This window comes from Oryzias latipes, chromosome 22 (genome assembly GCF_002234675.1).
Source record: "Oryzias latipes chromosome 22, ASM223467v1".
Taxonomy (NCBI): domain Eukaryota; kingdom Metazoa; phylum Chordata; class Actinopteri; order Beloniformes; family Adrianichthyidae; genus Oryzias; species Oryzias latipes.
In genome coordinates, this window is record NC_019880.2 from 17,170,639 (window position 1) to 17,242,727 (window position 72,089).

At 40.8% G+C, this 72,089-nt stretch overlaps 2 protein-coding genes across 8 annotated transcripts; one reads left to right on the forward strand and one right to left on the reverse strand.

The window, feature by feature from the left end:
• The first annotated feature begins 6,117 nt into the window (after window positions 1-6,117).
• s100pbp (S100P binding protein) lies at window positions 6,118-17,880 on the forward strand. Of its 4 annotated transcripts, none has more exons than XM_023951763.1 (8): window positions 6,119-6,214; window positions 6,286-6,459; window positions 9,707-9,763; window positions 11,248-12,140; window positions 12,230-12,312; window positions 12,584-12,684; window positions 16,782-16,878; window positions 16,953-17,880. In XM_023951763.1, the coding sequence occupies exons 4-8, from the start codon at window positions 11,250-11,252 to the stop codon at window positions 17,083-17,085; spliced, it is 1,305 nt and encodes a 434-aa protein (XP_023807531.1). In that variant the 5' UTR covers window positions 6,119-6,214; window positions 6,286-6,459; window positions 9,707-9,763; window positions 11,248-11,249; the 3' UTR covers window positions 17,086-17,880. The 4 variants fall into 4 exon arrangements, with proteins under 4 accessions (XP_023807532.1, XP_023807535.1, XP_023807531.1 ...); XM_023951765.1 differs by having other exon boundaries at window positions 16,785-16,878; XM_023951764.1 differs by lacking the exon at window positions 9,707-9,763 and having other exon boundaries at window positions 6,118-6,214.
• Window positions 17,676-56,985, reverse strand: fndc5 (fibronectin type III domain containing 5). 4 transcript variants are annotated; one of them, XM_023951768.1, is made up of 6 exons: window positions 56,686-56,984; window positions 34,270-34,385; window positions 32,434-32,632; window positions 21,227-21,316; window positions 21,006-21,139; window positions 17,676-20,662 (listed from the first exon to the last, which is right to left on the reverse strand). In XM_023951768.1, exons 1-6 carry the CDS (start codon window positions 56,819-56,821, stop codon window positions 20,600-20,602), a joined length of 738 nt encoding a protein of 245 aa, XP_023807536.1. In that variant the 5' UTR covers window positions 56,822-56,984; the 3' UTR covers window positions 17,676-20,599. The 4 variants fall into 4 exon arrangements, with proteins under 4 accessions (XP_023807536.1, XP_023807537.1, XP_020569506.2 ...); XM_023951769.1 differs by having other exon boundaries at window positions 17,676-20,659; window positions 56,686-56,983; XM_020713847.2 differs by lacking the exon at window positions 56,686-56,984 and adding an exon at window positions 55,736-56,652.
• Window positions 56,986-72,089: the final 15,104 nt, after the last annotated feature.

Genomic DNA, 72,089 nt, shown 5'->3' on the forward strand with positions numbered 1-72,089 from the left:
ACTACTTAACTTCTAGATCACTACTTAACTTCTAGGTCACTACTTAACTTCTAGATCACTACTTAACTTCTAGGTCACTACTTAACTTCTAGGTCACTACTTAACTTCTAGGTCACTACTTAACTTCTGGGTCCTCCGCCATAACTCCGCAGAGGACCCGTGTCTATACACTGTCCACACGAGAAATGTTTCAAAATTCACAAGGTCTTTTGAACTGAATGCTGTTTGGTTCCAGGGTCATTATAATACCAGAACATGCAGGATTACACAAAAAGAAACAAGAAATGAATTTTTTTTCTTACTAAAAGTCATGAAAGAAGACGAAGATTGTTGTGCTTCAGGATTGACTGAGAGTAAATAATTCTCAGGACGTGCTGTATTAGTTTGTCTTTTAATAACAGAACTCTTAGCAGTCTCATTACATGAAGGCTATATGCTTCAACATATCCCAGAAATCATTGCATTTCACCCATGATGCATCTCTAACAATCAGCGTATCTCTACTACTGAGGTGCATTCAAATGCAATTGGAGAAATGTACGCCAGAATATTACAAAGATCTTCTGGATGATTACGTTTTTATTTTCCACACTGCATTTCTCCATTCAGGTCATTAATGACAGCCGCACCGATTCTTAAACTCTCTACCTGCACACGACACCACCGGGTGGGCAACATACTAATACTGTGCGTACGACTACGGTACATATATTTGATTGCCCTACCACGCCCCACAATTCCCCCACCCCTTCCCTCCTTGTAAAACTGTCCTGCTCCCCCATGAATTCTATGTTTACGACCTAACACCAAACGTACCACCTCTCACCACTTTCTTCTAGATAGGATTGTCTGATAAGGTAGGACAATTGGATTATAACTGTAATTTTGTGCTACTGTAAGACCCCCCCCCCCCCCCCCCCCCCCCCGAGATAGGATAGATTGTTAGAATTAAGTCATTTTCTATTGGCGACATCACACTCACTCAGTCCAGTTCCTATTTACAGTCCATGAGCCTCCCCTCCCCCACACATGTGCACAAACCCGCAAAGACACGTGACTTCGAGTTGGTCTGTTTCTATGGCAACAACTGTTGCCAATCAGGAGTAAGCTCATTGGGCTAGGGAGAATCTGTCAGTCAAATATTTGGACCGTTTGAGGTGCACCACATGCTTTTACTGAGGCTTCTCATTGGTTTATTTATACCTTGAATAACTTACAATAAAGATGAAAAATACAAAAAAAAATTATGAACAAGAACATTTTAAAAATGTATCAGAGCAAAAATGGTTATTCTGTAGAATAGAATGACTGAATAATAGCTGTTTTGGGATTTTGGCTTCTTGGTACCGGGGGTTACTTCCTATTTCAAACGAGAGGGGGGAGGGATTGCTCTGTCCAGTTCTCTTATACAGTCAATGGTACACAGACACATGCCCCTACCTGAACCAAATGCCCCTACGTTGCTCCTGGAGGTTTCAGGCCAGCACCCTTGCATGGCAGCACCAGTAGGTTAATGTATATGCATGAGTGAATGGGACTTTGTTTTATGGTGAATGTTTAGAGTATAGGCAAGTTCATGTGGGCAACCCCGTAATTCCTGCCACACAGACTGAGTTGTTGCAATTCTTTGTATTTCCTTATTTTTGTTGTGGAAACATTGCATTCCTTGAAAGTGTCTCCGGTGCACAAATATGAGATCAGATTGCAGAAAAACAAAGGCCTGGGAGTTATTGAAAGTGGATTTTTGTAGTTAAATTCTAACACGCCCTGCTGCTCTGGCTTGCTCTTACTGACCGAACACTGCGTGTTAGAAAACAAGCACAGGTATGTGATGTCAGAAGCCAGGGGAACCCCCGGATGTCTCGTGATGTTTTAATCCCAAGAGAGGCAAAGAGCCAGTTTGGCAGAAAAGGTGCGTCAGAGTGAACAAGGCCAACACAGGAAATAAAAAAACCTTTAAGGTGCTTTTACCTGACCCGCCAAAAGAAGAAAATAAAAGCCCTAAACCCAAACTCCTGATGTGAAACAGGAGAAAAAAGCCTCAGCAAAAAGTAGTACACTTGAAGTTTATTTTAATAAGTATACTTGAGTATTAGTATAACAAGTATATAGAGCATTATGTGGAGTGTAGGAACTATACTAACTGAATGTTTCTTTAGACTAAATTGGAACATTTCAAGTTTATGAAATTCTAAAAGTAAACTTCAATTATACTACCTGAAGTACCTGTAGTATAGACAAAGTATACTTATTGAAGTACACTTAAATGGACTACTTTTTGCTAAGGTTGACCAATATTTCTTTTACTAAACCCACAGGAAAACTCACTCTGGGTGATGTTGGGCGTGACATAGTTAGCAGGTGTTTAAACTGGCTCCTGGTTCAAATCCCACCACTTACTGACAACCATCAGGACATGAGCTACAGCTGTTCACGCTCCACCGCTTGGACGTTTCACATGCAAAACTTAAAAAAAAAACTGCTCAGTTCTAAGTTAGAGTAACAGAATGATCAGTGACCCTCGGTCCCAAGCTGCTTAACAGCGCTTTCACGTGACCAGCAGTGGAGTGCAGCAGGGTTTTTGCATTTCTAGTTCATGGTTGTTGTCAGGGTTCTGACTTTTTCCTTAATAAAAGAGAAGAACCACACAGGAGGTGAGAATTTTTGCTAGACTTCTGCAGAAGGAGAATCGGTCCATCACAGAGGAGTTCTGCCTTCCTATAGTGCATGGAGCCTCTTTTTATTGAAAACTGAAGGTTGCAGACATGAACGTGGGTCATTTAATCAGGAACAGCAGGAACATCACATTCTTGTATAATCAGAACTTCTAAGGTCATTGTTTTCTTACCGAACGATAGAATTGAGACAATCATATTATGATGATTATAGCATGTAAGAAAATTATACTGTAATTACGTAACTCTAACAGTTGTCTGACTCACTCACTACCACACAGTTAGTGCATGAAAGGGCGTTTGCCATTTTGTGGGGGTGACCAAATCTACAATTCCAAAACCCAGTTCCCAGAAGTCTAAGCAAAAAAATAGTGTGCATCGATACTCACTAGATTGGGGGATATTCATTTCAAAAAATGTAGGTAAAATGCGTGGATATGGTCTTTTGAGGGTTGAGAGTGAATTTAGATGTAACCCAGGTTTGAGATGAGGAATCCTTTGACACCTAATGCTGAAAAAAGCAAAGCCATGAACTTTTAAAAGCCCAAAAGTAGGAGGAAAATATCTTCTAACGTAAGATTCAAAAGTCATTTGTCAAACTGGAGGAAACAGACAGATTCCATGAGGATGAAGAAGGGGTTGGCTTGCGATTAGTCATCATGATCTGGTTGGTTTCACTGAGTATTCGAGGAACTTGTTTGGGATTAATATTATAATGACTGAGTCAGACCAAAGGTTTTGTTCCCACAATAATATGAGTTTCTAGACTGAGGATTAACCATCACTGCTCTGCCCCTCAGGATGTCTTTGTCCAGTTGGACCCAAATGAAGTTCTGTTAAGACAGTGATGTAATCAATATGTATAAAATAATGGGGATTACTCCTCAACTTGGTTATTTCTATCATCAAACGACAGATCACTTTTGTAGTTGAGAAGGCTTCCTGTGGGACGTGAAGGAACAAAAATAAAACATCGTTATCTAAAACAATAAGTCTAAATGATCTAAACCCAACAAATCAAAAAAAACAACCTCAAATTAGGCAGGAGCCGATACTGTTAACAGCACCTAGAACTCCTCAGAGACTTTGAAACTAAAAATGTCTAAACAAGCATTACAATATGTACACTGCTTTTTAAAAAAATGAATAAATTCATAAATGTTTCATATAAATACATATCACAATTTTAGGGTACTTTCAAAATATACAGTACAGACCAAAAGTTTGGAGCTCTTCAAGAGAATGCTAAGAGTGTGCACAGCAAAAGGTGGCTATGAAGAACCTAGAATATGACATATTTTCAGTTGTTTCACACTTTTTGTTATGTATATAATTCCACATGTGTTAATTCATAGTTTTGATGTCTTCAGTGTGACTCTACAATTTTCATAGTCATGAAAATAAAGAAAACTCTTTGAATGAGAAGGTGTGTCCAAACATTTGGTCTGTACTGTAAGTAGATACTTTACTTTTGCAATACCCTAGCTTAAGTCATATTTTACCTTTTGTAAATTTAACAGTGAGTCTCTGTACTTTGACTTAAATTCTTGAGCAATCATTCCTTAGTTTACAGTACCTCCAGATTCTGACGTCATGGCGTTGTATTGTACACCAGGCCATTATAATTTCCATGACTTTACTGCCACCTGCTGGTCGTATGCTGGTGTTGATTTCCCAAAGGGAAATGTTTTGATACAATTTTTGATAATTGTTTTACTTTATTTTCATAGTTACACATATGTGTACAGTACACCAGTGCATTTATCACGGTGTATTAAGATGTCGTGCAAATTTAAATAAGCATTAATCAACTATGCACTAAACTAATGGTGTTAATCAATGTTTGATCAAAATAAACATACTCCAATTGTTTTACATGATTTATGATTACTCATTAGTGTTTCTCAATAGAGGCCAAATATTTTTTAAACAAAATTTTTGAAATAATAATGCTACTTGTTATATGCAATATTTTTTTTTTTTTGTGCAAGGTTTATGAACAGGTTAGAGTATGTATGCTTTGAGTTTAAAACAAAATCATCCATCCGTCTTCAGAACCCGCCATATCTCCTTTGGGGTCACAGGGTCACTGGAGCCAACCCAGCTACAGTTGGGCAAAGGCAGGGTTCACCCTGAACAGGTCACCACTCTATTGCAGGGTCGCACAACCACACACTCATAACTCTATAAGGATTCATTGTGTTTTATCAGAATTAATTCAGAAACTATACATGAAAATCTATGAAAAATAAGCATTCAACATCATTAACTAGTGGGGTGGTTGAGTTTTAAACTCTTAATACCCCATTTTATCTCTACAATTGATCATATTGAATCCCATTTCTCTTTCGAAGTCTCACTTGCTTTTACTAATTTCACTCAGTGAGTTCACTTCATCAGTGCAATTTGTCATAATTTTTCTAAAAAAAAACAATCCTTATACATCTTGACACTTATTTTGAAATTCTGCTACTATCTTCAATAGTGGAATTATTTAACTCAAATTAAACAGGGAATAACTTGGTTTTTGTAATAAAACAGTTGCCGTTCTTCTTGCCCTCTTCAAACCTTTTCCACCTTGACTGCATAAAGACTCTTCAACGCTGTCTTTATAAAACTGATCTAAAATCTAGATATTTTTGCAATTATGTTACCAGATCCTGATTTTCAGTGTCGTCGGACATCTTCATTGTTTATTGTAATGCTTTAGGTATCTTAGATTAATAACTCTTTATCTAATTTTTTTTAACATTTACTAAACAGGATTACAAAATGTTCTAATTTCATGTTTTAGCAATTCCCAGTATTCTCCCAATTTATTATCATTCAGTGCACATATCCCAAACTGAAACCTTTTTGAATAAATGTGTTGTGTTATTAGGTAAAGAATTATTCAGCATTGGTCAGATTTAGTTGAACACAAAGGGATGTATGATCATTTAGTTTTTCCAAATGTTTACCCCTACTTGTTTTTCCATTTTCTTTGAAATAGCTACAAGTCTGGATGAGGGCAAAATGTCCAGCAGGTGTTGGGATGTGAAGGTCTCCATAAGCTAATTAGACCAAGCCATGTTGAAATTTATTCAAAAAAAATCCTTTTTGTTGCATGATATGCAATGCAAAGACATCTTAGGGTCTTCTATGGCTTTTTAGCAAAGTTTCATTTAGACAGCCTGAATTAGAGCAATAAATATTTCCAAGCAGAAAACAAAAACATTGATTTTTAACCACTAAAAAGATCCGCTGGTCTTTTTATATCAGCGGTTATTATATTTCAAATGCTGAAATTATCATTACAGGTGGCTATTGCTGATTAGTTTGAGGCATATGTAAATCATACTTCCTTTTCCCATAGATTTTACCAAAATGACTTATCTTAAAGGAAAATAAATCAGTTAACGGAACGAAAGCTTTTATTTTGACATACGCAGACCGCTAGTATTTGCTCTTAGTATGAACTCCAAAGAACACTTATTTTGAAAGAACACTCCAGAGAAACACTTTTGTAAAATGCCGACCAATTAAATGGAAGCCCGCTGGTAAACAAATATTAGAATTAAAAATAATAATTTAATCGATTTTTAAAGTTCATATGGCTTTTTTCTTTTAGCATATTTTACTGTCCAGCCACACGCATAAACTTCGCGGACCACGAAGGGGCCAGTTTTCCATCCCGTCGCGCCTTTTTGACGGCAGGCCTGCGGCCGCAGAGCAGATCTTCTGACGTCTGTGCCTGTGTCTGCCTGGGTTCAGTCTTCTTCACCAAAGCGCAGCTTGTTTGCCGGTAAGTAGGTGTTCACTTTAGCTGTATTTCATTCGTCAGTGTGCGGCATGAGAGCAGAAGGATAACCCCACTGGGTTTATAGCCATCCCGTTTCAATATAAACAATAGACAGGGTTAGCTAGCTAGCTTCTTCTCCTCTGCAATGTTTTCATTTGGCCGAAAACTAGTTTAAGTGCAACCTTGGGGAAAAAAAAACATTTACAAGGCTACATTAACATATTGTGTTATATAAATGCATTACGTGCACTGCAACGTATTTAGGCGGATCTTATTTGCTAACTTTTTCAGTCCGGTTTAACAGCTAGCGGTGTGTCGACCCGCCGCCATCTTCTTCTTGATTCGGCCCCCATAAATTTGACGGATTTTGCTTCTGTTTGTTTCTTTTTTCAATATAACTGGTTGGCATCCACGAAGAAAAGAAGGAATGCGCAACAGACACTTTAATGTGATCCAGGGTGCCTCTAATGGGGACATCCGATTTTTCAGCACTGGACGTGTTGAAGAATTAAGTTTAAACTTGAATGGCGCGCTCCTTCCTTGGGTGTGCTCGTGCATGTGCTATAGACCAGTCCTAAATTCCGCCAAACTTAGATTAGAACCTCTTAAAAAAATCTTCAATCAAGGTGAGTAGTTTTTGGACCTAAAATTTGGTTTTCAGCATTTTTCACATTTAACATGTATTTAGTAGTTTCTCCTTAAAATGTTGAATCCAGGCTAAAGCTACAGCAACTGTTAGCATGAAGATGGACGCAAAAAAGTTTAACTTGGAGCCAAGAGCCTAAAATATGCTATATTTGTATTTTTCTAAGTATTACATTAAAAATGCATTGTATGCAGACTATCCATCACCAAAAATACGAGATATTATCTTAAGGTAACATTTCATTATTTTGGGTTATAAAATACGAAACAAACAACAACAATGAAATAAACTTGGCGTTTACATTTGAAGGTAAGTAAAAACAATATTATCTGTTGCTTTTTTTTCTTGTTCTTTTAATGTTAAATTTAATAGCCGTCTTAAGATCCTAATATTGTTTGATGGTTTTGAACATAAACAAACCTTGCATGCTGTGAGAATTGAGATCTCAATAAAAGAGAATTTCTTAAAAAAGAAAGAAAATAGGAAGTGACTATTGGCACGTCATTTTCTAAATGCTTGCTGCCAGTGCTGAACAGTTTTCTTGGCCACATCCGAAGGAAAGGTTTATGTTAGAGTTACGGCTACAGTTAGGGTTAATGCACCAAATGGTTCCTGAGTGCGGCTGTCTTTTTCTCAAATCCGGAGAACATATTTCCCACTCCTAGGTGCGTGAAAGCGAACAGAACTTTAACTTTAAGTTTAACTTCAAATACGTGCGGCCAAAAACAACATTTGGCCTTCGACGCACCTAAAATATGTGCGGACAATGCAGCAATGTCCATCTTGGCTGCACGAGTTACGTGAGTTTTTGTGCTGGTCACATGAAAACGTGCAAATAATGTCAGCTAAAAAAACAACAACAAACACAATGGGACTAATGATAGTCCCATTTTTTAATAATTAGCTAGATTTAATGACCCCCTACGATGAAAATCCTGTTTTTGACATGTACTTGTGGCATTTTTCTTATGAAAGAGAACAAATGTAATAAAAACATCATTTAATTTTTTCCTTTCTAAGTATTTCTTTTTTCAATTCGCTGTCAATCAAACTGTCACAAAGACGCTCTGTTTGAATTCATGAGGGGTTGTGATGTCATAATGGCCTCTCTGATCTGCCCCGGCCAGCGTGGACACGCCTAGGTGCAGCAGAAGAGAGGGTGGCACATTGCTGGGTTGCCTGCACATATTGTTAAGTGCGTCCATGGCTGGATTTTTTTGTTGGGCGCACATATATTTAGACTTAAAAGTTAAAGTCCCATTAGCTATCACGCTCCTAGGTGTGTGAAATGTGTTCTCCACGTTCGTGTTCCCTCTCTAACTGAATTTGAAAGCTTGCTGTCCCGCTTAAAAAGAAAAACAAGAATAAAATCAGGGGATCTTTTTCATTATTGCCTCGATTAAAAAATAAGAAAACCATCATAAAGTTCTGGAGGCCCGAGCCGGCTGGCTCCCCATCCCGCAGTGGGTCTCTGTCGGGCTGCCAGCTCGCCTCCCGGGAGCCATCATAGTGATCATGATCGCTCCAGGTCCATGAGCCCTGTGACAGACTCCAAGGTGTACCCGCCTTTGCCTAACAGTAGCTGCGCTGCTCAAATGTTGCTGCCAGACGGACACGCAGGACCTCACATCACGTTTGTACTGACTTAACATTGAAACTGGCCGACCTTGCTGCGCAAATCGCGTTCGGTGTGAACGCAGCTTAACCATAACCAGTAATCCTGAATTAAGCCTGCCTTTGGGTACTTGCAGCCAAGAAAAAAAGTTCAGCGCTGGCCTCACATATTTGGAATGATGTGTGAATAGTCACCTTCTTTTTGGCATTTCATTTTATTTGCTGTGCAAGTGAATTCAACAATCTGCATGTTATAGCATCACATCAGTTTTTAGCCACAGCCAGTGCTGCTTGTTGGTGCAATGTAGCCTAAATTATAATGTCATTCAAATCATTTTACATGGCCTTATCAAAATTCTTTCTGGTGTGTAATTTTACTAAACACACATTCGTTTTGTCATTCCACACATTGTTCAAAAAGACGTCACTTCTCACCGCTTCTTTATGAATAAAAATAAACTTTTTTTTATAAGAAGAATTGTCATAGGCGGACTTTAAGCCCACTGCAGCTTTTTCACCATTTAGTCGTTTTTGTGTTTGCTTATGTTTGTTTGTTGGGCCTTTTCTGACTCTCTCTTACCGTTTTTTTCCTCTGCTGTCAGTTTTTTTTGTTGTAGTTGAACATCTAATCAAAAATCAAACAGTAAACAATAAAGCAACATCCCAACAGCAAGCACTCGCCAACCCTCAAATTCTCAGTATGGACCTTCTTCAGAATTCAGTTTATATCAGGGGGGTCAAACATGTGGTCCGTGAGCCTTATCCGGCCTGCAGATGGTTTATTCTGGCCCCAGACGGGTTAAATGTGGCCCCTGAACCAAAATGAGTTTGACACCCCTGATTTCTAGCCTTATTTATGTTATTGTTTAGGGGAGTGGAGTACTGCTGTTTATCTAATGATTTTGAAAAAATACAAGGTACAACTGTCTTGTAGATGATGAATGTTTTTTTTTTAAACCCGTTCATGTTCTTTACCTTTTCGTGTTCCAGATTTCTGGATTTCAGTTTCCTGAGGAGTAATTTAACTGGTGACCCAACAATTTAGAAGTGAGTAAATATTTAAAAAAATGTTGAAAGGTGTTGATTATATTAAGGATTTCTTATTTGAATATTGATATATGAATGCTTTTATTTTAGTTTTAATTGAACGATTTAAAAAAGAAAAGAAAAAATGTATGTCAGACTATAAAGACACCATTTTTCATTATTTAAAATGAGTGTGTTATTACTGCATTTGAGGCTAGGTTCCATAGGATTGTTTGATTTTTACAGTTTGTATATTGATCCTATAGTACGCTGGGTCACCCAAGGCTTCAATAGCCAAGGCTGCAGCCGGTCCAGAATGCAGCAGCCAGATTTATTTTTTGGGTAAAGAAGTTTGACCACAAAACACCGATCTTGGTCTCTTTGAACTGGCTGCCAGTGCAATAGTTGGTTTTTATTCAAATTACTTACTTAATTACTTTGAAGTCCCTGGCAGGTACGTCACCTTCTTACCTCTCCAGTCTGCTTTTAAAATAGTCCCCCCTAAAGTCCTCACGCTCCGCCGACCAGTTTGTGTTCATGGTTCCCAGAACCAAAGGTAAGTTTCGGGGGACCGCGTTTGCTGGGCTGGCTCCTAAACTATGGAATCCGTTGCTACCAGCAATAAGAGAGAGAGGTCATGGTCTTAGAGAGTTTTTAAAAAAGGCTTTAGCATACGCCTAACCCTGTTGTTATGCTGGTTTGAATCTCTGTTTTAATTTGGTTTCATGCTTTTTATTTATATTTAAGCCTTTCTTTCTACCTTTTTTTATTTGATTAGGTTAAATGTTAAGATTTCTTTTCTTTATTTGCTTATAAACCCTTCTGATAACTTGTAATGTGACAAAAGCATCAAACACCTTCAGCTAATGTTGTGGTTTAAAATGCATCCATTGGGCAGCTGTATTCCAATATAAACAATTCTTTTAGCTTATTATTTCATATTCGCCTAACTAAAGTCTGCCACCTTTTAAAGCAGCAAATGTAAGAAAGGGAAGTCAAAAAATAGTTTTTCTATCCGATGACTTCAGTTTACTTTGGTGATCCTTGTTTCTCATCCTAAATATAAACACAACATTCTTTTGATTCAAAATGAAGGAAAAAGATCTTAACATTTAAATGTAAGAGACTGACAAGCAACTAGACACTGTTGTGAAGCAGTAAATAAGTGTTTGTTCTTCAAACTTATTCTAAAAATAAATTGCTCTGACAATAGTTAACTTATTAGCATCGGTTTGCTCACTTATCTACACTCTGAAAACGTGGTTCAAGCACACAATGGCTCTTGATTTAGTGTAATGTCAGCAGTGGTAAAGGAAAAATATAAACATAAACTCCAAAATTTAATTAGGTTAAACTACAAACCCGTTATTTTTTAGCATTTGTCTTCAAAGCCAAAGAGCCAAACTGGAGCCTCAGGCTCTGATCCAACCTCTTCAGTCTTTCTAACTTGTTCCTGAATGATGTTCTCAGTTCTTTTTCCCTTCTTCTTCTGCTTCCTCCTGCAGGCATGGAGAAATACTTGCAGTCAAACAGTCTCATTCCACCACCAGACGAGCACCTGAAACCTCTCTCAGTCTGTTCCAGAACGGTTACTTGCAATCAGAAGGGCGGCCCACTCCCACCGAAGCCCAGACAGTTTAATCATTTACAAATCAAGGTGCAGCTGGAGAACAATTTGGCAAAAAAACGCAAATTGGACGATTGCGGTGTGGACCCAGACTACAGAAGTCCCAAGATAAAGGCAATAAGTCCAAATGCATTTTCTCCAGACCTCGGTTGCTTCATGGACTACTCCAGCCCTGCAGGATGGGATTCAATGTCCACTTGTACCCCCTCCCCCCCCGAGCTGTATGAAAAAACACAGGCTCCAGTGAGAGATCTCCGAGAAGTTCTTGACTCTCCACTGCACGTGAAGCACGTGGACCTCAGGTGCACGCTGGATTCCAAATCTCTGAGTCTTGCGTCTGATTTTGACAATGATGTCGATGACATCTTCTGTCTTAATCCATTGAGCCAGGACGAGCAGAAGAAGCTTCTTCCTGTCTCATCTAATGTTGCTGATGAGGGATGTCCGGCTGAAACCGAGTCTGAGCAGCAGCTTCACCAAGAAGCCCAGCTGTGTCCGCAGCGCTTATCCTTTCTAGACGACGATTTGAGAGAAAGCCTCAGTCAGCCTTTAGCAGAGCCGGTGACTTCTACTGTTACCTGCTTGGAAGAAGCTGTTCAAGAAGGCTTGGATATCGGAGCGCCAAGATTTGAGTCATCGGTTTGTGAGGGAAGTCCTGCAGCGGAGCACAGGAACCTGGTGTCCAAAGTCCAAGAGGATTCGTTTTTTGTTGACGATTTCAGCGCCACAGGTGACTCCCTCTGGGAGACAACGCTGCCCCTGCAGGTCCAGGTAAGTTCAGCAGGTACTTTTTCTTTTGGTTGTAAATTGATTTTATTTAAAAATGGTGAGAATCCTTGCCGTTCTTGTTTTTCTCTTAGGTGAAGTCCAAAGTGGTGGTGCCAAACAAGCTGACATCTCAACCCAGCAGTACTTTAAAGGACTCCTATGGACGACTAAACAGGTTCAGAACTGTCCGTCCTCAAGGGTTGGACTGAAAAGTGGTGTCATTCCAGCTCATGCCTCTAGGGGGAGCTTCATGACCATGTCAAACATTACTTATGGAACACAAGTATCTTTATTTTTCTATAGTCTTGCTTCTCTGTCTTCTGTAGATGTTTTTCTTTTTTTTTTTTGAATAAACTGATATTGAATCAACCGTTAAATACTGTATGAAGCCCGCCATGTTCAGGTAGAGATGGCTTTCATGGTTTTTGTTTTCTATGCATTCATAGGCCAAAAGTCTACAGCAGAAAGTCGGAGTGGGAGCATCAGAGTCGACAGTATGTCTACTCTGTGACCAGTCACATGATGGAGAATCAAGGAACAACTCGAGGTAAGAAACCCGTGGGTCAAAGGTCAAAGCCTGCCAACAATATTCACCACTTTTCCATATTTTGATCTTTGTCCTGTCAGCAGCTCATAATGATAAAATATGACATGTTTGTTATAATTATGGGATGTCATTCAATGCTGTGCTAAATAGATGTTTCGTGATAACAGTTAGTTTTACTGATCATTGATCATGACGGGGGGGGGGGGGGGGGGTTCACGGGGTGCCGTGAGAGATGGTCAGGTGACTAATTTTCCCAAATCTATAAACATTTATGAGCATCAGAATATCCGCTCCATGTTCATTAAATAAGGCTCAGGTTTCACACTGAGTAGTTTGCTGACGCCTTTAGCTGTTCAAAGTAAATACACAGGATTTCTCAACATCTTTTGTGTCTTTCATAAGGAGGGCTAGGAAAACACGTCTGTGCAGAACCGGGTCTAATGATCCGTGATCCGTACGGATCATCCGCTCACCCCAAGTAGCTTCCTGTGGGATCCGGTGTCAGACCGTGTAAAAAGTGACTAAAATAATGAAGCTCAGAGACGTGAGTCTGTCCAGCATCAGCACCACTGCTATTTACTACATCTCCCACAATGCATTGGGTTAATGTGTCAGCGTCTCTTACAGCGCAGCTGTTGGCGGTCATGAACCACAACAAACACAAACATCTGTTCTAACGGTTTGCAAACATTCTTGATGAAAACAGTTTATTTCTCCTTCAAGGTTTTTGTTGGAGAACAAAGGAGTTTAAGTCAGAGATTCCAGTGTTTGGTCCAAATCATCTTCATACAAGAAAGAAAGACCTGCTTTTTTATAATGTCTGATTGAAAGACACATTCAGCTTCAGACTTCAAGCTCTTTTGAAAATGTTTAAGTTGTGTTTAATAAAAGAAACAGCATTAAAGTGAAGTGTCCAACAGAAACATTTAACGAAACTGAAACGATTTAATCACCAAATATAAATAAAACATTTTTGTTAAAGTTACATTTTTTAATCCATCAAAAGCAAAACTAACAAAACTTCAGCGTGTTGACTTGAACTTGTAAACATGAATACAATGTTGGTCTTTTTTGCATAAACTTCATCAAGCATGCTGTGATCATGCATTTGTTCAAAAATTGCTCTTGCACAAAAAAAAAAAAACCATTTTGGTTTTTGGGAGGTTACATGAAATTGCATTTTGATAAACTGGAGGGAAAACAACAACCTGGCAGAATTTTCAACAAATTTAGTTTAAATTACTGTAGAAAACTATCACAACTTTTTGGAAAAACAGCTGCAACTTCAAATGTTTTCTGCCTCAATTATTACAAAAAAAGAGTGTGAGATCGTGGAGAGACTGTACATCCATTCAGACCGTAGAGTTTCTCTATTTTCTTCATTTTTGGTTGCTGGTGTGCCTCGTGATTTATGTCAAGGAAAAAGTGCTTCGCTCAAAAAAGGTAATAAAAAAAACACTGTTTCAAAGGACAAATCGTTTAAACACAATGCATTGTGGTCTATATCCGCCAATGTAGGGGGCATTGATGCATATTGGTTTTTTGCAGAGACTTGTGCGAAGTGTCCTGGGCACTGGATTTTGGAATTGTAGATCTGGACATCATGATTAATGGCGAATGGCCAATAGTAGGGCTGGATATCACCAAGAATTTCCAGAATTGATTCGATTCACCTATTCGATTCAACTATTGAAATTGCATGGTTTACATATTTAGAAAATAATCTATATGGTTTGAAGGTATTCATCGGATACAGTAGTTCACATACTGTGAAATTGTAAAAAGGAGACGCTCCAGCAAAAATGTGCAGATCCTTATGTTCTGCCTCTCCTGGAGGCCGTTTCAGTTTGGCCACTAGGTGGAGCTCACGCTACAGCTTTACACCACAAACCAGAAGATTTAAGCAAAAAACTGCATTTTAGACCATAAATGGTTTCTATAAAAAAAGGTTTTCTTAAGAGTTTGGAAAATTCCTGCCTGTGAGTATATAAAGATGTTCATTCAGTCAGCGATGTATGTTTAGGTCAAACAAGCGTTAGCATCCTATAGGAAATTCCATTATACATTAGCATCAAGCTAGCAGACTATGGCTTTACTGCTGTTTTACGTTAGATCATTGGAAAACGAAAGGCATGAAAAATCGAGCTCTGCTGTTATGGATTAATTATTGATTTATTAAGCTTTAATCGATTCAGATCGATTAATCTATTTTATTATTCCAGCTCCACCATATAGTACACTAACCAGAGAGTTGTGAGGGAATTTGGACACAATCTTGAATTAATTTTGATTTTTTTTTTTAACTACTGTTGTCCGCTTCACTCCAACTTCAATTGTAGTTTTGCAAATTTCTCTAAGCAACAGCATAGAAATGTATGTTTTTAGCCACATTTCAGTAAAAAAGACTTTCTTCTTTAAATGCTTTGTGAACTTCATTTTTGTTTGTTTTAGACACCAGATTGTTGTTTAATGATAATTTTATAAGATCAAAGCAGGTCCAGGTGCTTTAGTAATTTTTGGGAGCATTCTTTATCTTGTTGTGTCCCGATGAGTCGTGGTTTGTGTTTAATCCAAATTAGGCTCTTCTCCTTAATCTGAGTAGCTATCATAAGAGGTCCGGTCATCATAAGGTTATATGAGATTTAGGGTTGTGCCGATGGACGATATCATCGTCCATCGTGATGGGTGACTGACATCCCGATGGAGAGACCACCATCGTGATGCCACGCCCCCGCCACGTTGCGAGTCGACACCATAAGCCGCGGTTACATGTACAAAATATCTTGATGGGATCAATGATCGGATTAGAATCCAACCGTGTACATGGGCCCAGAAAAATGTTCTCAGAATATAAAAACGTTCACTAAGGTCACACTTTCCGTCGGAATAAATCATTCGCACATGCGCAGTAGGGTTTGAAAACCGGAAGGATATAAATTCCGCCGAGCGGCTTTTTTTTCAAACTTTATTGAATGTAACAATTCAATACAAAACAATGTTAAACAGCGCCGAGCGGCTATATACATTGACATGTCAGCTCGGTAATATACGAGACGATCTTCTAAACCTGCTTTTAATAATGTTACGGTTATTATGAAACACCTGTTCGCTCATCATTTGAATTTTAATCCGTGTGGTCAGTGCTTTTTCTGAACGAAGCCAGGATTAGCAGTATGCTAACACGGGCTAACAACATTAGCTTTGGGTGGTGCTGCTTGCTGGCTGCACGTAAACATGTAAGAATAACATCAGCCTTTATTTAGTCGGGACACGACTGGAAACACAAATCCACGTCATTGTTTGAATGTTTTCTAAGGACTGAGCGACATTTCTGCTTTGAAGCTCAAACCGCTGTGTGTGCTGACGATCCGAGCTGTGCTCAGACACACACTTTTAGACCCGGTTCTGAGTTCGGTTGCTTGTACCCCTAGAGCTGTGGGACGGATCGCAGTCTTAAATCTCCCACACATAGCGCTCATGTAACAAAGCACCCCCCCCTTCCCCTCAAACACAAAGCTGGAAGTCCGCGCTCCGCCGGTCCACTTTACTAGTGAAGTGCGGGAGTGGACCATTTCTTTTCTAGTTTGTTTGTTACTTTTTTTGTTAAAGTCGCTTCCCTCAGTTTATACTGGATAATCGCGGATGAGTCATTAGTTGGGAAATAAAATGAAAAAAGCAAAAAAACGAATATGTAAAAATACCCCCCCCCCCCCCCCCCCGACGATGTCATCGTCCATCCCGATGGTTGACAGCAAACATCGTCAACGGCCAATTTAAGGGACATCGCCCAACCCTAATGAGATTAGATTTAGGTTGGATTACAGTTTTTGCCCTAAACTGTGTCATACTGAGTTTTTGTTTTTAGTAATAAGAAGTGTGTTTCACAAGTGACAGGTGTACTTCAAGCTACCTGAAGATCAAACAAGGCCATGAAAAGCTGCAAAACAAATCCAAACTCTATACTTTAACATCCATCTTAATATTCTAGCATTATCATAACCAACATGCTCCTAAACTACAGTTTTATTTATTTTTGAATCAGACAGTCTCAAAGTAGACTTAGACGTTTGGATGTTCTTTTTGTTCTTTTATCTGAGGAGTGATGACTGAGCTTCTGGACCTGATGACCAGCGTGTCGGGACAGAGCGGCGCCCACGGCGCCCGGTGGCAGCACCCCGCAGACCTCACCTGCAGGTGTGTCATTCGTAGCTGCATTAAATGGGCTGGGTCGCTGAATTACACACCGGATGGTAAATGTGTCATTTCAGGAACTATCAACGGCGGTTTAATAAGGACACGCCCCTGATGAGCCTCTGTGACTGGCAGCGGAAGAACCAGCTCACCTACAAGCGCTTCTTCAAAATTCCCAAAATCTTTAAACGATGTTCAACGGAGCACTAAGTTTGAATTGGAGTTAGTTTTATTTGTGTGTGCATGCCTTTTAATCGGTATTGTTTCTGTTTTACATTTGCATGTTTTAGTGAGTTTTGTTGTAGGAATAAATGCCAAACTGGGCTTGTTTTAATGTTTGTGAAGTGTTGTGTTGCCTTGATTAAGGGTTGTGTTTTTCTGCTGTTTGTCGTCGTGGCTGTTCTGACCGCAGCAGGAGCGCCGCTCATGTTCGTCCTCTGCATCATGGAGTGCGGTTGTTCTCCGGGCACGGCCTGCGTTGCTCCTGTATTGATGCGAGCGGCGCGTTCGACTTTGTACGCTTCCAGTGATTTGTTGTAGCCTCATTGATTTCCAAGCCATTATAAATTCTGTTCTCACTTAAAAGTTGCTGACTGCTTTTTCCCAGAAGCCAGGCAGCTGGATGAGTTTTCCAGGACTCCTCCAGAGTGACACCCCCACGCCGTGGGGGGAGGAGTCTGACAGTTGAAGCCTGATAAAGTTTCAGCTTCAGGTTGTTTTGCTCCACCATGTTTCAGTTTTTACTGTAAAAAAAAAAAAAGCAACTTAAAAATTTCTTTCTAAAGAGTCCTCAAAGTCACTTTTGATTGGAAAATATTTGGATATATTTTATTTCATTGAAGCATACACAAGTAAGCATACACTGTGGTCTTCATGACTCAAGTTGTGATCTTGTGCATAATATTTAAACCATGCTAGCCCTCATTAAGCAGTGACTGTTGAACACTTCACACGAGGAGTATAAACTTGTTGACATGAATAAAGCAGTTTTTCTTCTAAACCATGCTCTTTGAGAAGCTTATACTGGTTTTTCCCACATCAGAACCTCATGTGTTTGATCACAATGCTTGGTTTCAGATAATCAGACTAATACAAAATACACACAGAAGGATTAAAAAATAAACATCCTCATGACGAAAGAGTCCGAGAGGGATTCCTGACCTGCTGGAATGTGGCCTTCTGAAGCTACAGTGGTTGACAACGCGTGTTCACAGCCATTATCAATGAAAAGTCTATGTAAACGCACAAAAACACAAAAAAGGACCGGAGCCAGATTTCCACTACTTTGACATCTTGCACCAAGCCTCTTCTAACTGTAGGTGGTGGACATGAGCTCGTAAACGGATGAAAAAGCAGAAGAAGCCCCTCCCTGCTTGTCCAGCGTGAACACCATGGGGTAAACGCTGAACGTGCGTCACATGCTCGGTGTCTTAGCTTGACGGTTCTAGTGGAAAATAGAAAAAATACCCCATCGACCTCTCCAATCATCTTTTGATCTGTTTCAGGAGTGCTTCCAGTCGTCTTAACTATGTTTATGCCATTTTTAGACAAAAGTTTTTAAAAAACTGGTTTTCTAGAACATAGTTTCTGCAGAGCGGCGGGACATTAGGTGTGGAGCGGCCCCGCCCCCTTTCCCTTCCCTGTTGGTAAGAGCTCAGAGCAGGGAGCTCATGGCCCACTCAGCGTATTTTCTACAACACAAATACAATCTTTTTTTAGTCACAATCATTTGTTGATGTTGAGCTTCACTTTCTTCACATATGTCCTCCATCACAAGAACATGTTAAAACCACCGTTGATCGGAGCAGGTCTTCAAATACAACTAGCTCCCTACGGCTCATGTTATAAACATTTAGAATCTCAAGAGGAGCAAAACAAAAATCCTAGCTAAAGTCGCAGAAGCTTGAAGTTCCCTCAGCTCTCTGCTCACACGCCTTTGTTGATCTTCTGCCCAAAAAAGAAGTAAACATGCAGATTTCTCAAATGTCAAACTTTGTTATTCGCCTTGTGAGTTTGAGAATCTGCCACAAAATCGAACCCCCATTCAAAGAAGTACAGTATTTATGGGGGGGGGGGGGGGTAAACAAAATGAGGTGCTGAAGAGAAGAACAATAAATACCAGCTGATCTGAGTGAATGTGACTCAAGAAACTACCGTTTATTGAGCTGCTGTCAAATTCAGGTTTTATTTTTGGGAAGAGCAGAGTGCTCAGAAGACGGATGGTCTCAGTAAAGCCCCGCTCTGCTGGTGGAGCACATTTCCTTTTTGAGGGCGGAGTGACAGTGTGCTGCGTCCGTTAGCTCTCAGGCACATCCTGCATCTGTTCCTCTGTCACTGCATCTCAGTTCTAACCCCGGACCATCCATGCTGAAAGGTCCCTCTCACTCTCAACTCCTTCGGTCCATAAGTCATTATATATTAGAAATGCAAAACCAGAATACTGTAGTCGTATAACGTATTTTAGCAAAAAAATCCCTCAATCCTAAACAAGAAAAAATAGTATTTACACTCCAAATGCATCATATTTCATGGTTTTTGTTCACGTTTTCCATCAAAACGTCAGTTTTAAAGGAAATAATAGTAAATGTTGGAGATGCAGGGCCTCACATCTTATTGGAGAAAACAATTTTAAGGCAGTACTGCTGTGGATCAGCCCTCTGACATTTGTTCTGTATGTCATATGGCAACAAGTGAACCGCCTGAAGAGAGGGGAGTGTCAACTCAAATGTCAACTTTTAGTGGAAAAAGTTTTGATAGAAGCCCTTCTAGGATGTCAAAACGAAGTCGGAGGGTCGCAGGCCCATAACATTGTTTCCTCTTTTCTGTTTTTTTTTTCCCCATGCGAGCTAACGTAAAGGAGTATTAGCCAAGGTCTCATTTCAGTCATGCTAAGAGGGGTAGAGGTTCTTTTTTCTTCTTTTGTTCACAGAGTAATGGCTTCCTCTGCTTCCACGGAGGGGCCGTTATTGCTGACTTAAGGGATCTCTTTGTCTCTGCAGAGGCAGGATTCTGCTCGCGTCCTCAGAGCCCGGCTCACGTTTAGGGTTCATTAATTAGATAAATGGACTCGGTCCCAGAAGCAGCTCTCCAGAATGCAGTGAGATCCTGTGAGGAGAAAGACACCAGGAGATACTAAAGGGCTTGTTCAGTCCGTGTGAGGAATGTTTGAGGAAGTCTGTCTTAAGACGGATGAGACGGATGAACGTTAACCAGACCGATCCAGACGTGGACTCTTGAGGTTTCATTTCCTTGATGTTTGATGACTGGATGGCTTTTACCGTCGATTCCTCTGCCTTCCAGTCTTCCAGGTGGGCAGTAGAATCAAGCTTAGAACCAGCACATAAAAGTCAAACAAAAGACAGGATTGAAGGCGGTGCAACAGTTTCATCTGACGGACTGAAAGGTGAAAGAGGCAGACGAGTGAGGAGTTGGTTCGGGTCCCTGCGGTTGCTTTTATCACAGTCTCTCCTTATAGCAGGAGCACCTCCCCCAGGTTAAGTGGGAGCGTGGCCGAGCGGTCCAGCTTCTCTGCTGCCGGCGCCGGTCGACTGGACCTAGCTCGGCCCTCCAGAGTCCTGCGGGGCGCACCTCAGGAGCCGCCGGAAAGCAGGAGCGGCGTGGCTGAGAGGCTGCCCAGCCTCATCCTGACGAGCAGATGACTGAAAAGGGGGGGCTCCCTTGTCGGCGTGAGCTCCTTCAGGTAAATAGAAGACAATCCTGGTGGTCACACCTCAATGATGTTGACTGATGGCATCCTGTTGTTGTTGTTGTTGTTTTTGGGGAACTGCTGGAGGAGAGAAAAAGGCATGAAAAGACAGAACAGCAGGAAGGAACCCAAAGCTTCTTTAATGAACATGAGGATGCTGCTGATTTCTGATGCTGGCAGCCTCAAAGTGCAGGAAATGGTGCATCGGGTCTGTCTGCAGGCATGAGCATGGCATGGCGTTGGTGCGTTAGTCTGATGCCGTGGTGAAGCGGCCGGCTCTTGCAGTGGAGCTTGAAGCTGACACTGAGATGGCGCCATGATAACTGATAACGTGGAGGAAACAAAATCCAATGGTGGCCGGGCCCATTCACCTGCTGCTGAGAGAGAAGGAGGAGGAGGGGGGGGGGGGGGGGACGGGTTATACCTTACTGCGCAACAACCCCCCCGTTGGGTGCTCAGGTGTGCTGCACTCGGACGAGTTTTTGGCTTTGTCCTTGTTGTTGTTGGGCTCGTTGTCTTTGATGATGTCATACTGGCGACAGAAGAGGGCGATCACACCTGCAGGGTGGGTTGGGACACCAGCACAGGTGGGGTCATCGAAAGCTGCAGGGGTGTGGCGGAGACATGAATGGAGGCGGTCCTCACCTGCCCACATGATGAGCACCACCACGATGATGATGAGCTCCCCCGCCCTCAGCTGGCTGCTCTGGCCCACCTCCTCCATTGTCACCTCGTCTGAGAATTCAATAAAGAAACAAAAATCACTTTAATCAGAAAACAAAGAAACCACCTTTTCACCTTATCGTGCTATTTTTTTCACATTAAATCCTGAATTTAATTTAAAAAAGCAGAATATTGACTATAATGTATTCACTATAAACAATACTGTCTGCTTTTTGTGAGAATATTAAAGTGAGAATATTTTCTTTAGTTATACATTACAGGGTTTTTTTATTCTGATTATTTTCTTTCTATTTTTAATATCTTATATATGTAAAAGAAAAGCCGTCATGTATAAAACTTTGTAAAGCCCTCTTCCACCTAACACTTTTCCTTAAAATTAAAAACAAATCTCATTTAAACGTCAATAAAAAAACTTTAAAAAAGTCTTTATCTATTGACTTACAATGATGTTATATTAAGAAAATCCAAGAATGATGCTGGTCACTGCAGTTGTTACTGTTGTAAAGGTCACAGAGGATTGACACACTCAACAAACTTCACTCCAATGAAAATAGTATTCTGGGGCCTCATTTATAAACGTTGCATACGCAGAAAAGAAGGCGTACGTCACTCTCTACGCAATAGTTGAGATTTATAAAAAGCAAACTTGACGGGAAAATGTGCGGTCCTTCACGCAAGCTCTGACCCAGGCGTACGCACAAAAACGGGTGAGGCGACACCGTCGGCAGATGGAAGAAACACGTGAAAGTGAAAATGACAACACTGCTTCTCAGAAATAACATGAAGACTTCACAAAGCAAGTCTTACAATTAACAGCCTACACGAACACCCGTTTGATCGATCAGCAGTGAAACAAACAAAAAAGATCAAACGAAAATTACAAAAGAAATTCAAATGAACACTCATTTGCAAAAAGAAAAGTGAAATATGTTCTGCAATATTGGCATGTTGTGCAATTCATCCTCATAAATAATATAGTTAACAGAACGAAATAATGTACAAAACTGATATTCCCGTCAATGTGTCCGTCTGGCGGAGCAGATAAAGGTGCAATTAGACAGACAGATGGATAGATAGATAGAGATGCATTAATTGTCCACTGGGGAAAGTTGTTTTCATAGTAAAACATTTCTTCATAAGCTACGGAATTATGGTATTCATGCATATGCCTTTAGTTTGTTTTATTTTTGATAAAACAATGTATGGCGTATATAATAATAATAATAATAATGGATTGGATTTATCTGCGCTTTTCAAGACACCCAAAGCGCTTACATTGTGTCCATTATTCATTCACTCCTCATTCATACTTGGTGACGGTAAGCTATGGTTGTAGCCACAGCTGCCCTGGGGCAGACTGACAGAGGCGTGGCTGCCATTTCGCGCCTACGGCCCCTCTGACCATCACCGGGATCATCCATACACATTCACACACCAGTGGAGCCACACTGGAGGCAAGGAGGGTGAAGTGTCTTGCCCAAGGACACAACGACATTTTGGCTGGTGGGAGCGGGGATCGAACCGCTAACCCTTCGATCATTGGACGACCCGCTCAACCACCTGAGCCACTGTCTCAACCATTCAGAAAGCAACAAGAAATTACATTTGCGCTGATCAATTTCCCATTTCCACGCCAATTATTACCGACATCTGTAGCTTGTCAGATGTAATAAATGGATGGAAATAAAATGCCCCATCACAATGTGTTATGACGCACAATGGCTGATCTTGCGCTCTTAGAAGATGTGGCAAATTGAAGAATTCGGAGTGAACGCATCTTTAGACAGCAAGAAGACTTGCTGGCAAACGAGGACGAGTGGCTTATGAGCCATTTCCGACTTCCTCGAGCCGCCCTGTTGGAGCTTTTGGGGGGGTGTCACCCGGTGCATCTGGCGCGTCGTGTCCCCCTGCGCGTCAGTCACCACTCCACTTAAAAGGGATTCCCCAATTATTGCCGCCAGTCTGTCATCAAGAGGGGTCAGCTCCACCTCGCCAACGGTAACTTCTACTTCACATTGAGTGAAGTTACGTTTTTTTTCATTTCCTCTCTGTGTTTGCCATGATTTCGCAATCAATGAATATTCATTTGTGGGCGTTTCGCGGACTATTTATGGGCAACTATGGGCGTGTCATGAAGCCGCAACAGCTGCGCTGCATTTAGAATTGGTTGGGATTTATTAAGGGAAAAATCCGTAGGATGTGCGTGCGCACGGTTTTATAAATCCGAATATTTCTGTGCGTACGCACGTCCTATGTTTTATCCGTACGCCACTTCTGACGCAAATCCTACGCAAAGTTTTATAAATGAGGCCCCTGGTGTTTTAACAAGTATTTTTCTCAGGAATAAAACAATCTAGGCTTTCATTTTTCAAACCATGGTGAATCAGGAGCAGATAAAAAACTCTCAGCTGTGATGCAGCAGCTGAAATGGGCGAGTCACCAGCTCCCTGCTCCCCTCCATTCTCATGGATCCACTTGTCGACCAACAGATCCATAAACTCCTTCGTTTTCCTAGTCTGAGTCGACATCTGGCTCAAAACTGTACGGCTGAAAAGCTCCAATATTGCTCGCCATTTTTTAGTTAGCATGGGGTTGTGATGGTTTCTGAGCTAGTGGGGGAGAGAATAAGCAAAGGTATGATGGGAAATAAGGGAAGGCTTCCTCAACAGTACCGCTCACTACTCAGAGGCGAATTTCTGATTAACTCTTGCTGCTCTGCATAAACTTTGTTCAAGAAAAGAACAAGGGTTTTTTAATTTTGGCTAAATACGGCATAATTATAATTAACAGCCCACAGTGAACACTTTTAGAACAGATCAAAATACTATCAGACTAGGACTTGAACCTTCTCTCATTTAGCAGGAATCCAAACGATGCAGCTCTGAGCTTCTTCAAACATATCCTGACGTGTCAAACTTCACGTTGCTGTCAGTCAACACGCAGCTGCTGTTAGCAAACGTTTAAACGAGTGGGTTATTTGGAGTGCAAGCCAGATTTTCATGTTTTGAAACTATGGGATGTCTAGAAAGAAGACTTATAAATAAAAAAGGTTGGTCTTCACTGCTCTTTGTGAAAACATAAGTGCTTCTGAGGAACTTTGGGAAATGAGTTTGTGATGCTAATCAAGTAAGAAAAGATCAATCCAAAGTCAGACATGATGGGACCAGAGTCCATTTCTGCACAGACAAAGGACTCCTAATGCTAATGTTCCAGAATGTAAGAATGAACGTGCTGCAATCATTGAAGGGACTGAGAACCCTGCCAAAGAAAAAGCCCTTCACTTCAATCTGAAGTTTGTTAATGATCCACTATAGAATAGCCAAAAGAAAGACGTTTTTAAGACACATCATTAATAGAGAATGATTGTTTTAGACAGAAAAAGTGACTCTGTTGCCACTATATCTGTATTTTTGCCCTTGACAGGAGGAAGCAGTATCATAATTTGAGAACTATTGCTCTGTGGAACTAAAAGTAAAAAAGTTTTCTATTTACTGAATATGACAGATGCAATGAAAATACAGTAACTACACAGATGCTTTGCTAGAAAAACAATAATAAAAAACCCACAAAGTTTTGGTTTGTAGCGGCCAAAACTTGTTGTTACATCTGAACCTGAAAAGGAACTTTAAGTAGGCTTTGCTCAGGGTTCTGCTCTGGAGCCTCTGGAGTTCAAAGGCGGAGGGTTTAGCGAGACAAAACGTGTTATGGAAAACCTGGAGCATCATTTTTATGGCTCAGTAATGAAACAGCAGAGTGTCATCAGTCAGAGGCCTCTGCAGATCAGCTGTAACACTGACGGCTGCAGGACATCCTTCCTGCCAACAGCTACAACCACATACAATCACTTTATTCCCAAAGTTCCTCAGGGAATAAAAAAAACATTTTCAAGCTGAAAGACCCAGATGAATCATAGAAAACATGTTTTTTATTCAGAAAACAGACACTGGGTCCTGTTATTTTGAAAATACAAAAAAGTACCCTCCAAAGCGTTTGAGCTTTCAATGACTTCAAGTTCTTTGATGTTGAGGCGTCTTGCCATCACATTTTTCCAAGTTTCATCCTCTCCTAAATTCTTTTGGGATGTTGACTCAGAATTAACCAGAAAGAAGGAAGAGTGGAACAGTCAGACAGATTTTTGCTGAACTAAATGTTTTTCCCGCTCACTGGATGTGGCACACGTGACCTGCAGTTTACTGCAGCACCGAGCGCTCCATCTCTTTACGAGAGCGGGTGACATTTGGAGGGCCCGTTGTGCAGGAACCCCGCGCTCCACTGGCTTTTAGCATCAAGCCGTTCTGCTGATCGATTGGCCTCTGTTGCTTTGTATTAAATGATCAAAGCACAACAGCCCGCGGCGCCCGATGCCGCTGAAATCTGGGCTCACTGGGGCTAAATGGTGAGCAGCAACATCCCAGATGCTCACTGACCCAGCTCCAGAGAAGGCTGCTGTTTCTTCACTTCATGGAAAGCTTTCACTTATTGGAAAACATCAAATTCCCAGAAATCATAAGAAAATATTTGTATTTCTACTTGTATTTTTTTGTACATGTTTCTATTCTATATTCCAATGGATTTCAATGTAAACAGTCCAGCGCATGTGTTAATTAAGGAAAAATGATTTAAACTTTTTATTTAATGGACAACAGTTTTGTGTTTAAAGTCCCACTCTGATCATATTTTAGTCTTTTAATTATGATTATCTAGCTTTTGGGTAAAATCCTAAACCTATGTCATTTCTGCAGAGTATTCACCTCTGATTTTTGGGGGGGGGGGGGGGGGGGGGCATTTGACATGCAGTAACCCCGCCCCCCTTTTCCTTCACTGCTGCAGAGCAGAGGATGGAGCTTGACGCCCGTCCAGCAAATTTAACCTCTTTTTCAAACTGCTCAAATACTCAAAATGAAATTTAAGTTTAATTTTTTTTATCATCATCATCAGAAAAATGAAACAAGAACATATCAAAAACACCAAAAACAAGTATTTCATTGGAATGGGTTTTTAAGTTGAACAGATTTGTGTGTTTTATATCTTGAAGGTTCCCAGGGGTGAGGTAAAACACCAATTCTCTTTATGCTTCAAATCCTCAGAAACGCCAGGTTAAAGGACCATTTTTATCCGGAAATGTTTTACTTTTTTATTTGGTCAAATCAAGAACAAAATTTTGGACACATTTTGACCTAAAATTAATTACAATTTTCACTCAATTCACCATCTGATGTCACCGCTGGCGTTTGCAACATTTGGGCCACTAAAGATGTCAAACTCACAGCACACATTTCTTACATGAATTCATGACAAAATATGGGACACTCACTCTCATCAGCCCCTTATCTGTTTTATTTATTTGTGCATGACTTAGAGTTTCTAAAAACTCAAACATGTTGGCTTTCTAAGGGTTGAATGAAAAACATTAATAAGTACTTTAATCCAACAATACAGATAATGCTTTGATGTGATTGCGTTGCTATGGAAATGTACAAATTAGTTTAAAGAAAGGATGTAAAACTCAACATACTGTACATATACATTAGCCCCAGACAAGCCAAACAAATATTATTGCTATGGAGTCTCATCTAAACTGAGACAGCCTTTTTTATGTTATTTTCAGCACTATAAGGTACGCTTAAAAGCCTTAAAGTCCCAGTGGTCCTCTATATATGAATATGCCAATATTAGCCGAAATTTAAAACAAAACTTTTTTTTTCTAGGACATAGTTTCTGCAGAGAGGCAGTAATTCATTAGAAATGTGCCTCTAAGTTGTGTGCGGGACAGTTAGTGAAGAGTAACCCTGCTTCCACTTCCCATTATCCATCTGTTTACACTCTCTCCCGCTACCTTACAGCTCCTCACACCCCCCAACCTAACATTAATGGTGCAACAACAATGGTGAGCAATATCGGAGCTTTCCAGTCATACAGTTTAGATCCAGATTCCAGCCCGGACGAAGAAAACAAAGATGTTCATGAATCTATTTATCTGCAAGTGGATGCATCAGAGTAGTGCAGAGTAAGGAGCGTCTGAGCCACCAATTGTAGCTTCTATGCCACACCTACACGCTTTTTTCAACAACATTTTTGCATCTACTCCTGATTTACAACAATCAGGAAATATTCAAACCTGTAATTTTAAGCATAATTTTCTTTGTATATGTCCTCCATCGTGAGAAACAGGTTACAAAAGGTTAATTTTCATTGGACTTGGTCTTTAAAAAACTGGCAGGATCTGGAACATGTTTGGTAAATGTTAGAGGCAATGGAACGCTCCTTACAGTGTTTCTGTGGCAGTGGTTCTCTGCCTCTCACACGAATCTCAACATCTTATTATTTTTTTTTAACTTGTCCTGTCCAACATCTGGGCAGGCAGATGAGAATTGAGGGCCTCTTGTGTTGGACATATTTTACTTTAAGAACAGGGGTTGTTAATCTTCAGACAAACCAAAGGTATGTAGGAATCTCAACATCTTTGACCCATTTCGATGGGTAGATGGTATGCGGCCGAGCAGAGCAGCACATCCTGTCTCTCTCTGTGGTTTGCATTCTGCTGCTTTTCTGTGTGTTTTGCAACATTTTTCTGCTGCAGTAAACAAAAAAATACCCTGACTTTGCCCCCTACTTACAGATCAAGCATGACACTGGTATTGATTTTCTCATCTCATTATTGGAAGGAAAAAAAAAGAGTGTTGATGGAAGTCGAACAACACGAATGTCAGAGTGTTCCTTTATGCTGCTGCTGGTTCCTCGTTTGTCTTTCAGAGGTTTGGTTTGGGATGCTGTCAAAAGGTTTTAAAGTTTTAAAAATGTTCTGCTGCCGCTCAGGTTTACAGTCTTTTGCATCATAAGCAAATCTTGCCATGACACTAAGAAGGTGAGTTTCCACCATCATACATTTTATTGCATGTTTGTGCACCATGTCTAACAACGCACACAAATTGTGTGTTGCTGGTGGCACATTTTTAATTTCCACAGCTTGCTGTTCCCCTGTGCCGCTCTTTGACTTCTTAGTTTCTGTCAGTCACCCTCTGCTCCTTCCATCTTTGATTCATTGTCTCTTATTTCTTTTTTTTTTTTTTTTTGCTCAGGTTATGCTTTGATTTTTTTTTTTTTTCAGTCATTCCTCACACTGCCTTTGATCTCTTGCAGCTTCAACGCACCACGAAGGACTCAAATGAGAGAAAATGCAGAAAAACCCAGCATTTCAGCTCACCCTTTTAGTGTGACGTGGCAGAACTGAAGGCTGACAGACAGGCGGGTAAATTATGGCTTTTATTCTCAGGATGTGTCCTTGTCATAGCGAGACGAGCGACCAACATCCGCAAAACCAAAGAGGATTTTTTTTGTTAACCTTCTGGTACATTTTTCCCCCCCTCAGATCTTTAACCTTAACACCAATTTTACAGCTTCTTCACTTGCTTTTTTTTTTTTTTCAATTAATCCAATCTATTTATTTCCATCTTAGATTAAAAATCTGATTTTGTCTGTACAGATAAGCAGCCTGGAGATGTCTGCACCAAATGAAATAGAAACAGAAAAAACTCAAAAGTGAATTTTAAAGATGGCCTCAGATTACTTTTCAAAGCCTGTCAAGCTCTTTGATTCCTTCGGTGGGAACAACCCCACATATTTTAGGTTCAAAAAGACGACTGATGGGCTGAGTTAAAAAAAAAAAAAACTACTTTGAAATGCTCAACAAAAGCCTTTTACTGAATGTTGTCTGAAAAACACTTTCCGTCTGCATCAAAAACAGTTGAACTAATTAAACAGACGTGCTTGAGAAGGCGCAGCAGGATGTGTGGGGTTGTGCTAAACTGTGAAGATGTTCTCTCTGAAGATTTCGCTTCATGATGCCAGAAAACCTGTGAAACCGTCTTGAAATCTCTCTTGCTTTGCTGCAGACACACATGCTCACCTTGTGCATGTGTGAGGAGGACGCAGAGATTTACTTTTTTTTTTGCTTCCTTTAGCAGCTTTCCAGGTGAAACGAACAGACAAATATTGTCGGAATTCAACCCAACCACTTCATCTTAACATGTGGGCGGGACGGAGTGGCGTGGAACTTAGTTTTAATGGTGTCTCTGGCAAGCTAGCAATTCAGATGACTTTACTGTAAAAAACCTGTTTTTGCAGTTTAACGTTAACAACAATAAGCAATAGAGTACAATATACATCATGTCCAAAGTCCGGCCTGTGGTCCAAATGTGGCCTGTGTTCAGAGTTATACCGGCCTGCAGGCTTCTGTTATAAAATTAATAATATGTAGCCCCCAGGTTTCTTGATTGTGGTTGGCTAAATTCCGTTATTAACCGTTGTAAACCTGTGGCAACAACCTGTAGTACCTTCACCTCCAGAGCCTTATCAAACCATTTTTAGTGATCAAAACCACAGTGGTTTGTACTTCTCAAAAAGAAAACTATGTCATTTTCCTGTCCAAATGATTTTATGTTAAAGTTTAAAGTGAGCATTTAATCTTGAAAAAATTGTAACATTTCATGTGAACCCAGATTTAATATTGACTTGATTAAAGTTTTTTTTTCCAGACAGACTTTTTCCTTTTTTCTATTTCTGATCTTCAAATATAAAATTTGCAGCATTTCTTTAAATAAAAAATGTATTTAAATATATTTTTGGATTATGAGAAGAAAGGAAAAGTATCCTCTCGTAATAAAAATGTATTTCAATAGTTCTTCTGCATTTAGTGTTATTATTAGGGTTTAAAGATTGCAGGCTGATTGGTTGGCTGTCGCACATTTTCTCTTCTCTAAATCTGTCTTTCTTTGCTCTTGAGCTTATAGAAAGCGTGCTTGCCCTTTCACAAGCACCCTCAATGGTTGTTTGGTGAACTGACTGAAATCCATTTTTTCAAAAAGCTTCATTCCGTAAATGAATCCTACTCACTCACAACATCCACCCTTTTGTTCCACTTCATATATTCTTTAGTTTTCCTCCAGACTCTTTCCTGGTACCAACCTCAGCATCATTCTATCAACATTATCACCATTCCTCCTCTCAACCAGTCCAAACATTTATCTCCAACACCTAATGTGATCTGTTTCTTTCCATCTTCATCACTACCAAAGAGAACCTCAACATCTTCATCTCTGCTACCTCCAGCTCTGCCTCTCGTCTCTTTCTCGGTCTCTAAACCAACACCACAGCTGCTCTCACCACAGTCTTCTTTTTTTTCCCTGTCACTCTCCATAACAAGCTGAATGAAAATTAACCAGCACAGCTGCTCTGTTTTTCTTATTGTGGGATAAACATTTTGCACCACTGTTTGACCAACACTTTATCCTTTTAAAGACCGACACCTGCAGTGTTTGATTTACTGCATTTGAAAGTTAACAGATCATCTCTGTTTGTAGAAAGAACACAGAAGAATGAAAATGGTGGGATGTTGCACCTAAAGAGGAAGCCTCAGAAGCTTCTGGTGATGCAGCCATCTCATGGGGGGTGTAACATCAGATTTCTTCACATTCACCATAAACAAAATCAAAATTCTTTTAGTCAAAGCATTAAGTTATATTTACACCCGACTTGGCCGACTTCTTCCAATGAAAAGTCTACGTAAAGGCCCATGTAGATGTGCATTTCAGGCTTATGAGTTCAGATCTCTTGCGTTCACACGTCACTACCTAAGTTTCCATGACCGTTTTTGGGCTCTACGTAGGCGTGTTCAAAACCCGTGTTCACTGAATGCACTTGAACGTTAAACCAGGTCAAATTTTGACCAATCAAGGACTCGGATTTGTAGTGAAGTATGTATAATGTTGCTTTTGTTACATGAAAGTGACAGCCGTTTAAAAATTGATCGTGAAGGAAAAATAACAATTGTAGTTTGTGCACAGACAGAATCATATGTCAGAAAGTGTTTCATATTTAGGAATAAAGCTGTGAAAGAAAAAGCCTGGAGCAAGATGAAATGCAGGTGGTGGACATGTGCTTGTAAACACTTGAAAAAGCCCCTCCCTGCTGGTCCAGTGTGAACACCATTGGTCACCCACGTTTAGGGTGTTCTTGAACGCACGTCACATGCCTGGTGTGAACGTAGCTTTAGATGCAAGTGTGAGGCGTGGACACGTTTGTACTCTGGTCCATCTTTAGGCTTTAAGAAACATCATGACAGAAAAAAAAAGATTAAAACTAAAAGAACAAAGTATGTTTTCTTTTTACTTGTCCTGTCCAGCAGCTGAGCAGACAGATGAGAGCTGAAGGCCACTGTGACAGTAGGGGTTCTGAATCTTTTGACACACGAGGTGTATATTTGAATAAACCCCTTTTGTAATTTACATAAAACTTTATTTATATTAATTATATTTGTTACCGGAAAAAAAGTGAGGGTTGTTAGAGAGCCGGGGCAGAAGGGTAATTATAGAAAGAGAGGGGTAAATCATACAGCTTCATAAAGCAACAAGTTGCTGGAAGTTTATAATCATTACTGTTGGGTGTAGATGTATAACACAAATCTGACCACACACATGCCTAAATGTTACAAACATACCTAGAACAGGGTATGTTCACATGTGAACGCAGAAAAACTCAGAAACTTATCCTAATTGATTTCTTGAGTTTCCTCCTGCTGCAGAAACAACACAGACAGCACGTGATGCTAATTAGGCCTCAATGGCATTGCGAGTGTCTCTCCACTGTTCTGCAGTAATTGTTTTATGTTCTACATGTCGCCGTCGGCCCGCTCGCCGCAGCCTTTCTGTAGCCACACACCCAGCGAAGGACGGCGGCCGCAGCTGATGAGAGATGAGTTTTAATGAGAGAACAAATAGATGAAGCGGCGCCTCAGCCAAAAGCACATCGATTCTCCATCCCTCACAGCCCCGACTACATCGTCCTGTGTCTGATAAATGCCTTTTCTCGTTTTGGTTTACAGTGTGCTTGAGCGGGCCGCATGCAGAGCGAGGCTCGGAGAGGAACATCAATACACAGTGAAGCATGCGCCCCCCCGAGGAATTCAGCCTCTGAGATGTGTTCAGTAGGGAGGGGGTTCAGTAGCAGCCTGATGTGGAATTTCATTTCATGCTTAATGTTTATTGATTCAGTTTGGTTTTTAGGCAAAATCTGTGCTTATGTCGCCAAAAGTGGCCCCTCAGAAAACTGACTTTCCCTCCCACCAGATGGTGTGTTCAGCGGCAGCATGTATATTTGTGCGTCTGTTTTACCTTTACTCTTAGAGGCCTGAGTCTCGGCCTCCTTCGGGGTTCGGAAGAGTATCGGTTCGCTCAGCGGGCTTGTCCCAGACATGCTGATGAACTGGACGTGCACAATGTAGTCTGTCTCCTCCTCCAAGTCCCATAATGCACAGGAGCGGGTGGTGGTGTTGACTTCCTGGATGAATCGCAGCATGTGCACATCTTTCTTCTGTTGGAGGAGAACAGAGAGTAGATGATTAAAGCTGCCGTTTAGCAACTGTTTCTGTTTGCTTTTATCTGATGAATTCTGCTATAAATCTGCTGAATTTTATATTCTCAGGAGTTTTTACATTTAACATTTTTGAATATGCATACAGCCCATGGTGTTCACGCTGGACAAGCAGGGAGGGGCTTCTTCTTCTACTGTTTTCTAGCGCATGTCCACCACCTACAGCTGGAAGAAGCTTGGTGCGAAATGTAAAAAGCGGTACAACACAAGGACCATCCTGCAGACATCAATGTCCAGAGCCAGATGTCTATGACCGGACATAGAAGTACCTCCCTATTGCACGAAAACACTTTATTTTAACTGGTGACCCTAGCAGTTGGGAGTTTTAAGCTTTAATAAAAGTTTTTCAACAACTCTGACCGCTTTTGTTAAGGTCATTTTGGAAGCATTAAAACAATTACCATTTAAGGCTTATCTAACCCTCTAACTTTGTACTGGTGACTTTCACAGTTACCGTCTATTCACATTTGTACGTTTTAATAATAGGTGTTCCAATTCTGACAACTTTTTTAATGTAAAATTTCAAAGGGTTAATCTTGTACATTTGTTGTTTCAAGATGATAAGATTTGTAATTCATTCATTAAAAATAATTTCTCTCTGCAAAAGCAGATCTGTGTCAAAGGAGCGCAAACATGATCGACTTTTGTTTCAAACCTTCAAAAAAAACACACGGTAATTAAAAAAAAGAGACAATGTGACTTACAAAGCACACAAATCAACAAATCAAACTTAGATCTGTATAGTGTTCCCTTTATTTTATCGCAGGGGTTAATGTTCTACCAATTTTTTAAGGCTGTAAATCTTTTCCCTACACACTTAATACACTTTTCTAAGACACACATAAACATTTTCACACTTTTCTCTCTTGTTTAAACTCTTAGAGGCCAAACCGTGGACAAATAAGTATAGCCGATAATGTCAGGCGCCATCTTATTGTCTGCAGCCAGATTCCTCCCGGTTCAGGCTTTTTCTTTCACAGCTCTGTTTCCAAATGAAAGACTTGCTGTATTATTCTGGTCGGAAACAAAACGCAATTATCCGTTTTTCCTCCATGATCGATCTTCAAACCTCTGTGACTCAAAGGGGACACCATCCATACCAAATCGGAGTCCCTGATTAATCAAAGCTTGACCTGGTTTAACTTACAGCTCACGTTCAATGGCTGCACGTTTTGTACATAGAGTCCAGAAACAGTTGCAGAAACTTCGGTAGCATCGTGTGAACATGAGAGTTTTGAGCGTCGAAGCTTAAAACGCGTATTTGCATTGAGTTTTAATTGGAGGTTGTCACCTAAAAGCATGTTGCTGAGGGCGGTGTGAACGTAACTTTAGATGCTCTAAATTTTAACAACTTTGTGCACACAGCATTGGTGCAAAATTTATAATCTAGAGGTGCAAATGTTCTCAACATCAATCAAAGTTGTGGTCCATAAAGTTTTAATGCATTATCCAACAGATCACATGAAAAATACCTCAATATGCAGGAAAAAAACAACAAATTTATGTTTTTTTTTTATTCAGTAAACGCTGAACATGTATGTTAGAGGATTTAGCCTTTGGTGCTGAGTGCATCTCACCTGCTGTGTGATGGCAAAGCCAATGACAGGGTCTCCCTCCGGGATGTCCCATGACACCACAGCAAAGTTTGCTTTCACCTCTTTGATGGTCACATTGACGGGCGGCGACAGGCTGTCTGCAAACACACAGAAACAAAAGCGTTTTGTTCCCACTCTCGTGTAAATCGAAGGTTACAGCCTCAAGCTCTACATCCCAGAACCATTTTACAAGCTTGAAATATATGAGAACGAGTCCTTGGGGAACGGATATAGTTATACCTGCACTAGCTTGGCGGCTCGCTAGAAATAATACCTAAACTTTACACAAACCCCTTTTAATACCAGAAAGCATTTTTCTCCATGAAAGAAACTTTAAGGTCCATAGTTTGGGATTTTAGATTCCTCCGAATCCAAAAGTTTAGGAATAATTTTTACTGGTCCAAAAAGAGCGACTAGTGAAGTCTGGAATGAGTCCCAAAAGAATTTCTTCAAAGTGATTTTCATTATTGATGGGCTTCAGCCAAAAACTGTAAATTCATTAAGACATTTTAAATTAAAATCCTTAATTAGATGAGTAATTAATCTAATTTTGTGCTGCTCACTCTCTCCACAGCAGTACCATCAATGATCAGTGGCAGGTGTTGAGTGTGGCCCCTCTGAAAGTTGACAACAATCTCCTTTGTCTTGTCGACATTTAGCAGGAGGTTATTGTCTCTGCACCATTTTGTCAGCAGATCCACCTCTTCCCTGTAGTTGGTCTCATCGCCCTTGGTGATGAGACCCACCAGGGTTGTGTCGTCTGCAAATTTCACAAGGTGGTTGGTGCTGTGGGTTGTTGTGCAGTCATGTGTCAGCAGGGTGAAGAGCAGCGGACTAAGCACACAGCCTTGGGGTGCCCCGGTGTTGAGAATGATTGTGTTTGAGGTGTTGTTGCAGGCTCGTACTGTTTGTGGTCTTTGGCTGAGGAAGTCCAGTAGCCAGTTGCAGATGGGGGTGTTAACACCCAGCTTGTCCAGTTTGCAAATGAGTTGCTGTGGTATTATTGTGTTAAATGCGGAGCTGAAGTCTATGAACAGCATTCTCACATATGCGTCCTTTTTGTCTAAGTGGGTGAGAGCTGGATGGAGAGCAGAACAAATGGCGTCCTCTGTCGATCGTTTGGGTCGGTATGCAAACTGGAAGGGGTCCAGGGTGGGGGGAAGAGTGGACTTGATGTGTGACATGACTAGCCTTTCAAAGCACTTCATGATGATGGGCGTTAGTGCTATGGGGCGGTAGTCATTGAAGCAGGATGGTGATGGTTTCTTTGGCACAGGGATGATAGTTGTAGCCTTGAAGCATGATGGGACGATGGCTTGCTCCAAGGACATGTTAAAGATGTCTGTGAAGACATCCTTAAGCTCTTCTGCGCATTCCTTCAGCACACGGCCTGGGATATTGTCTGGACCCGCTGCTTTCCGTGGGTTGATGGTGGAGAGTGTCCTCTTCACGCTGGTAGTTGTCAGGTGCAGAGTTTGATCCTGGGGGGAGGGGGGCGTTTTCTGTGGGTGTGTGCTGTTTAGTCCTTCAAAGCGTGAAAAGAAGCTGTTCAGGTTGTTGAGAAGGGGGGTATTGTTCTCACAGCTCTGCGGTGCAGGTTTGTAGTCTGTGATGGCCTGGATGCCCTGCCACAGGCTCCGTGCATCTCTGCTGTCGTTGAAGTTGGAAGAGACTTTTTGCATATAGTCCCTTTTTGCTTTCCTGATGCCCCGGGACAGGTTGGCTCTTGCTGTTCTTAGGCCAGCTTCATCCCCTGCTCTGAAGGCATTGTCTCTGGCTCTCAGTAGCCCTTTGACTTCCCCTGTCAGCCAGGGCTTCTGGTTGGCTCGAATGATGATGCTTTTTGTGTGTGTCACATCATCGATGCACTTTGTGATGTAGGAGGTTACTGTGTCTGTGTACTCCTCGATGTCTGTCAGGTTGTTGTAGGTGGCAGTTTGTTTAAACATGTCCCAGTCTGTTGTTGCAAAGCAGTCCTGAAGGGCAGAGGATGCTCCCTCTGGCCACACTCTTATTTTCTTCAAGACTGGTTTGGCAAGTTTCACCCTTTGTCTGTATGCAGGCGTTAGCATAACACTGAGGTGGTCTGATGTTCCGATGTGGGGGAGGGGGGTTGCTCTGTAAGCTTTTTTGTGAGGAGTGTAAACAAGGTCCAGTATGTTGTTTCCTCTTGTTGGAAAGTGCACATGCTGATGAAATTTTGGAAGGACTGTTTTGAGATCAGCGTGGTTGAAGTCTCCGGCAAGAATGATGAAGCCATCTGGATGTGCTGTTTGTTGTTCACCAATGGCCTGGAGGGGGGGGTTCACATCACATCAGTGAGGACCTCTCCTGGACCGCCCACACCACATCATTGGCAAAGAAAGGACAACAACGTCTCTACTTCCTGCGGAAACTAAAAAGATCAGGTGCTTCACCAGCCATCATGACCACATTCTACAGAGGAACCATCGAGAGCATCCTCTCCAGCTGCATCACTGTGTGGGGGGGCAGCTGTACACACAGCAACAGGAAAGCCCTGCAGCGCATAGTCAACACAGCCAGGAGAATCATTGGAACACCACTCCTCTCCCTGCAGGACTTATACATCACCCGCCTCACCCGAAAAACACTAACAATAATCAAGGATGCACACCACCCTGCACACAACCTGTTCAGCCTTCTGCCCTCAGGGAGGAGGTACAGGAGCCTCTGCTCCCGGACCACTAGACTCAGAAACAGTTTCACACACCAGGCCATCAGGATGCTAAACACCCTCTCCCCTCTCCACCTACCCACCACCCATATCCCCCCATGAACAGTGCTCAAACGAACCCCCCCCCCCCCCCCCGCTGCCTTGAGACACTGCCTTAAGTGCACTCGCACTTTTATGGCAAATTGCCTATGTTGTATATTGTAAATTGTATCTTTTTCTTTCTTTTTACTTATTTATTTTATTCTAAACGTATACTTTGTTTTTATTTTTCTTCTACTGAACAGACACGAAAGAGTAAGAAACGGATTTTCGATTCATTGTATGTGATGCACATGTGAAGAATTGACAATAAAGTTGACTTTGACTTTGACTTTTGACTAATTGTTAGCCATAAGATTCGAAATACATTTTAACCGTATATACCCATTTATATTATGTTTGATCCACACATTTCCGAGACCCCTTTATCTGCAGCATGATCCAAACTTTACCTAAAAAGCTGCTGTAAAGAACTGAGTCATGTTTTTTGCCCTGTAGTGCATCATCTTTCCACTAGGGGCAGTAGAAGGTCTTTTCTTGCTCATTTCAAAATGGCTCCTTCCATAAAATCTTAAAAACACTTTTGGCAGGAAAGGTTTTGCTAATTTTCCAACCTGTATGACAGAATATTGTTATTTTCATAAAGTTATTATTATTGTCATTGTTATTTTTTAATGACTCCTTTTTTAATTGAAGGAATGCAAAATATTTTTGCATCGTAAAAAAAACATTTTAGTGAGCAAAAACTTACCAAATTACCCAATTTTTCATAATTGATGCCATCTGTAGCCTATCTCAAAGAAATGTGATATTGCAGTTTTTTGGTGGATTTCCTCAACTGAGTTAAAAAGCTCAAATTTGAAAAGAAATTCAGTGCAAAAGTTAAACTAATACTTAAGCTGCAGAAATAAACATGATGCTTTTTTTTATTTCCCACCATTAAGCCCCATTAGAGTCACATTTGCTTCCTGCAACTTCCAGGGTCTGAGCTCCAACATGCGGGAAAACGAACTTGACAAAAACATGTCTTTTAAACCATCATGTGTGTAGTTGTGCGTGCTTTTCAGCCTAATTAAAGCTCAAACATGCCCTCTCTTTGATCTGAAAGAGATGGAAAGGATTTGCTCTCTGTAAAAAGTTTAGACGCCATGTGGCTTTAAGGGCCTTGATCACGGCGATGCTGCATGGGTAGATCGAGACGGTCCCACACATCTGATGGTGAAGCTGTGCAGGTCAGAAGGTGAAAGCAGTTGAAAAAAAGTGCAGTTGAATAACTTTCATGAAAACATTTTAACTCGTTAAAACAATTGGGACAGGTTAAGAGCTGGAAAAAGCAGGAGAACTCTGAGCTGGAAGGATGCGGAGAAGTTCACAACGATTAGAGGAGGCGGTCTCTCAGAATGAGGCCAAAGACCTTTGGGAGGACTTTAATCTAATTAAAACAATCAGACAGCGCTGACGAGCTATCGAACGGCTCCACGCTCACTCCTGGACAAGCATCATGGCCTACAGGACAAAGCAGCACAGACTCTGCTGTCAGAGCAGGCTCCTGTCTCTCTCAGCCCACAGCTGACGCTTTGATGAATGACTTAAGTAACAGCAGATGACAGGACCTGCCACATCTCTTCATCAGATTTGGGGGGGGGGGGGGGGGGTCTGTGGTGTTTGGAGCTGGTTTGCTTTTGTTTACTACCTTCTGTTCACCTGTTAATTTTGCCAGACAGACACGAGAGGCTGTGGAGCCTAAAGAGGTTGCAGGTAAAAGCTCATTTCTCAGTTTGCTTCATTACTGGGAGAAGTACATTAGTTTCAGTGTACGGCTCTGACACGGACCAACACTCGTGTTCTGCAAAGGGAAACCAGAACGAAAACAGTCTCACTTTCTGCTTGATGAATTTTGCAAACTGAATAAATTTGGTGTTTAAAGCTGCTTTTGCAGATCAACTAATCATTTCCCTAATGCATTAATTAACAGATCGATCCAGTCAGTTTTACATATTACCTTGAGAGAGCTCTTGCAAGTAAACGATCAAAACAATCTGACTGTGAGGATTCTGTGCTTGGGTTTTCAGATTTTTGTCATGTTCTGTTTTCCGTTCAGTCACACCAGGTTAAGGTCTTGATGTAGTTAATCAGCTTCAGTCTGGTTTTCAGTTTTACCTTGTCATGTCATCTCTTCTGTTCTGCTTTGTCAGACTTTTTTGTTGTTCCCATGGTTTTGTCATGTTTTGGTTTTTGTCACCACACCTGGTCTCCTGCATTTTGGGTCCTTCACCACCAGTTCCTGACACTGACATAATCTATGCTCCCCCTTCAAAATAATTAATCTTTATTAAAAGAGCAAAAAAAAAAAAAAAACACTAAGAGACAAGATGTTAAGGAACTAAAAAAAAAACAAGAGTGCACACACAGACCCATTCCAGTCATCTTTAGATCTATTTTCAAAGTGTTCCCAGTGGTCTTTTAATTATGATTGTGCCATTTTTTTGCCCTAATCCAAAATCTGTTGTTTTCTAGGACATAGTTTCTGCAAAGCGGCAGAAATTGTCGTCTGGGTTGTGGGTGGTACATTTGGCATGGAGCAGCTCTGCCCCCCTTGTTGCTGAGAGATCTCTGTTCACGCACTCTCCCACTGGCTTACAGCCCCTCATACCCCCCAACCTAACATAAGCGGTGCAACAAAAATGGCGAGCAACATTGGAGCAATCCAGCCGTGCAGTTTTGATCCAGATTCCAGCTCAGACAAGGAAAAATAAAAAACATACATGGATCTATTTGTCTGCAAGTGGATGCCTCAGAATGGAGCAGGGAGCTTGTGGCCTGCCCAGCGCATTTTCTACGTCACAAATATGCTCTTTTTCAAACTGTATTTTTTTTTGTTTTTGCTCCTGATTTACAAGGATTTGAATAAAGAAATACTCAGAAATTCAATTTTAGGCTTAATTTTCTTTTACATAAGTCCTCTATCATCAGAAAATGCCAGAAGAACATGTTAAAAACACTGTTTTGACAGGGTCTTTAAAGGCGTCACTGCAAAAGTGAAGACAGTTCAAACCGCACAGGTCTCTTTGGAGGCCCAAATGACCCAAAAAATCCAATCATAAAGTTCTTTTAATAAGCGATGATGGTATATGACATAAAATCTACACAAGACAACCAAGTGTATGTAAAAGCAAACTTTTCATTTTCACAGTTTTCATTTGAATATTAGGGTGAAAGTTAACCCCTTCATGCTCTATGTTGCTAATTCACAATGTAAAATAAAATCCAGGACTCCACTTATATTAGCATCACCTTGAACAGAAAAAACATTGAAGAACATTTTTTATGTGATCAGAAATAAAGTCAGGGGTGAAGGGGTTAAGTTATCATAAAATTAAACTATTGGTTGTTTTTTTTGTATTGAGGATGTGGCAAAAGTCTGCTCCAGCTTTACTACCTCTTGTGAGGGCTTCATTAATGCTTGTTTGAGTGATTTTCTTTCACTTCTGAGCTCCACACCACCCACTGCTTCCACTTCCTCTTATCATTTATTCATGGAGGGTTTGGTTCAAGCGATGGAACAAATGCAGTTCCAACGATTGCCCTGTATTTTTTACATTCTAATCTGCTTGACTTGACCAAACTAACACTTTACGGCCTTTTTATGGGAACTAATCCATTTCTATCCTAAAAAACTGGAATTCTCTGAGTTTTCTGCATGATGGTATTTCCTGTGAACGGGTTTGTTTTTTGGTTTAAAGCTAAAGTTTTGGGATGTTTCCCAGCAGCAGACAGAAGTCCCAGAGCAAATATTTGCTTTGTTTTTTTTATTTCATTAATGTAACCTTGGACACAATGCTCCAAAAATCAACAACAGAGTTTATTCTGAAATTCTGGAGCTGCCCTGTCATCATTCCCCCCCCCCCCCTTCTTAACCGCTTTCACTGCTGTTTTCTGCTGGTTAAACGCCAACTTCAAATGAATAATTCATGCATCCGTGCAGGTAGACTATATTATTACGAGTTATAGGAGGGATATTGCAGAGGTGAGGGTGCAGCTCTTAAAACGCAAATGTCCTTGTTGGTTCTCCTTAGTTTGCTATAAAGCAACATAACAAAAAGCTCTTGGAACGTCCTCCTGGTTCAGCTGCTTCACTTTATCATTGTCTGTCCTCTGCATGGCGGTGTCACACTGCAGGACAAAGAGCGAGGACGCAGGCTGTGACCGTGGTCTTTAAATATCCACATGACGCCAGAGTCAGCTCTAATGAAACACCAGACAGATGTCTTCATAAACTCTCAGAGGAACACACTCTACCTGAGACATGAGGGTGACTTTGGGCGGACGTAGCATGACGGATGTTCCTGTGTTGTTTTCTTTTTCTTAAGTGTGTGTGTGTGTTTGTTATCTTACAGTTGACAAAAGTGACGGTGAGAAGCCTGTCCCACAGAAAGTGTGTGGAGCGTGACAGCGTCATAATGTCCTCCTTTAATTAGAGATCTCAGGGAGACAGAGGACGTGTGAGTGTGAACATGTGGACACTGGAGGGGAGAACATCTGACAACGTGGACTTTATGAGCACATGGAGAACGGTGGCTTATTTTGTAGAAGCTCTCCTAATGTCTCAGTCGACCTGACGCTACGTTCACACTGTCCTCGCCAAATCCTGTTCAAGCAACCACTTCCAATGAAGAATCTGCGTAGCTTTGCAAATTTTTAAGACTGTTTTCAAGCACTACATGCAAAACACACAGCCATTGAACATGTGTTAAGCAAGGTTGAACTTCGACCAATCAGGGACTCGGATTTGGTAGTGAAGTATGGATGGTGTTGTCTTTAATCACAGAAGTACCAACTGTTTGAAAACTAGAGCTGTGAAATAAAAAGCCTGGAGAGAGATTCAACAGATTTGCACCACTTCAACATTTCGCACCAAAGCTCTTCCAACTGAATGTGGTGGAGATGCGCTAGTTAACAGTAGAAAAAGAAGAAAAAAGAAGCCCATCCCTGCTTGTCCAAGTGTGAACACCATGGGCTAAACACATGTTCAGGAATGTGAGTTTAGTGTGTTTGTGAATGTGTGACACATGCCCGGTGTGAACGTAGGACCCCCAACACTGAAAACACAATTTTCATTGGAGTGGGTCTTTTATTTTTCAGCAAACATGTATATTTCTTTAAGTATAGAATATCACAATTTTCTTTTTTATAATTTTCCCAAGTTTTTCTGTAATTTTAAGCTTTTTTGCATTTCAATAAAGTATGTTATCATTTACTGGATTTATGTAGCATTTTTCTTTAAATCTCGTGATCCTTCAAAGAAGATGTTGAAAACCTTCATATTTTACGTTTTTTCTTTTTAAAGTCAAAATCCTATTTTATTCAAATACTTAATAGAAAAGACATTTTGTTGATTTAGATGGTATTTCTTCCCGTGTTGGATAAATCTATTAACTGATGATTTTATGACAATCAATAAAGTTTTATTTACCGAAGCAGTAACTGCTTTTTCAGGCGTTTTAATTGATTGTGGAGCCTCAGGATACCTGCAATATTTTGCATTCTGGTCCCACTTCCATTTTATTGATAGTTATAATAATTTCACATGGAAAACAATTCACTGTGAAACAGCAATTTCATAAAAAGTCAGATGCAGGTTGTTATTTTCATCCTGGTAAATCTAACCAATCCCGTCAGCTCTGTGAATGCTGTTCCAGAGCTCAGGTCTGTGGCTTTTATCTGACATTAGTGAGACATTATTAGCTGCCTGATCAAAGGCACGTTTTGATATCTGAGCTCACGCAGGCTTGTCTTTGCTCTGAATCATGTTCTGTGCGTATCTAACAGAGGATTCTACCGGTCCAAGACATGTTTCTGACAGAGTGCAGGCTGGCACAGTGTCACACTGTCATCCTCTGGTCCACTTGAACTCAACTGAATTATTATGCACATTAGTAACGCCATCACTTAGCCATCCATTATCCAAACACCTGCTGTGCAAACGATTTTCGGTTACATTTGCATTAAGCAGACGCTTTCATTTAAAGCGACTTACAAACAAGAAAAATTAGCGAACGTGTAAAAAAATGATCTCAGCTGCAAGAGAGGTCGAAAAGTGCAGTTCATTCAGGTACATAGGAAGCTATGGAGGAGGTGAGTTGTTTTGTGTGGAAAGCCTGTGAAAACAACCCGTGTGACCTGAAACTGTGATTCACTGTGCATGAGTTCATACCGCATCCAGACCTCTGAGCCGGTTCAGCCTCGGCTGTGCATTAAAGTGAAAACATCACGTTCTGCCCTCATCTGGCATTTCAAAAGACGAGCGCAGGCCTCCAGCGTTTGTTCTCCTCTTTAATTCATTTGAAGACTAACAAGGGCAAAAAGTAAATGATCGGTGAGCATGAAAGCTGTGGTGCGCAGCTGGTGGGAACATAAAAATGTGTTTGAAGAAACTCTTCTGTCGTGGGGTAAATTAAAACTTTGCCGGTGTGCTTGAACCTGCAGGGGAATTAGCAGCTAGAGTAATTAGTGGTAACGGCAGCAGTCTGGGCTTTGCAGCTCCACCACCCGACACGTGACAGTGTGAGCTGCTGAATCCATCCCATATTGTGCCATGATAGAGCAGTATGGATGCTTTCATGATCTGCTGCAAATGACGGAGGAGACAGCTCAGATCACAGCAGCACCTGGTTAATATCTGACATTAGTTTAATAACCCAGAGCCATGTTGCTTACTTCATAAGCAACTCACCCACAGGCAATGGCCTTCCTAAAGAAGTGGGTGTGGCTGCACACATGAAACTAAACTGCCCCCCTCCCAACACACTAATTCAAATAAACGTACAAAAATGTAGAATATTATACAACACTGCTAAAATGCAAATAAACACAGTGAGTCAATTACTTAAGGAATATTGGCAATTTAACTGCATTTTCAGCCTCCACCAGTAGGTGGTGACAATTAGTCCAAAAGTCTTCTGAACATTCAGAGAAAAAAAAGAGAAAAAAAAGAAAAAGTGCAACATGGAAGTGAGCTTGTCTTTCTCCATCACACCAGTCGTTTGTTTGATTCAAAAATGATTTTTTTTTTAATTTTCAAAAAAATACTCACAGAGAACACGAGAACATGTCGGCTGAGTTTTCTTCAGCTGACTGAACTGAATCCATTATTCCTGATTTGTTTTTACCAGAAGTCAGTAAAGATCAAATTCTGCTTTTCTTTTTATTGTTTTTTATTTGTGTGTGTGAAGATTTTTGATTTTAGTTTTTAAGTTGAAAAATGTTTTTAATGTGCAAAGCACTCTATTACATGAAAAGTGCCTTATTAATGAAACTTGATTTGATTTCTAAAAAAAGAAAAAGGTAAATATGTAAAACCTGTAAAAAAAAGTTAAAATACCTTCTTACAACTTTGTTTTTTCCTTTGTCACTGTATGACTTAATATCTGAAATAGGTTTGATACGTTTAGTCATTTTGTCAATTTTCCAAATCTCTTTTGGAGTCACGGGGTTGCTGGAGCCTATCCCAGTCACTGGTAGGTGAAGGCGGCGTACACCTTGGATGGTCGCCAGTCCATTAACTCAACAGAATCGCACTAAGGGACTATTCAGACTGGGTTTATGAGGCTTAACGGAAAATTTAGTTTAACAATTTAAGCCAAGATTGAGTTCAAAAACTTTGTTCTGGATTTATATTTAGTGCAGTTAGTCTGCTGTCACACATAAGCTACTGGTCCTGCAATGAATTAAACACAAACATCTCACACTTTTGTTCCCACAAAAAGTCATTTTACACTAAAATTTTAGTCTCAACGCTTCACACATGCTAGTTTTTATCTTTATCCTCTTTACATTCCCTTGTTTCCTTTGTACCTACGCGTCGTTTCCAGGCATTCCCAGCAAAAGTAAACCGCAGAAAAGCTGTAAACCTTTTCAGCACGACCTGCCCAATCAAATCAATTCTAGTGTGAAAGCACCTCCAAGCCGACTCTTTTCTATTCCACTGCTTCAAATGTCACACATCTGTGGACTTCCTCGTCCCCCCGTCACTCCCCTTGTTTTAAGCCTCCGCCCAACTCCTCAGAGAAGAGATTTAGATCCTTTTCGTTTTGCGGTACTTCTTTATTTTTCTCTTTCGCTCCGAAAGCCTGGTTCCAAACCTCCTCCTCACACATCCGCCTGTTTTCTCTTTACGTCTGTCTGCGTCTTGCTGTTTCCCTCCGCTGTGCTGAGGGTTTTTGGCAGCTCCTCCTATTGTGTAAAGCCTGTAACCGACAGTTATTGAGAAGCGAGCTGAAGCCAGAGGACGGTGGGTGAAAAGAGAAAACCTGTCTAGTTTTGAATTCGGTGTGAAATTTGGATTTTAGCTGCCTGTTGGTGTCTTTTGGAAGCTGCGAGGCGTTCTCTGTGGTCCAGCCTGCTTCTGTACACAGCAGCTAAGTGCCGTCAAATAATCACACCTGAGGGCCCATTCATCCATTTGTAGAGAAATGAGTTATTTACTCTTGGGAAATGAATTTTCCAACCCTGCCGGCCAGAAGTGCACTGAAGTGGAGAGGGTGGGGCTGCGAAACAGCATCGTTCCATTAGATGGAATACATTTTTTCTTTCTCACACACACACACACACACACACACACACACACACACACCCGTTTCTTTAATTAAATGTCAAAAAATAGGGTATGAAAATCAATTCAGCATCGTGTACGAAGAGAATGCAAGCCGGCTAATTCAAAAAGGCGGCAGAGCGGCGTGAGGCAGATTTGACAAACCCGTAGCTAATGAAATCTGCTCTGAAATCAGACTCAGACCAGCCAGGGCACCAATATGAGATCGGAGCTGATAATTCTACCGGAGCTCACAGCTTGATATGAGGTTATGAATATGATATTAGCACTTCATAACACGCTTTCGCTGTCTTTCACTTCACACCCAGGGTAACTTCCCTCTCTGTGGAGTTCCTCCAGTCGGGCAGATGACTTGACAGAGAACAGGACTGGTGTGACAGGCAGGTGGGGATAGAGGGACATGAATAATATGATACTTTTATCATTTTCACTCTGACTTGCCCTTTCATGGCTCTGACATTACTTCTTCATGGGCTTACCAATTTTTGCCTGCTATTTCTCTGCATGTATGCTCCCTTTGAGTCTTCTTTTTAAAGAGAACATTTCCTTTGTACTCCAGATTTTAGCAGAGAAAGAAAGTCTCCCTTTCTTTCTTTTTTGTCCTGGACACGACTTGTCTAAGCAGATGGGTGTGCGTCATTGTGAATGGGTATTTGTGTGAGTCCAAACGCCTGGGGGCCCACCTGTGCAACACGCTGCTCGAATGCAAAGTACGCCATCTGGGGCGCCACACATCACACCATCAACCAGAGCCATGAAAACATGTGCTTTGATGCTCTGCTGAGCTGCTGAGGAGAACTGTCAGAGGAGGAATCCTTGGTCTACTCTGAAATACTTTAATATTTATCCAAAGGGAATTTTTTTTGGAGATGCAGCTATGATGAAAATTCAGAACAAATACAAATGCGTTAACTGAACAAAAACCACTCATTTTTTGGAGTGATCGGTCTAAGGGACGCCACAATTCCGTCTTTAAAACCGAACCGTTTTTTACACAATTGAACGGAATCATGTGAAAAGTGAATATTTGCATCCGTACTGAATAGGGACGTTTACAATGAAAGTGTCAAACATGTGTATGGCTAACTAAAGTTTTTATTTTTGTTATAAGTTTTACTTAACAAATAAAAAAAACCTTTTTTCCTGAATTTAAAGTTTTTCTAGTTTCAAAAAAAAAAAAAATTAATTCAGGATTTTTTTTTGCAGCTAGCAGGTGTGTTTATAACACTTGAGTGTGTGTGTGGACAGGCCCCGCCCTTTGAGATTTGTATTACATCTGAACCTCAGCGTAATGATAAACATCCAGTAGCTTGTTGCTTTATGCTGCTTCATGGTTTTACCCCCCCCCCCCCTCCTATGATCACCCTCCTACCCCCCCCAACATCCCTCTCTCTTCTTCCCTTCTTTCCTTTTCAGTCCGGTCCAACGCAAAACATTTTCAAATATGATTAAAATGAATAAAGTTTGGCCTCGATTACAAAAGGGGTTTATTCAGTCATACCTCTGGTTTGTCTGAAGTTTAATAACCCCTGTTGTTAAAATAAAACATGTCCAACACAATAGGCCTTCAGCTCTCATCTGTCTGCCCAGCTGTTGGACAGGACAAGTTAAAAATAAATAAAAAAATAAATAAATGAAAAAAAAAATGTTGTTGTCGTTTCTTAAAACATAAATCATCTATCAAACCAAAATAAAACCGCGACACAAAAATCAAGGTTTGAAACGAGTCGCTAAAAAAGGGAATCATTGGAAAGTTTTTTTTTTTCATTTTATGCTGCACATACATGTATTAATATTAACATTTCCAATACAGTTCAAATTCTATAGAGTTTATGACTTTATTTTGATCCAACAGGAACCTAAACAGCTTTAGGTGTAGCTGAGAGTTATTCTTGACCTGAATCCACCTTTGAAAACCAGTGAAGCTCCGCATCTGTGGATGGAACTGCTTTGCTTTAAAAACTCCTAATCTGCATTTGGTCAACAAAAAGAAAGTGGACGTTTGGAAGATCAAGCCACAAAGGTTCTGTAGAGGCAGTCAGATATCTAAAATGAATGTGAAAGATGGGTCGTGGTTGTTCTTATCTGGGGTCAGTGGCTGTTTGCGCCAACATTTTGTGTTGGTGGTGGACGCCATTGCAGCTTTTAAGGAGATTTCAGTATAAGCTAAAATGTATGACAAGAGGAAATACAATGCAAAAATTAAAAAAAACCCGCAAAGAATCATGGGAGAAAAAAAGGACAACAGAGACCATGAATCTAAATACTACAGCTGGGTTCTATGCCAAATTCCTGAAGTGATTCACAATATCATCCAATATTGATTCTTTTTTTTATTCATGATAAAAAAAAAAAAATTTAAATAATAAAAACTCTTCACAAACTTAAATACAATAAGAGCTTTCATTTAAAGAAATTAATTCTTACATAACAAACTAATAATAATTTAAATAAAAATTTAATCTTAAATATGAAATTTTTATTTTTATTTTAACTTTTATTTTCAGCTCCACCACAAATTAACTGAAAATAAATTATTTTTGCCATGATGCATTGAAGCATTCATAAACACCTTTTCTTAAAAAAGCCAAACTTTCAGGTTTTTGTGTCTGCCAGAATAGTGTTTCAGAACAATCTTTTTTTTCCAAGACAGTTTTACATCAATTTATATAGGGTTTGATTTTTTTTCAATTTTTAAACTAAGTTTAGTTTTCTGGAACAGGCTTTTTTCCCCTCTATGTTTTAAGTGGGAATCTACTGAGCCCGTGTCCTGACATGGAAAAATTAAAATGTATCTTGTTCCCACGAACTAATATTCCGTTCCCACGAGATAATATTCTGTTCCCGCGAAATACTGTTTCGTTCCGTCGAAATGACAAAAGTGTGCAAATGAAATAATAAATTTGTGTGAACGAAATAATTATTCACGTCATAAGTCCTTCATAAACACGGATTTGCTCTCCGTCCTGCTGCAAAAGCAGCTTTCAGTGGTAATGTGGTAATGTGGTAAGTGGTAATTTTGGAATGTATGTGTGTATATTGTGTATATAGGTGTTTCTACTTATTCCATAGTCTTTTTCTTTTATATACTGCTCTCTGTTCCTGTACTGCTGCCGCAATAAGGAAATTTCCCCATCGTGGGACTAATAAAAAAATATCTTATCTTATCTTATCTTATCTTAACTTCCGTGTCTCTGTGACCCACATTCGTTCAATAAAGGAAAAAGAAAAACAACAATGATCAATTTAGTATTGTCTCAATGAACATAAGAAATATATCATAAGATTTAGGATGCACAAGCTTGCTGCTTCGCCAACCATAGCGATTCACCGGACATGGCTCCGCCGCGGAGCTCTTTTGCTTGTCATGCCGGCATTCAGACAGCTGACTGGCCGTATACCGGCCAGTTAGGTGCAGTATGGGATATTATAGTTTAGGGTTGAATAGGAATAATAATATTCAGGACTTTTCTTTTATTAACATACTCTTTAGCAGTCACTTCACATCCGAATGCTAGTAGGCTACATGCTACGTAGCATATCATAGCATCATAGCACGTAGCATGTCCCATTGTCTCTGAACGCATCACAGTTATAGGACCACGGTGATTGGTCGAGATGCATGATGGGATATGTGTGATGCATGATGGGATACGTAGCATGTAGCCTTTGGATGTTAAGTGACTGCTAACGAGTATGTAAATAAAAGACAAGTCCCGAATATTATTATAATGTTTTTATTTTTCCCCTCTTGAACGAATGTGGGTCACAGAGACACGGAAGTAGCGGCAGAAAGCGGCTTTTGCGGCAGGACGGAGATCATACCGGGATGTGAATGAACCCAGACATGAAAATGTGATAACCGATGCTTTTTAAAATAAATACATTTGTGAAGGTGTCTGCTGTCAATCCAAATATTGCACACATCCGTGTTTATGAATGCTTTATGACGTGAATAACCGGTTAATGATGGGCTAGGTAGCATGTAGCCTGCCGGCCTTATATGTAAAGCGACTGCTAAAGAGTATGTTAAAAAAAGACAAGTCCTGAATATTATTATTCCTATCCGACCATAAACTACAATATCAGCTGGCTGTCTGTCTACCGGCCAGTCAGCTGTCCGAATGCCAGCATGACAAGCAAAAGAGCTCCGCGGCGGAGCTAGGAGCTATGTCCGGTGAATCATATGGCGAAGCAGCAAGCCTAGGTGTCCTAAATCTTATCTTTTTCTTATATATTCATCGAGACAATAATAAATTGATCATTCTTGTTTTTCTTTTTCCTTTCTTGAACGAATGAATGTGGGTCACAGAGACACGGGAGTTACTGCTGAAAGCGGCTTTTACAGCAGGACAAAAAGCAAATCCATGTTTATGAATGACTTATGACGTGAATAATTATTTCGTTAGCACAAATTAATCATTTCAAGGGAATGAAATAGTATTTCGTGGGAACGGAATATTAATTCGCGGGAACAGAATATTATTTCGTGAGATCAAGATATTAATTTGTGGGAACAAGATATTAATTTGTGGGAACGAGATATATTTTATTTTTTCCATGTCAGGACACTGGCTCCGTAGGAATCACTGAGAAGCAGAGATTTAATCAAAAAAAGGGATGCCATAAAATGAGCGGGGCCACATAAGGTGAACTCACAGAGTGACAGATTCCACATTATAGAACCATCAGATGTTGGAGTAGATCAGCAGAATGACAAAGCAAAACAGAATCTAACAAAAATGAACCGATTTGGTAACTTGTGTCATGTGGAATCAAAAAATAAACTTCAAATAAAAGCATTCTTCCTAGCAAAGAGATTAAGAGATCTTTGATCACACCAACTTTTGTACATCTTAGCATAAATGTCTTTTTAACCCTTGTGCTATCTTAGATGACCCACCCTTACATTGACGTGTTCTCCCTACCATGACAAAGGTGGATAAAGGTGGAAAGATTTCATGTAATCCATGGACACCAGTAAAGATCACAAATCATTGAAGAAAAAAGGTTCAGAGCACCGTCTAGTGGGTCTAGATGACCCAACTCCCAATGTCAAAGTGCCTAGGATAGCACAAGGGTTACAGACATTTAAAAAGCCTATTCATTTTTATCATCACACCAGATTCCCTACATGATGAATCTTTTCTGTTTTTCTCTAAATGTGAGGATTTTTGGCATCATGAGAAATCCAGCTAGACATGGAACCTTTTGGAATCGAAATGACAGACGAGATGATGTGGTATTTTTAAAAACAGAGAGGGGAGTGGGGGGATGTTTAAGCCGTTCACTCGCCCTGGATGGCAGCTGAGATGCTCCTCCACCTGCTGTTACTCAGACCTGGACAGCAGAAGAAGCACTGCGTCACAGAGCTGTCACCGCCACCTCTTTCTCCCACGGACCCTATGTCCACACCATGCCAGCAATCTGTCCTCTAATCTGCGTTTCACTCCCACTTTCACCAAAAAACACAAGCGGATGAGAGGAGAGTGTGGAAGAGGAATGAGGTTTCTTTTGTGTTCTGTTTGGTCCTAATCCCTGTTTTACCCCCAGATCAGAATCCTTTTGCACATCTGAGCTTTTGCTTTGAAACGCAGGGCCATCGCTCTCTTCATCTGCTGCTTGCTAAGCCACTGGTGAGCTCTCAAACAACTCAAAAAGGCTTTATGAAACCAAGGAGGGAGTAACACGGTGCCGAAGGAAAGAGCAGCAGCGCCCATACTGACACTCGACTGTTCTTGTGTGGAAATGGCTTCTTATCGCTCCTCCTTCTGACAGGCCGGGAAGATTAGGAAATGGAAAAATAAAAAAGGAGAGTACCTCTGCTGTTCTCAGACAAAAATGCAGGTTTTGGCCGTAGAAGAAAACACAGAAAAACCCTGACTACAATAATTCTGTTTACCAGTCCAAGTCTCTCAGTAAGACTTAAAGAAGACCTGAAAAGTCCTAAAAAACGAATGGGAAATGAATATGTAACTAAATGTACAAACCACAGAGCACTGGACATGACATTCATAAAAAACACAATAAATTGTTCCCTCAAATTAATAATTTGATCAGATTAGATTTATTGTAGTCATTTTCACAAGTTCAACTAAATTTAAAATGTTCAGTGATTAGTGCCTCATTCATTCGGTCTCTAAAAAATATACATTATATTAAATATAATTTATACTTAGACTTTAAAGAAAAAGTAAAGTACAAGAATAAAATTCACACTAAATAGTCATACCACATAACACAGTCATAAAATAAATAATTTGTAATCATAAATGAGTGTTTTGTGCACAGCATTTCACATTTAGCATTTTATTAGCAATTTGGGCACAAAATGGCATTTTATGAACATAAATTAGTATTTTGTGGACACTAATCAATCAATTCCCATCACTCATTTGACCCCATAAATTATATCCACAAAACAATCATTTGTTTGCAAAAGATGCTAATCTTTGCCTACAAAAATATAATTTGTACCCAAAACATACCAAATTGTACCCACAAAGTACAGATTTGTGCAAAATAAGCTGATTCTTGCACACAAAATGCTCAATTGCACCCACAAAGTACAAATTTTTACCCACAAAATACTAAATTGTACCCACAAATATACAAATTTGTGCTCACAAAAAGCTAATCTGTGCCCACAATATGTTAAACTGTGCCCAAAAAATACAAATTTGTTGCCAAAATACTAAATTGTGCCTACAAACTGTTAACTCTTTGCCCCCAAAATACAAATTTGTGCATAATAGAGTTATTTGCTAATCTGTGTCCACAAAATATTAAAATGTGTCAAAAAATTCTAATTTGTGCCAACAAAATGCTAAATTTGTGCACAATTGAGTTCATTTGTGACCACAAAATACTAATATGAGGCCACAAATTCGCATTTTGAGGGATTATTTTTAATGTCATTTCCATGGCACCATAACAAAGAGTTTCAGACAGTTGAACTCCATTTTCCTCCATTTTAAAACACCTTTCCCGTGGAAACAGTGATGATTCAGTTCCCCAGTAAAGAGTCTGCCTCAGATAGCCAGCAGGTCTAAAGGGTTCATGCACGAACTCAACCAGAACCTCATTAAGAGAACCACAAAAAAAACTTTTCTCTTGAGCGTGACTATGCAACCTGCACATCCGGCGCCTCTGGAAATGGATTGCGTGTCTGCTCAGCAGCGGTCGCTCATCTATATATTAAGCAGTTTGACCTGAAGGCTGTCTGGAATCACTGACATCTGGACCCAGAGATAGTTTTATTCTTCAAGTGAACACGCCAGAAACCCCTTCAACACTTTGTGTAATTTGTATTGGAGCGTTGAAGAAACATTTGTTTTCTTTTTCTCTCTGACTAATTGGACTTTTGCTCTTTCAGGGTGTGCAGAACTTCCCAGCAAACATAAATCTTTTATTGCCTCCTGCAGACAATAGGTGCCTAACAACTGACAGATAATTTGAACTCCACTCATAGAGGATGCATCACCTGACAGGTGTCTGCCAAAAAGGCTAAATACCCTCAGACTTCTCCTTCTTTACCTCGTAATTACAAAAAGACTCACTAAATCTGAATTTCTTCCTCTTCACATCAGCGCTCACATCGTCAATCGCTTCATCCGTTTTCTTCGCTTCACAATCTTCAAACTCACAACTGTTAAGGAGCGGCAAAATTGCCCTTCAGGATTTATGGCCTCATCAAGATGAACTTCTTACAGAGCTGTTAAACACTCTGAATTGAAACATTATCTTCCCCTCCCCAAGATCAGGCGTCGTTTATGAGTCCCCATAAACACAGAGACAGTAAAGACGTCACTATTGTGTACATTCACGCTGCCACTCCGCCTCATCGGTTTGGCCTGATTTTACACCAACGGGAAAATAAAGCTGGAAGGCAAAAATCAAGCGTCCAGGTTGTTATCTCTGTCATAAGATCTGTCATCCGTCCTGACATTTGACCTTGGATGGACCTCGGGATGGAAAATGTAATTTAGTTGTGTTTTTAAACTTGTCATTTTGCGTAACGGTGCCTAACCTTTTAGTTTAGAGGCTTGACCACATGAACCAAGCACATACATTTGTGTTGTCAGAGTTCTGTAATCATACTGTAGCTTTGATCATTTTTTTCTATTCATCATTTTTCTGATCATATATAATAATAACCAATAAGAAGTATTTGTAAAAGGATGTAATAAGGTGAATTTTCTTCACATACAAAATCATTTCGGCACCTTTAAAGACAGCTGTTTGAATTACAGTCCTTGAAAGTTGAAAAACTTTATTTAAATCTAGTTTTGACATCAATTAAGAGAATAAAAACTGTTTATCTGTGTGTGTGGGTGAATTTTATTCTTTGGAAATGTACATATTTTGGCTGCATAAGAGTTTTCCATTATTTGGCTGTTTATTTTCACCACAATGTTAGTTTTAACACTACTCATTGAGCAAACAGAATATATAACCTGGACGAGACTAGTGAAAATATTTAAATGCTCAATATAAATGCCCCTGATTCATTTTATGATTATGATATTTCCTGTCAAACATCCATTCAGAATTCATATTCTTACTTGATAAATGTGCTGCTGAGACAGACTATTTGCACATATCTGTACCAAATAATCGTCTACATGTAAATTAAAAACAAAATGCCATTCACAATACTATCATGTATTTTTAACAACTAATGACTTTTTTCTGCATTTTGTAAAAATATCCTTATGACTGTTTTTAAACTGTCATGTTCAAATTTTAGAGATTTATTTCTGATTGACTTCTTAAACATTTTGTGTCTTTTTTTAAAATGTATTTCCCATTCTGGCTATGCTGGGTGTATTTCTTTTTGCTCCCAGTCAGGTTAGCTTGATCTTTTCTTTATTTCTTATCGTTTTCCTGCTTTAGTCTTTGTTATGGCACATCTAGTATTTCATAGGGCTGAGCCTCCGGAGAGCCCCCGCTCAAAAACAGGCAGACAAATAATCAAACAGTGATGATTACAGGATAAGGGATGGAGCAGGATCTACATAATAACAACCTCCACTGAATGATTTATATGGAGACGATGAGGGGCTTGAATTGAAACCCAAACATTTCTGTTTGGACTCCTGTAATTATGCTAGATGCCTAATAGACTTTTTAATCAAAGTAGTGTCATTACATGATGATAATGTGTGGGTTTTAAATGTCACTAATAATCAAAACTATCTGTTACCATAGGAACATTAAAGAGAGACTGACAGGATCATAAGAGGCACTTAAATTACCAGCTGTTATTATAATAGAGCTTGTGACATTAAATGCTTTACAATATCTCTAAGAGATTGTTTTCTTTTTTGGGGTAAGAAAGGCCAGACACAGAGAGGGTGCAATTAAATGATGTGTGTCAATAAGCGTCCTGCATGTGTGGGAGCAGCAGCTTCCATCCTGAGTGGAAAAGGCTGTGAAGTGGGACCCAGAGGTGCATGCGCTTCATCCGTATGTGTAGCTGGGGCTCTGAAAAGGCATGTTTTATGGATGTCCTCATACAGTACATGCCGGAGAAGAAGCACTCAGGCAGGAGCAGCACGCGTCAGTGGCGTTTCCATGGATCTGGCATGAGAGAGGGCTGCTGTCACTCCTCTGCAGGCTAATTATGTGTTTCCTGTGTCCAGAAGCAGTTCATTAGAGCCACGCTTTGACTAAAAATGACTAATGATGAGCACCAACGCATTCCACACTGACAATCCTGCTCAACAATGATCTGTGGGATGCAGTCACTCAAAAATCTGGCTGAAAGGAGACAAAAAAGGTCAGTTTGGCTTACATCAAAAACACATGTGCACATGCACATATAGTAGTGTGCCACAGGTCAGTTCATCCTCACAGTGATCCACCTGTGTGGTCATTCTCTCTCCCACCATCATTGTCTGGGAGTCTCAGTCCAGTTGTCTATATATTAGCGGTATTTTTGCACACACAAAAAAAAAAAACACACCAGGAATCGCAAATGTGAAGCTGATATCTTCACGTGCCGATGCAACCCGTGCACGCACGCTGTTAAGCCGTTCTTACTCGGGTCATAAACGGGGCTCACGTTCATCCCCCGCGAGGCTCATAAAAGGAAAACTTACCCGCCGTGACTCGAGAGACGCCGAGGCAGCCGAGGACGAGCAGCACAAATCTCTCCATGTTTCTAACGCTCGGACGATGTGCGGTCCCATTTACTCAGGCCGTGGGAGCTGTGAGAACCGCCGAACTGCTGTGCTGACTGGGGTTACATTCGGCTCATATGCGTAATCGTCTCGTCTTGGCAAAAACAAACAAACAAACAAAAAAAACAACCTCCGGCTGCTTTTCAGCACCCGGGACAGCGCCTCCGCCTCTCATTCAACAGCGACGTCCTCCTCCGGAACCACTAACGACCAGCGTCAGCATCATCCGCGTCGACTGCTCCAGTCCTGCGGCGCTCACATGCGTCGTCGGTGCTCCAAATGTGCTCGGAACCCTCCCCGATCCGCTGCCGGTGATGCTGAGCAGCTGCAGCCTGACGGAAACGTGCTGGCTTTGTTTATGAGCGTCTATGCCTCTCATCCACTCACTTCTCCAGCCCTGAAAGCGCGGCGACAACGATCAACCAACAAATTAGAGCTATTTTTTGTTCTTTTTAGGATTTTATGCAGCAGCCAATGAAAAAGAAGCGTTTCAAAAACAAGACTTTTCTAAATTTTCTGCAGTCATCCACTTCCCACTTTTTTCTATCTCCCAGCAATCAAGGTTTCATGAATTCATCCAGGCCTGCTGCAGAGCGGGACCAGCTCAGCTGATCTGCGCGCCCACTTGCTGATCCGGCTCTGAGAATTACCGCTGCCCACTCAGCTATTAAATATGCATGCGCTGTCCCACGCAAAACAGGACGCGCGTGCTTTCATGCACTTTCCCCACTTCAGAAACAAACACGTCCCTCTTGAATTTACCGCTGACTTGACCTCTCCCAATACCCCCAATTTCACTCATCTGGCTTTTGTCTCCAAAAGCGCGCGGAGGAAACGGCGCACACGTTGGCGGAGTTTGCGCACGGTACCTTTCGGTGTTCCTGCAGCGAGCCGCGGGCTCCAGGCTCTGCGGGAAGCAGTCTGGTTGTCCCGGGTCAGGCAACAGACTCTGTTTGCTGGGTGCGTCACCGTGAGTGTGTCCCCCCGCTGTGCTTTTGGATTCATAGCCCGCCGCCGCTCACAAGCTTCAGGTAGTGGAGGGGTCTATTGTGATCCCCCACCCTTCTTCCTCTCATGCTTCCCTTGAGCGGCGGGTGTGAAAGTGAGAATGATGACAAAGACAAACCAACATGATGGTGACCCATAATGCTTATACTTTAGGGGATTTCACCTTTAAAAGGAAAAATACTTTGATGACAGTAAAAAGAAAGTCTTAGAAGGTTAGAAATAAGAACCATTCAGTTTAAAACGGAAAACTTTTCCAAAAAGGAATTCCTCACACACAGTAGCCATAGTTGAAGTGTTTGTTTTATCCATTTATTAAGCTTCTTTAAGACAGAAACATTCATTGGTGTCATTTTTTATTATTTTATTAATGAAATAATTTATTTAATTAATTGTGCATTTGAAGTTTGATGATCAATAATTACAGGATTAACATGCTCATATATAGCATGAAAAAGTGGTAAAAGGTATATATTTTACTTAATCAGAGTATTATTCATTGCTTTAAAGACCCACTCCAATGAAATTTGTGTTTTTGGTGTTCAACATGTTCTTGTGGCATTTCTCGTATGACAAAGAAACATAAACATAAGAAAGTTAAGCTTAAACTGCATTTCTGAGTGTTTCTTTGTTCAATGAAGATGGAGAAAAAACAATGGGCTGGGCACAAGCTCCCTACTCCTCTCCATCTGATACATCCACTTGCAGACAAATAGATACGTCTTTGTTTACCCGTCCGAGCTGGTATCTGGCTGAAAACTGTACAGCTGGATTGCTCTGATATTGCTCGCCATTTTTGTTGCACCGGTAGGTTGGGGTTTTAAGGGGCCAGCATGTAAACAGAGAGCTTTCAGTAATGGGGAGGGGAGGGGAAGGGTGTGGGATTGCTCCACACCAACAGTCCCGCCCACAACTCAGAGGTGAATATCAAATTAACTTCTACCACTCTGTAGAAACTATGTCTAAGAAAACAACACAGGTTTTTAGATTTGGGCTAAAAACGGCATAATCATAATTAAAAGGCCACTGGGAATGATTTTAAAATAGATCAAAAGATGATTGGAGGGATGCTTTACAATCCCGGCACCATTAACACACTGATGGCAGCTCTGCTGCCCAACACTGTAGCCAACCTATAACCACCAGTATCAATGTGGGGTTCAGTGTCTTGCTCAAGGACACTTCAACCCATGCATGGGCAGGGTGGTAACCCAACCTGCAATCTTTTGAACAGAGGTTGACGGCTCTACCTCTGCACCACGACCGCCACAGAAATTGGAGCATTTTGTTTTTATGGGTAATGGGAATGGGGGGTGGCTGCCTAGTTTAGTGCTTTTTGCTAATAAAGTTTCTGCCTGGGAAGGAAGAGGAATTAAGACAGTCTTAACTTGTTTTTCTTGCAATGATGGTTCTTTTGTCTGTAAAAAAAAAGCAGTTTAAAAATAAAAAATAAACTGCTTAAGGTCAGGTTTTCTCATTCTTTTGCTGTTTGGGAAACTGTTGTCTGCTGGTGCTGTGTTTTAACAGGTAACTGATGTTTATCACAAAACAAACCCAGTCAATTTCATCTGTTTAGTGAAAAAATAGATTGATGCCTCATAAAATAACCTCATCTGTATTGAGATTTCAAATTAGATATTAATGCTTTTACATGCCATTGTTGCTCATCCTGTCTCACCCTGCCACTCAAACATTTTTTCAAAAGTTCAAATCATCTTGAGAAGATTGTTTCCAGAACTAAAGAAGAGAGTGGAACCCAACTTTAAATCTAAACCTCAAGCCCAAGATCAGGCTTCTTTCCAGCCTACGGTAATTAATAATCTTTCATGTCTCAAGAGCCAGTTTCAGCTGTAGGATTGGAGCGCCATGGCCCAACCTTTAACCACTGCTCAGTCCACAATAAACCTAAACCCCTCAGTCCTCCTGCAGGACTTAAGCGCACAGGAAGACTGGGGCATGGGCTCATGTGTGAAGGTCCCATCACCAATGGCTCCCTGGATGCATAGCTTTGGGGTTTCATTTTTCTTCAGATGTCATGTGTCACGTCACTTTACAAACGCATTTGCATCATGATCATTACTGCCAACCCTTCTGGCTGTGCATCGGTATTTAATGGCTCTGTGTTGTACCAGCTGTCTAAACCTTTACAGAGTTTCCCAGATAACCAACAGTAAAACCTCCTTTAATGAAAGCCAATAAGCTGCAGGAAATTGAAGAAGCTTGCTGAAGTACAGCCTGGAGTCTTACAATTTGTTTTTAATGGTACTTAGATTTTTTTTATTGTCTTTACTGCTGTTTTCAGTGATATATTTTACAGGTACTGAGGTACTTGGGTAAATTCAGACTGCCCGGAGAGTTTACTGGAAAGAAATGTTTTACATAAAATTTCCTTCAGAAGCCTTCACTGAAAATAGACACTTTCAGACAATGTTTTGTCGAATGAAGTGAGTTTTTCTACTTGATTGGATGCTTAATATACACTTGACAAAACTAGTTTACATTACCTCAACTGTTAAAATTACTAGAAGCAAAAGATACTTCAAATACCAACAAAACACTTTTTGAAGGCTGGCTGTGCTATTTCTTTAATCTCGCTTTTTCCTACTTCATACATTCACTTAGCAAAAGTTTTTTTTTTTAGATATATAATTTTGTATTTAATAAAAAGGAAAAACAAGTTGGTTAGAATTTCTTATGTAATAAACACTAAAGTTGTACAAGTTCTGCATAGTACTGATTGAATTAAGCCATCCTGTTGTATTTTTGTCACTGTTTTACAGTACGACCTAATTTCATATTTGATTGTTTTTTTGACAACCTTAAGTTTACTTTTAAAACTCTCCTCTGTTCAGAGGAGGTCATTTATAAAGAACAAAAGTGTCTAGGGTGTTTCTCCATAACATATTTAAAAAGTTTCTCTACATGGGTCTGCAAATAGTTATCTTTTGCTCATGTCTTTTTTTTTTCTTCTTTTCTTTTCGGTTTTTCCTTTCAGGGGTCGCCAAAGCGAATCAGCTTTGAAGGTCTGTAGCCATTTTTTGGACTGTGATAATACCGCTGCATACTATTGTCATTGATTAAACTGAATTCTTTAATGTTGTTATTTTCCTCCGTTTATGTTTTGATCTATTGTAAAAGTGTCCCAGTGGTCTTTTAATTATAGTTAGTTTTGAGCCAGATTCCAGCTCAGACGAGGAGAACAAAGATGAACATGGATCTATTTGTCTGCAAGTGGATGCATCAAAATGAAGCGGAGCAAGGTGGTTGTGTCCAGCCCAACGCATTTTCTGCATTGCAACTATCTTTTTCAAACAGCATCTTTTCATCTGCTCCTGATTTACAACGATTTGAATAAAAACATACCCAGAAATGCAATTTTCTTTATCCTCCATCAAGAGAAGAACATGTTCAAAACTCCAAAAACACAATTTTCATTGGACTGGGTTTCCACCTCTTATCAATTCATTGTTGTGTTGTGCAGAAATTGTTGGTATTCTGTGTTATTATGTCAGAAACAGCAACTTTCAGTAATGTGTCCAGCTTCTTTGAGTCACTGCTGACCACTAATGCTCCAACAGATTACTGCAGAAAAAGACTTTCTGCACCACAGGTTTCTAAAAGATCTACAACTTTCAAAAGGATCTGAGTACAATCTGGTTACTGATATAGCCCTTCTTCTTTTTTTAAGTGCCTTAGTGTTCTTGTCCAGTGGAGCACAAGGGAAAGGTCTGCACATTTACAAATTCCTTTTAGAATGAAAAACCTGTTAAACTTCACCCCACACCTTTAAAAATTAATAATAAACCCTTTGTCCTCTTCAAATTCGAAATTCAGTGAATGCTCCTGCACAGCCACAGAGGCGCTCACCACATCCTTGTCTCTTGCAACCAACAAATGCAGGAGAGTCAGTGTGTTTCTGTCGATGTCAAGAGGTTTACAGGGGGAAAACAAATGATGGAGTAGGGTCCCCTGACAAGCTTTTTTTCAGAGATTCAGTCCTTCAGCCTCACAAAATGTGGCTTCTCTGTCAAGCTGTCAATAATCCAGACTGTTATGGAGACATCCACGTGTTATTTCTGTTTTCATAACTTCTATTGACACAGTCCAGGCACTGGACAAATTAAAATGTACCTTCTTCTTGTATATGCTACAACAGTTCATTTACAACAAATTCACATGGATTGTCATGACGTCAGATTCCTAAATTTATTGCCCCTGTCAAGTCTCATTGACAGTTTTAACTGAATATGTGGGGAAATTTGCAGATAGGGCATTTTCTACATCTATTCTAATTAATTTACCATCAATATTTTTCAAATACGTCTTCTCAAATTCCTGTCTGAAGTGAATTGTACATTAATTTACAATAAAATGATTTATTCATATATTTGTTTGTAATTTACTGAGGAGACTGGTTCCAAGGTGTACACTGTCTATAATTTATAAAATTATCATTTTTCCTCAAAAACAAACTGTCTTTACACTTCATGAAAAAAGGTGGCTCAGACTGCAGGAGCAGCTTTGACAAATGTGCTTAGTTAATTTAAAGGCCTTTGAAATGTCAAGAGTTTCCTCACTTGGGGGCTGCAAGTTGGCTGTCAGGGTCTCCTGGGCGAACAGAATGTTAATGGTCTTTAAATTCAGCACTCAGCAAACACATAAAGGACTCAGCCCAAGCAAGTAATTTGCTCCTGAAAATTGGCCTCCCTGATACCATACATTCTTTGCCATTAAACGCAGATCAAGCAGAAAATCAGCAATAAATCTGATGTCTTTATGGACATTCTGGTTCATCTGTGCTTCTGTGAGCTGCACATCATGAGGGAGGCTTTGCTTATCTCTCTGTCTTTTTGTTAATAGAGTTTGTGCTTGGTAAGGGAGAGGAATTAATTTGCTCTACATATTAAAAGGGACAGCGCTCAACCATTAAAAGAGCTTTAATGTAAAGTTTTCTATGCTCTCAAAGTATGGGAAACACACAGGTGTTGATGATGTATGTCTTGTTAAAGGTTTATTTCAGTCAGACAACTCTTGCAGTAAGAAATATTTATTTGACATATTTGACATTTTCCACATTCTTTTAGTTGGCATTCACATATTTTCGTTTGGCATAAGGCTCCGTTCAATTCAATGAGAAATTTCCATAACACTTTCGGGTAACGAAACCCCCAACACTAAAATCATCCAGAAGAAGAAAAATGTGAATGTATAATCAGTGTGTAATAAAATGGGGTGTGTTTTCGGCAGCATTCCATTTTCATTTCATTTCCCAGTATGACTGCTATGTGTGACCCGGCACCATTGACCGTTTGGGCTGCCCCCGTTCGAGTACAGCGCCACGAAGGGAACATGCTATCTAGTGGATCTGCTATGTGTGACCCGGCACCATTGACCGTTTGGGCCGCCCCCGTTCGAGTACAGCGCCACGAAGGGAACATGCTAACTAGAGGATCTGCTATGTGTGACCCAGCACCATTGACCGTTGGGCCGCCCCCGTTCGAGTACAGCGCCACGAAGGGAACATGCTATCTAGTGGATCTGCTATGTGTGACCCGGCACCATTGACCGTTGGGCCGCCCCGTTCGAGTACAGCGCCACGAAGGGAACATGCTATCTAGTGGATCTGCTATGTGTGACCCGGCACCATTGACCGTTGGGCCGCCCCGTTCGAGTACAGTGCCACGAAGGGAACATGCTATCTAGTGGATCTGCTATGTGTGACCCGGCACCATTGACCGTAGGGTCGCTCCTGTTCGTGGAAACCACTAGAGGAACATACTATCTGAAAGAGAGAGGGAAAGAAATAAAAGGGGAGCCAACATAAAATTACTCATACCTGATCGTAGAACGTAAGCTCACTTCCGCAAAACGCTGTGCAGAACTATAATTTAAACCGCCAAACAACCCGTATGAGACACTAACTTAACATCCAATCCAAAGCTTCCGATGGCGTATTATGACATGCTTAACAGCCATTATTCAAACTTCTATTAAACTAAGAACAAGCTTGATGGCCATAAACTTCTTCCATTTTGGCAATTATATATACACGCGCTTAAGTAACATCCATTATTTCGAAGCTCCCAACGACAGTACCACGAACGAGCTTAATAGACATAATTTTCTCCATTTGGCATACCAATTATAAGCGCTCAAGGAACATCCATTTAATTGAGGTTCCATCCAAATATTAAGAACGAGTTCAACGCCCATAATTACTATGCTTCATTGGCATACTATAAACAAATGAACTTAAGAATCAGATTTGAGCTCCGCGCATACTATGATACAACTTAGAACATCCTAAATTTTGAGGCTTCCACCTGGCTATAATTTTCTTTTAACATCTATAATCGAATAATTTACATTCATTCTGCGGTTGACATTGATTAATTAATTCAGTCAGAAGTGTCATTGGAATGCAGAGGAGGTCCACCGCTCCGTCACTTTCAGTGCAGCAATAGGTACGTCGAGCAGTCATCGTTGCAGCACCAGATCAAGGAATGCATGGGTGACATCATTTCCTGGAAACGGAGAAGCTGATCGGGGCGTAGGGGTTCGCAGGCTCAGGATGCGATGCATAGATAAAAACAAAGCAGTATTAGTCTTGACAAGAATATATAAATAACCCAGAAACTGATCAGTTTCAAAATGATTGAGATAAATTAAATAACAGTGTTTTTAAAGAACAAATCTGAGAAAGTGAAATTTAGTAGATAGTTAAGGTAAAGACCCATTGTGGATTTATCGCACCCTAGAAACCACCATAATTACAAATTCCAACAGTGAAATGATAGTGAAATATATAACCTGCACGAAATCTTAACACCAATTTTTATATTATCAAATGATAAGAAAAGTAAACTTTGACAGTTTCAGAGGGACGCACCTTCAGGAGGCCATCGAGGAGTAGGTGATGGGAAGAGTAGCCAAGGAGGTTTGTAGATGAGGAAGGTCAACATCCCACGTAGCAAAAGATTACAGCTCAGCTGGATTTTATATTAGTGGTTCTCAAATTGGTGGACAACAAAGTACAGACTACTAAAATTTTAATTAGCCAAGGGCGTCTGAATACTGCAAAAGAGAACTTGAGAGCCATGAGGGATCATAGGTTTTGATAGTATTTTTGCTAGACTGAACCTTAAGCATTTAGAGGCGGAGTAAAACAAGCCTCTAAATGGGGATGTATCTAGCAGAGTGTCATCTGCTTAAGCAAGGCAGACAGAAGACTGACTTGTGGACACAAGATTTAACTCTTGAACTAAGCTTGAGAGCGCATGTGATATATTTCCTACGTTCAGGGTAGAAGTTGCTCAAGGTGTTATTTAAATATTAACCAAGTCAACCGATGACACAATACTATCATTCAATATTGAAACAGCCTTAATATAATCTCCAAGGATTAAATAACCGGACGACCCCTTAAAACCTTTAGAGCTGTGGATTCTGGCGGCCGGACAAACACAAACCACTCTTCTTAAATCCTTTTCCCCCAAACCAGTAGGCGCAGACTCAGAAGAACAAGTGGAGGGAGCCTGAAGACACGTCAGTCATCATAACAAAACCACTCCAAGCATAGAGAGGGAAAGATCAAACGCAAAACACAAAAATCCAGAACAGGAACACGGGGCCCAGGATCGAACTACCCAGAACAAGAACACAAGATGAACGGATGACCATAGGACCAAAGCTACAGCAAATGTCAGGTGGCCCAATCATTGAAAAATCATATTCAACCAAAATTTGAATAAACGACATGCTGCACAAAAGCTAGAGAAGACATAATGGGGAGAGACAAGCATCAATGAACCACCCAAATCCACAGAAGAAAAAACAAATCCGGATGGGTGGAGAACCATACATTATAGACAACGTGGAAACCCAGATTCGAAAAATAAAGTTTTTTTTTTGTTTTTTTTTTTTCCCACAGAGATTCAAAAGACCAGGGATACAGAGGAAAGTTGGCCACCAAGAAATCATCAATAACATGCAAAATGAAGGGCACCCATCGCCTACAAATATCCAGGACAGGGCTTCAGATAATAAAGTCGATTTTATGAGGACTGCCACGACAGCGGAAAGGTAAACCGACAAATACTTCGAGCGCCAACTGAAGGCCAAGAGACGCCACTGAGAGGCATAGAGGCAGAACAGTGAAACCATCAGTGATAACAGTCATCCTCAGCCTTATATCGCTTTCGGAGGAAAATCGTGGAGACAGCATGGGGAGCTGAAGAAAATATATACCAATCCTGAAGGCGCATGGGGAACCAGGCCACTGATGCCCAGAAGATGAACTGCGAGGCGCTAACAGGTCCAGATCAAGTCACGTCAACCTGAAAACTTCCCAGGGGCCACCCTCAGTGGCGGCTTTGAAAACGATGCCCTGGAAGAATCCATCACATAGCCCCCACAAACCTCCAAACCAGAGAGAGAATAACAAATTAACTGTCCAGCCGAGAAAACAAGGCCGCGACGAGACTAACACACTCACCAATGCAGCCGACGCAAGTCCCTGAGCCAGGGCAGGACCCACTGGGGTACACAGAGCAGGGAAAAACAGGCGGAGCAGAACCAGATGCAGAAGGTGCGGGGGCAACGAACGAGGATCACTGAGTGAATAAAATGAGCCATAGACGCTGCATAAGAGAGACCAATCATAGGGAAAATGTCCACAGAGCAGAGACGGGTCCAAGAGACACTGATTCACATTCTGACTAACCAGCAGCTACAACAACGAAGAAAATAAACAGAAGAACTGCCACAATAATAAAGCCAGCATCGAATTAAAACACAGTCAAGATTCACACTCAGCTCCCAAAGAACAAAACAGCAACAGAAAAAATGCTAAAATCCACAAAAACAAAAAAAAAAAAATTCAGCCAGCATGAGAAACCTGTCCAAACGAGGACCGCCAGCCTTCACAACCACAGAAGAGACCCCACAACCCCTGAAACAATAACCGGATGACGCCGAACTACGCAGCAGAAAAGGAATCAGAAGTGCATCATGAAGGACCATGAGTCAAAACTACAATTCCCAGGGTCCTTAGGGGCGTGACGTCACCGAAGTAAACAGGAAGCAAAACGCAGCCTTAAAAAACTACACGGGAAAGAACCGCATGATGCTCACCGTAGATAATTGGGGTGACCACGGCAGACGAGAAGACCCGGGCTCCTGATCGGGGGGCACGGACATCCCGAACATCGCGGAAAGCACACCCCCTGCAAATGCACGCGACTGCGGCGAAACGAACGCGCTGTGCGCCGTCAGCCGCCCGCTGATCGCCGCAAAAGGAGAGCAGACGCGGCGAAACGAAAACCCCACGTCAGAAAAATGGGGATCAGCCATCCGAAGGACGGGGGGAACACAGCAAGACGCCGAAAGAGAAGGAGAAGGAGACCCGCGGGCTCGGAGACCGGCGAAGAATGAGCGCTGAAGGTAAGAAAGAGAATGAACGACTGCGCACCTGGGCTTAAATAGGATGCTGAGCAGGTGAGTTAATTGACTGAACCGCCCTAGGGTATTTACTTGTAAAACACTGCAGCGAGTATCTGCCCGAAATACGATAAATCGTCATTTCAAAACAGTTAGCCAAAATGCTGGGGCTTTAAATATATGTTGGTTTGTTTATTACAGTTAACACAATTGGACTTCCCATTTTGAATGATATATTTAGCTTTAGTTACATAGTTAACTTTAGTTAGGGTGGTTGGTCCAATGTGGTGAAGAGAGAGCTTAGCCAGAACGCTAAGCGCTCAATTTACTGGTCGATCTTCATTCCAAACTCACGTATGGTCATAAGATCTGGGTCATGACCAAAAGAATGAGATCCTGAATACGAGCAGCTGAAATGAGCTTAGAGTTTTCCTTATAGATAGGGTGAGAAGCTCAGTCACCTGCAGAGAGCTTGGAGCAGAGCCGCTGCTCCTTCACATCGATAGGTGCCAGTTGGGGTGGCTCGGGCATCTGGTTTGGATGCCCCCTGGACGCCTCCTTCGGGAGGTGTTTTGGGCATGTCCCACTGGGCGGAGGAAGACCCAGGACACGCTGGTAAGACTATATCTCTTGGCTAGCCTGGGAATGTCTCAGGATCCCTTCAAAGAAGCTGGAGGAAGTAGCCGGGGAGAGGGAAGTCTGGGCATTTTTGCTAAGACTGCTGACACGGTCCTGGATGAGCAGAAGAAGATGAATGGATGGATGGTTGACCCGTACAGGTGCTGCAGGTTTTCAAGTCGTTCGGCCCATGGAGGGTAGTAGAGAGAATGGGCTGTATCTTGATGGGAGCACAGATGTCTCTCCCTTGAGAATTGTATGACCACCTTAAGGGACGTCATGTAAATGGACGATTGTCGTGTGTGTGGTAAGTATATCGTGAAGTATTTGTTAAGCTTGTTCAAGTCGCCATTTCCAAGGAAACGCGCGTTTCCGGCCTCTGCATTCAAAATGCTTGCAATCACACATCGCTACGCTGGTCTCTATGACATACAAAACATGCGGCTATTGAATGCTCTTCAAAAGTTAAACCAGGTTAAACTTTGACCAATCAGGGACTCGGATTTGGTAGTATGGGTAGCGTCCCTTTTATTTCATGGAAGTGCCAACCTCGTGAAAATTGATCATGGAAAAGAAATAAGTGCGGTTTATGCCCCCCTGGAATTTTATGACATCAAATCTTTTATATATCAGAATAGAGCTGTGGAAAAAAAACAACCTGGAGCAAGATTTGTGAGATTTGCAGCGCTTTGACATTTTGCACCGAGCCTCTTCCTACTGTGAGTACATGTGCTAGAAGTAATGGGTAGCTCCATTCCTGTGTGGAAACCATGGGCACGTTCAAGAACCTGCATTCAGCGTGTTGTGACATGTTCTTCACATGCCCAGTGTGAACGTAACATCAGGATAAAGGAAGTTACTCGTACTTATGACGTTGGGTGATTCTGTCGTACAGTGACCCTACAACACTCTAGTCATTGTTAAGGTGCACATCCTGGACCCTTACTGACTGCACGGAAATGCTGCACATACTGAGTGTGCAGGTGATATGTACGTGCCCCTAAAGGACGTTCGTAGGGTGCCCATACAAACCACACTTTGCCTAATTTCTTAAATTTTAAAAATCAGCATACGTGCAAGGAGCACCCACTTATCACTTAAACAGCAATAACAGGTTCCTTGTGCAGTGTGCAGGATTTAGGATGGACTGAAAAAATTAAAATCTGAACAACCTTGTGTGTTGTAGAAGTGGTCACTACAACCTGTTGCTTAAAGCATGGCTGTAAAAAATAATGTACTTAAACATTTTCTTTCTATGGGGTATTTCTTTCGAGTGGTCTACGACTGTGACATTTAGGGCCAGCCACCTGCATGGCCCATATAGGTTTGCCCATTGTTCACCTGCAGACAAAGCGTATAAGGCCAGCTGTGACTAAGATTTTAATCCTGCAAAGGGTTAAAATCCCTGTTCTTGATTTTTGAGACTCTATATATTTTTTGATGACAAATGTATAAGAGTATTTTGCAGGGAAGAGGAATTAGTCCACAGCAGTGAAGGACCGTTTATGAATTTTTTGTGCATTCAATTTGAAGTTGCTGAGACATGACACTCAGCCATTATCAAATGAACTCGCAAAGCCTAAAGTCCATCTGACCAAGCATTTGGACCATAGCGGATTATGAGCAAATAACGGTTTAGAAAAAACCTTATTTATCAATTTTTGTTTGCCTCAGGAAGTAGGTCATTTCATCATGAATTATTAACACAAATCAATATTTCCTTATGTGACTGTTCTGTCGCCCAAAAAGGATTTTGGATTATGAGTTCTGACAGGTCATTTGGAGGTGGACACCGCAGCCAAGAGGGATAATTTTTAGGGAACAGGGGTGGAGGAGGTTAGAGACAGTGACCCTTAATTCCGCCAGCTCTATTGAGTTTCGCCTTTTGAAAGAGAAAATTTAATAATTGTAGAGCCATGCCTGCAGGGAGGGGTAGTTACAAATGGAGGGGGAACAGGAAACTTTATACGTGGCACAACTGGGTAAAACTTCTCCTGGTTCCCTTCCAATCTTTTGTCTTGGTTTGTAATGTCTGATTGGTGAGATCGGTTGACACACAAGGAGTCTCAAATCCGTTGGTTCTGCTGCCATGCAACTGGAGTTCCTGCTCATAATCCCATTACAGCGTGGCCGATTCAGAGTTCATTTGCAGCTTTGTGTGAGGACCCGCTCCCATCAGAAAATGGGACAAATCTGAATTGGCAGCAGCTTTTTTAATCAAAGCTTCTTATGGCAGAACAGTGAGGGTTAAAACAATTAAACTTAGCAAAAACTGCACTACATATTTTAATCAACACTGAGAGAAAAGCTCCACTAAAATAGCCACCAAGCCTGTGTCCAACTCATAATAATTTAAAAACTTCTTTTGGATTTGATACCTGGTTTTGAACTTTTTTTTAATGGTTTCTTCGGCTGTGATGTCATCACTTTTCGAAGTGGGGGTCCGTTCACTTTATCCAAAATCAAAATTCGTTGGGTCCGAGGTGTGTTCAACTTTTAGTGAGTTTTCGAGTATGTGGGGGGCAAACTTAAGGTGCAGAAGGAAGGAAGACTTGGTTAAGCTAAAAGGTCCTTGAAGTCCATGGCAAGAGGCCATAGCACAACATTTAAAAATAAATTGATTACTTATTATCTTAGGAAACAATAAAAAAGGTCATTTGTATAATCATCATTCTGGAAGTGAACCTTCTTTCTGGGGTCAGTGCATGTCATCTGTATGAAGGTATAACATTTACCTCTCAGGCTTTTTAAGTACATTAGATTCCTGAATGCTAAGGGAAAACTGTGCTCATAGCAACATTTCCTCCACCAAGGCTTGTTTTCTTCCCATCATGCATCCTGCTGTTTCAGTATTGTCAGCAAACAAGAGTCAGTTTGACCACGGTCAATTAAAAAGAAATCATCTATCATCATTTTCTAAATCAGAAGCATCCTTCAAGGTTCCCTCTGTTTGCCAAGGTTGCTTTGACTCTTTCATTTACTGTCAAATTTCCGACTGCTGCGTCTTCTAAAAACCTTTGACAGGCTCCATTGTGAAGAGATAATAATTGTTATTAACTTTGCCTGTCAGTGCTTTTACTGGTCCTGCAGATTGGCATACATACTGATGTCAATTAGCTGCATTTTGACAAGGAATATGTTCCTGCCAGCGCAATTATCTGGTTGCAGGAAGTGTGTGTGTGTGTGTGGACTTACGTGCGTGTGTGTGCTGTAGTTCATAAAAATGGTTTTCCGCATTACAGCTGCTGGCTTAGAAAGGTTGAAGGTCAGACGGCAGTGAATAACTGTAAGTGGGAGGCAGAGCAGTCTCCTCTCTGAAGTAATAGGTTCATATCTATCCTGTCCTCCTGTAAAAAGAAAAAAACAGATGGCTAGGGGTAAAATTATGCCAACCACCTCCTTTCTTTCTGAAAAGAGGTGGTTGACTGATCCTGTTGACTGGCTGACTCATCCTGGATACCCACTGAGTTCCACCATTGACTATATATGACAACTGGACTGAGTGACCCCTCCTCCTTGGTTTTCCAAACAGGAAGTACTCACTGGCTCCCAGAAGCCAAAATCTTATATACTTCCATTAAGAAATAAACACTCAGTTATTATATTTGTCAGATGGATGGATTCTCCTGAGCCTGTGCTCAAGTGGTGGGGTGAGGCCTTCCAACAAGGTCACTCCTGATTGGCGAGAGTAGTTGCCATAAAACCAATGTCTCAGACCAACTCTGACCAATCACTGCTTACTGGTGCCGTCTGGCTCCAACGTGGTGGCGTCCATATATTTAAAATGGCTGACCTCTGTTTGGAGCCATTTGGGTGGTGTCACACTCACTTGGTCCTGTTCTCTTGTACAGTCAATGGGATTGAAATCAGTTTGTTCTACAGCTATATTTAGACTGAGTTGTGTACTATTAGACCTTATAAATTTTTGTCTTTTAAAAAGCTAAAAGCTGCTTTAATAATTTTACCTTAGCTTAATAATGATCTCACACTTCATGACTAAAGTCTTTTGATCCTGGATTCAAGCTCAGAACTTTCCAGACTGTCTGAGAGAAAATCAATCCCTCAAATGATCAATTTCAAGGATTAAACAAAAGAAAATGCAGCTTTGAAGTCAAGGCTCATGCTTCCAAGTGACCCACCTAGGGAACATGTTAGTTATTTTGAATGTCGCAGGTTAGTTAGTCTGGAGTTTTCTTGATTTTTCTTGAGAGTTTCAATGGAATTTTTGGTTTTTACCATTGGGGAGTCGGTGTAATTGGCCATTTTTGGCACAGCAGAAAACAAATATCTTTTTAATGAGGAACAAATCAAAAGACTTTTTGGGATGAAGCTGCTTGACTCTTCTGCATCAAAAGTGTATCAAGAATTTTACTTTTACCTAAACAGAAAACATAGGGGAAGAAATATTCACCAAAACCCTCAGCTATTGCGAATAAAAAGGTGTTTTTTTTTTTTTTAACTAAAAACATATTTCCTTACTTTTCTAGTTTCCCATAACAGAAACTCTTGGGGCTCTGAAACTGCACATATACGTTCTCCAATAAACAATCATTTGGGAGTCAGAACAAATAGAGGAGCTTCTGTAATTCTCTGTAGAAGCACCAAGCTCTGTAAAATATAACCCGCTGATTACTAACGCTCCCTTTCTGTGCTACTTAATCAGCCAAACAATGGCCTGCTCGACACACAGAGCTGCTGCTGATCTAACATCCAAACAAAAACTAGTGTTTGCAAATTCTCCCCAAAGTCTTCATCAAAGCCGCCGCTAAATCCACCTTTTCAGGAAGCTCTGACGGCGCACAGATCAACGGAACCTAAAGAACTGCCAGTGATAGAGAGAAATCCTCTAAGCTGCTCAGGCTCCTGGATTCTGCCACTCTCTCCCTTTCAATGTCATAGAAGATCCAAGAAAGCACTCAGGAAAACGAACATGGAGGGAAAAGAGAGCATAAAGAGGCTGACATCATCGTCCATTGTTTGATGAATATTCATTAAGCAGCAGCAGAAGGAGCCTCAGAGAGACGGAGATGAGGGCACTTGGGAAATGGAAAGAGAGGTACTTTGTGAAAGTGTGTGTGTACGTGAGAATAAAGAATATGATAAAAGTGCACATTAGTGTTTCCTGTGAAAACACAACGTAGAGATATATCACTGCTGTTTGTGTTTATTTTGTATGAAATAAAAGGGACGTTGATTTTAAAACAAAACAAAA

Bases quoted from the DNA above. Each gene is read 5' to 3' on its own strand.
- s100pbp (XM_023951764.1), top strand. From the start codon at position 11,250: ATGGAGAAATACTTGCAGTCAAACAGTCTCATTCCACCACCAGACGAG. The intron at 12,685-16,781 runs GTAAGAAACCCG...CTTTTATCTGAG, and splicing joins GAATCAAGGAACAACTCGAG to GAGTGATGACTGAGCTTCTG. The intron at 16,879-16,952 runs GTGTGTCATTCG...GTGTCATTTCAG, and splicing joins CCCGCAGACCTCACCTGCAG to GAACTATCAACGGCGGTTTA.
- fndc5 (XM_023951768.1), bottom strand. From the start codon at position 56,821: ATGAATCCAAAAGCACAGCGGGGGGACACACTCACGGTGACGCACCCA. The intron at 34,386-56,685 runs GTACCGTGCGCA...GTGTGTTTGCAG, and splicing joins CGCTGCAGGAACACCGAAAG to ACAGCCTGTCGCCGCCCGTC. The intron at 32,633-34,269 runs GTGAGATGCACT...CTCCTCCAACAG, and splicing joins GCTTTGCCATCACACAGCAG to AAGAAAGATGTGCACATGCT.